Consider the following 72,089-nt stretch of genomic DNA (forward strand, 5'->3'; position numbering starts at 1 on the left):
GAACATTAATAAAATAATTTGTTATATTCGTATGTGTAGTAAACGTTTATGGTAAAATTCATGAGACTAGTTACATAAAATAAGGTCAGCTGTGGCACTTCCAAAGTAACGGATAAGCAAATAATATTTGGGACAATTTGGTAAGTCGATCATATTTGGGACAATTTTGGTAAAATGAGTGCCAAAGTGATCAAGGGAAATTTCCATTTAAGACTGTTGCCAAATTTTTTGACTTCTTGCAAGAAACAAAGGGCTTGTTGTGGCATTCTAAACAGTCATGTTTCCAAAGTACCAAATAATGAATAATTCAAAAAAATGCTTTAATATGGGAGAACATGGGTAAAGAAAATTTAAATACAGGGCAAATCAATTTGTCAATATTAGTTTGTTCAATGCGTAGTTTTGTTGTAAAAATTTAAATTTGTGAGTGTTTGTAAGAATTGTTGCATAAAATAGGGTATGGTGTGTGGCATTTGCAAACAAATCCGGTTTCCAGTTGTAACAAACAATGTATAAATGATATAAGTTTACAGAAATGTTTGCATTGGTATTTGAATTTCTTGAGATTTATTTGTTTCATTTGAATGAAAAATTTTTACAATTACGGCAGAATGTTTTCCTGGGAAGAAAATTTGAATATAAGTATCTTGTAGCATGTTGAAAAAGCAGATGATTTCAAAAATAGTGAATACACTGTAAGTTCAAAATACTGTCATACTTCAAGAAAATTTCACAAACATCATTTTGGACCCCCCTCACCACATGGGTCCCTTGGCAAACAGTCACGACCACTTACAATCCATACAAACCTTAGGTCCAAATGCAGCACTAAACCTCCAATGACCTTGCTGATGTTTGTGCAAGGTAGTGTCTGGGCCCTGGAAGAAACAATAGAATTAACATTATTTGAGAATTGGCAATTTGATATTTACTGTTTTACTATGGCTGTTCACAAACCATCAACCAGCTTCTACACAGACCAATCAAACTGGTGGTTTGTAGGAAGAGAAAACGTTTAGCCCTTTAGAATTAAAACCAGATATGAACTGAAAATGCTCACAATTCATTATATATTGCAGTTATGTGTAAATTTAAACCTTTACCACTGCACATGTTTGCACTTCATTGAAAGTGTTTTGATTAACATAATGAACAATATTCACCACAGATTAATTCTAAAGGTCATTAAGTATACAAATATGTAATTAGCTGAAATAAAAATTCTAATTTCTTTGACTGCTGTCATTGTATCACCACTTTATATAGCAAGCATAATTGCCTTTGGTCCACTTGTTCATGGGTACTTTAATTACAAGTCCTCTGAGAGGAAAGAGTCCTCTTCATTAATTAGGTCTGTGATTAAAAATACTGCGATACAGATGGGGCTTAATAGCCAAAAATGAGTTCCATGGTGGTGAAAACATAAAACCAATGTAAGCCGCCATACTAATTACAAAAGGTCATTAAAATGAATTAATTAGTACTTAATCGACAGGATGCTGCCAAACATTTTTGCATCCTATCCTAACACTGACAGATTATCACTGGTACCATATTTCATAAATTTTGATGCATACTTTGGACATTCACCCTAAAAACACAATTCCATTATGTACATTTTATGCAAACTAGCAATTAATTTATATATATAAATGATACCACTAAGTGTCATTGATTTGTATTTACAACACTATGAGATCAAAATCTGTACCAAGTTTCATCAAATTTAACGCAGTATTTGTGGATATATCACTCTAATTAGGAAAGTTCATTAATACGCAACTACAAATTAATTAACTTGACACTGATAAATGTCTTTTTCACTGTTAAAGCAATGTGAGCTTAACATCTGTACCAAGTTTCATGAAATTTGATGCAGTATTTCTTGACATATCAGACTAATTACGAAAATTCAATAATTAACATGATACTGCTACATGCTGTTAAACAAATTGATGTGCATATGTATGACATAGGTCAATGTCCTTGTGCCAACTTTGAATGATACTGGTGGAAATATGTCTGAGTTATAGCTCTGTACATGAAAAAATCGTAACAAAATGGCCACCAGGCAGCCATTATATTGCATTGGACTGTGAAACCAATAGACATGCATATTTATGACATGATAGGTCAATGTCCTTGTACCAACTTTGAAAAAATCAGTTGATACATATCCAAATTATGGCTCAGAACATGACAAAAATCATAACAAATGGCCACAAGGCAGCCATATTAGATCATATCGTAAAACAAATTGACATGCATATGTATGATAGACATCAATGTCCTTGTACCAACTTTGGATAAAATCGGTTGAGATGTGCCTGAATTATGGCTCCGTACATAAAAAAAAACATAACAAAATGGCCGCCAGGCGGCCATATTGGATCTTATCACGAAATAAATCAGCAGAATATGCATGACATAAGTCAATGTCCTTGTACCAACTTTGAATAAAATCGGTTGAAACGTGCCTGAATCATGGCTAAGGACATGAAAAAATTGTAACAAAATGCCGCCATGCGGCCATATTGGATCATATTGTGAAACAAATTGACGTGCATATGTATGATAGGAGGTCAATGTCCTTGCACCAACTTTTAATAAGATAGGTTAACCCTTTGAACCCGGCTCGGAAAAAAAATGTATGATGTCATAGGTCACCAGGGGGTCAGGGTGTAAAGGGTTAAAACGTGCCTGAGTTATGGCTAAGGACATGAAAAAATCATAACAAAATTGCCACACGTCAGCCATATAGGGTCGTATCACAAAACAAATCAATGTGCATATGCATGACATAGGTCAATGTCCTTCTACCAACTTTGAATAAAATCGGTAGAGACATGCCTTCACAAGTTATGGCTCCATACATGAAAAAATTGTAACAAAATGGTGGCCATATTGGATCATATCCTGAAACAAATTGATGTGCATATGTATGATATAGGTCAATGTCCTTGTACCAACTTTGAATAAAATCGGTTGAGATGTGCCTGAGTTATGGCTCCGTACATGAAATATCATAACAAAATGGCCGCCATGCGACCATATTGGATTGTATCACAAAACAAATCTAGGTCAATATCCTTGTACCAACTTTGAATAAAATCGGTTGAGACGTGCCTGAGTTATGGCTAAGGACATGAAAAAATTGTAACAAAATGGCCGCCATGCGGCCATATTTGATCATATCGTGAAACAAATTGACGTGCATATGTATGATACAGGTCAATGTCCTTGTACCAACTTTGAATAAAATCGGTTGAAACATGCCTGAATTATGGCTAGGGACATGAAAACATTTTAACAAAATGGCTGCGATGCGGCCATATTGGTTCATATTGTGACACAAATTGACGTGCATATCTATGATAGGAGGTCAATGTCCTTGTACCATTTTTGAATAAAACAGGTTGAAACATGCCTGAATTATGGCTAAGGACATGAAAAAATTGTAACAAAATGGCCGCCATGCGGCCATATTGGATCATATTGTGAAACAAATTGACGTGCATATGTATGATAGGAGGTCAATGTCCTTGCACCAACTTTTAATAAGATAGGTTAACCCTTTGAACCCGGCTCGGAAAAAAAAATGTATGATGTCATAGGTCACCAGGGGGTCAGGGTGTAAAGGGTTAAAACGTGCCTGAGTTATGGCTAAGGACATGAAAAAATCATAACAAAATTGCCGCACGTCAGCCATATAGGGTCGTATCACAAAACAAATCAATGTGCATATGCATGACATAGGTCAATGTCCTTCTACCAACTTTGAATAAAATCGGTAGAGACATGCCTTCACAAGTTATGGCTCCATACATGAAAAAATTGTAACAAAATGGTGGCCATATTGGATCATATTGTGAAACAAATTGATGTGCATATGTATGATATAGGTCAATGTCCTTGTACCAACTTTGAATAAAATCGGTTGAGATGTGCCTGAGTTATGGCTCCGTACATGAAAAATCGTAACAAAATGGCCGCCATGCGGCCATATTGGATTGTATCACAAAACAAATCAATGTGGATATGCATGACATAGGTCAATGTCCTTGTACCAACTTTGAATAAAATCGGTTGAGACGTGCCTGAATTATGGCTAAGGACATGAAAAAATTGTAACAAAATGGCCGCCATGCGGCCATATTGGATCATATCGTGAAACAAATTGACGTGCATATGTATGATACAGGTCAATGTCCTTGTACCAACTTTGAATAAAATCGGTTGAAACATGCCTGAATTATGGCTAGGGACATGAAAACATTTTAACAAAATGGCTGCGATGCGGCCATATTGGTTCATATTGTGACACAAATTGACGTGCATATCTATGATAGGAGGTCAATGTCCTTGTACCATTTTTGAATAAAACAGGTTGAAACATGCCTGAATTATGGCTAAGGATATGAAAAAATTGTAACAAAATGGCTGCCATGCAGCCATATTGGATCATATTGTGAAACAAATTGACGTACATATCTATGATAGGAGGTCGATGTCCTTGCACCAACTTTTGATAAAATAGGTTGAAACGTGCCTGAACTATGGCTAAGGACATGAAAAAATTGTAACCAAATAGCTGCCATGCGGCCATATTGAATCATATTGTGAAGTAAATTGACGTGCGTATGTACCAACTTTGAATAAAATTGGTTGAGATGTGCCTGAGTTATGGCTCTGTACATGAAAAATCGTAACAAAACAGCCACACGGAGGCCATATTGGATTGTATCACAAAGCAAATCAACGTGTATATGTATGACATATGAAACAATCCTTGTACCAAGTTTGAATGAAATTACTTCAGACATCTCTGAGATATTTGCGTGAACAGACGCACGTACGCACGCACGCACGGACATGACCAAACCTATAAGTCCCCCCAGACGGTGTCCGTGGGGACTAATAAACCAAATCTATTGTACCAGTTTTGATTCTGATCTGATGAGCTGTTTTTGAGATATCGGGCACACACACAGACAGATAGACACACAGAGAGACAGACAGACATCGCTGCAACATAAGCTCACGTGTGTTAACACCTGAGCTAAGGAAAATGTAAATCATTAAAAATAGTGTCAATGACACTTTGCTCACAGTTGGTTACATGTGGCAAGCCAGAATGAGTGTATACATGATATTTCATAGCTTCTATGTACCTTATTTTGTGATATTCATAATCAAGCGCATTTGAACAAATTTTGATGCACCGTCTATTGAAGTATAAAATAGCTGACAACTTGCAACTATTGATTACATACACTTACACAATACCATGCAACCTAGTACATCATAACCAGTGATGAAATCAGCCATACAAAGGTGTCCCTAATAATATTGTAATGCTTAGAATTGATGTATGCAATATTTGGTCTCTCTATGGTATATGGTTGCACAATTGAAGACTTCGGTAAAATGTAATAATGGTCATTCTTCAGAGCTACCAGTGTTAATGATGCTGCTAACCTACTTGATAATGGTATATCCTAAACTGCCACCAAGTTAAACAAGCAGTGCAGTGTCATAGACAAATGAGGAAATTTCCAAACACAGACATATCAGAAGCCTGAAGCATCAGATATGTACATCTGTTTCAAAGCTATTCAAACTAGATTTCAAAGCATCAAACCTGGGATTTGTATAGAAGCCATTACTTGACTTACACAGACAAATAATTCTATAAATATACAATACGACTATGGAAAGAAACAAAATCCTTTCAAACCAAAGTTGGAAACGTTGTTTTCAGACAAAATTGTCATATTTACATCCACAGTTGTAAGAGTTGGTGACTAATAACCTGACCTTGTTGGATTAAGCAGCAAAGTTTACAGACTATACAGATGACACTTATTATGAATGTACTTATTTTATCCTGCATCTTGAAAATGAAAGACTGGTTGTTTACAAGATCTGTATACCATAACTTCTTTTAGATTCACTCATAGCGACTTCCATGCAACACTTTTTGTACAATATGGTATGTTAGCTGCCTTGCCAAGACAATCTGACCAATGTTTATTGAGATTTTCACCAAGTTTTCACTTTTGTTGCTCATTAGCATTTTTAGTAACGTTGACTTCATTTGAACAAATACTAATTTGCAGTTGAGCATGTACATGTATCTACCACAAATACACAGGTAAAATGTGCAGCAATTCTCAATCTTTTGCAATTGGACCAGGTTTTCAAGAATATCATATTGGGCATATTCACTCAACTTTAATTAAATTCTCAACCCATGATTAATATTGGCTGGGTTCATCTTTTAGCTTGTCCATCAGTTGTAAGTTGCATGATGAAGAAGTGTTAATTTATGCTAATGTATGCAAATCACCCAATTTCCTGGCTTCTTTTTCCTCCCAATTTCAAAATATCCAAAGAATTTAACTCCACTCTGGCTGGGTCAAATTTTCTGAAATTTTCACATTATGTTCTTTAAATGCTATATAACAAAACGACTATTTTGTTTGGCAATAAAGTTCTTACATTTTGAATAAGAGGCATTTTAATTTTGCTAATCATGTTTTTAATCACTTTTTTGAGTGTCAGTCTTTCAACCCTTGCCATTTTAGAATGAGGATAGATAATGCAAAATAAAAGTCGTTTTTTTCTACATATACTCTTCTTTCAAGTGAAATATTACATTTCAGAAAATAGCGTCAAGTTTTTTACTTAAATTAATTTTTATCATTAATACCAAAATTGAGGTTTTTTACCCCAAATATACACCCACTTTATCCTTGAGTAAACTACTGCTACAATACTAAACTTTAGAGTCTCTGCTTTTTGAAAATATATAGATTGAGGAGGGGGTTTCCTTGTCATCTTTGATGAGATATTGCTTTGAAAAAAACTGTGTTGGCAACATGCAGCTCCACCGTGAACATTGTTTTTTTCCAGTGCAACTGGTGCATCCACTTTTGCAACAACTTACACAACCAATATGTCACAAGGGTGACAGCATTGAGATCAAATTTAGAATTTCAACTGTGGTAAACTTGACTATTCCTTTCAAAAACTGACCTGACTTGGAATCTTCAACTGAGATACAGTGCACTGTGAAATGTGTGCATAAAGACATGGGAATGAACCATTTGTTATCCTTGGGAGGAGGTTCAGGAAGATTGATGAGGTACCATTATTTTTTACCTGATCCACTGTACAGTATTTTTTCAACTTTTCCACCTTTTCTCTTGGTCAAGCCTTTTCTGGCAGATTCATTTTTCACTGACATTTGCTGGGATTTTTTTTTCTGAAAATCTTCCCGGTCCCCATCAGGATATGAAATGGTCCACCCCTTGGTATAAACAATGTTTAAATAAAGAGATACTTTGGAATATATTTGTTGGGAACCAAACCTGCTAAAATCACCTTCAGCTGTGCTTTCTAATGATTCTTTTACCGCATTTTAACACCAAATACAGTTTACCTTATGAAATACTTATTAAATCACCACATTATGTATTCTTAGTTCCTGTAGGTATAAAATTGCCAAAAATCAAAAAATCTTTTAAAATATAATATTTATTATTTTTGTTCATATCAACACAACCTGAAAAAGTTATGGAATCAATACAGTGGACTATTTCTGTAAGTTTTTCTGTCAAAAATTAGGAAGCTTCACAAAAATAGGAAATTGAAGATATTTCTCTGAAAATTTAAAACAAGCGACCTGGCAGCTGATAGAGCTCCTTTGTGTTATGTAGAGAATAACTTTTTGTGACACATGTTGATGAAGGAGGAAATCTTTGATAAGCCCATTTCAGTTCAGCCAGACCAAAATGGCACAAATAGCTGCAAAAATATGTAATTGAAGAAGTCATAATTCCAACATATTAAATCAACAACATCCATAGGAATATTTCTACTCAATATCAAAGCAATTTGTGAAACATTTTTTGACCAAAACAATTGCAAAAATTGCAAACAATTGCCCCAAAATACAACATTGCAGATTTCATCCTGATTTCAATATATCACATTAAGATAAACCCCTGAAACCTGTATTAATATATATCAAATATCAAAGCTATCAAATGAGTAGTTTTTCAGAAATACATTTTTTGACCAAAAATGACAAAAATTGCCCAAAAATACAAAATTGCAAATTCATAAGAATTTGAATATATCACACTTTCAGGGATCACTTTGGGGCGCGATAACGCGATATTTACGCTCAAAAATCAGAAAAATTGCATTCAGAATAATCAATTGGGCAAAAAAGTCGCGCCGATAATTCAAATGGCGCGTACGTGATACCTTTACGCGATCTAAATTCATCGGTAATATAATTTGGCAGGTTTTCAGTATAGAACCACTCATTGTGTCGCCGTAGAGAGCGCTATAATTACGCAAGAAAAAAGCTGTTGCAGAGTTACCCGTTTCAACAGCGTTTGTGATTGGTTGTCAACAGGAAGTTTTGCGTTCATTGACAAATCATTGGAGTCGATACAGCGAGTGTTCATTGCTGATGTACATTGTACAGTGTATTGTCGTCGCTCAAAATGGCGCTTTCGAAGGAATATTCGTGTCCAGTACGAGTGGCAGTGCGAAGAAAAAACGAAAATGCACCATTCTTGACTACTGTACTTCCGTTACTCCCGCACTAGAAAGTATGGATTCGATTTGCTGCGGATCCGTAGCCCTACCACTCCCTTTGCTGGTTGTTGGGGGAGTGCACAACCAGCAAAGGGAGTGGTAGGGCTACGGATCCGCAGCAAGGATTCGATCGCCTCCGATTACAACTACACTCAGTGTGACAGTTTTCGGACAGGGTAGTGAATTTCGCCGAAAGCCGTTTCATACATGACGAGTTATTGTGTTTATCCTCAAACTTAACTGTTAACACCGACAGAAGTGGCATTTAGGGGGTCAAACTCAAAGATGCCAGATTTTTTCTCCCATGTTGAGTGCGTGTAATCGGACTGCCATCGCAGTAATTGGACGTCGTATTTTGAATGTGATAAGGGGCTAAATATTGATATTTTGAAACTTCGAACCCCGATTTTCAATTTCAATGTGTTTAGAAAACTATATGGAAATATTTCGTGATAATTAGTTACGTTTTTAATCCACGGACGACGCAACTATATTTCAATGTGTATTAGCACTTAGATATCGGACACGGGCTGTCCCTATGTGTTGCGTTCGACACCTCGTATCGTACGGTGAGGCTAACTTCACCAAGTTTGTAGCGCCCGAAATAGCTTCTACCAAAAAAAATCCAAAACGGGACGGGGCCTGACTTAATTAATATGCTGTAGCATGACTTGTAAAACGCTATCAAAACGGAGCGAAGTGAGTATAACGAACAGCATGTCATTAAATGTCTGAAAACTGAGGTCGTCCGAAAACTGTCTCACTGAATGTATTGTTATGAAAATTAACCAATATGCAGAAAATCAGGCAAAGTTAGGTCCGGTTCCGTTCCCACAGACTTTGAAATTCTCCCCACCGTTTTTTTTTTCATGTGCGATTTTATCTCATGCCGTTCTTGAGCCAGGGTAATCCCTGCACTTTGATCAACCTTATGAACCTGTATACCAAATATCAAAGGCATCAGATGAGTAGTTTTTAGAGCAAAACAAAATTTTTGACAGAAAAATTGGGAAAATCGCCCAAAAATTACAATACAAAACATTCACTACAAATTTTACAAACTTGACTGAGGTCATCCTAAGAACATGGATACCAACTTTCAGAGCACTCAGACAAACCCTTTAAGAGAAGACTAAACAAGTCATTGCTGATATCACAGTCCCCACTCATACCATTGACATGCACATGTGCACTACAACACAATGTCTGTGTCCAAGTTTGAACAAAATCTGTTCAGGGATAGTTGAGTTATGGTTCAAAAACATGAAAAAATCACAACAAAATGGCCGCCCGATGGTCATATTGGATTGTATCACACAATAAATTGACGTGCATATATATGCAACAGTACTTCATCTGTGTACCTACATTGAACGAAATCGGTTCAGGGATAGTTGAGTTATGGTTCAAAAACGTGAAACAAGCGACCTACCGGCAGATATAGCTCCACTGTGTTATTAGATAATAACTATTTTTGAAACATGTTGATGAAGAAGTTGGAAATCTTCAGTAGCCAGAAAAAGTGGCAAAAATACCTGCAAATTTAACATACACAACTGAAGATTTCATCATAATTTGAACATATCACATTAATATCATCCCTAAGAACGTGTCAGCCAAAACTATCAGATGAGTAACTATTGAAAATCAATTTTTTTGACCGAAAATGGCAAAAATTGCGCAAAAATCCCCCAAAATTGCAGACTTCATCATAATTTCAATATATCATGTTGAAATAACCCCTTGGAACCTGTATCCCTAATATCAAAGCAATCGGACAAGCAGTTTATAAAAGACAAATTTTTGACCAAAGATGGCCAAAAATTGCCCCTAAAATACAAAATTGCAGATTTCATCATAATTTCAACATTCACATTTAGTTCATCTGTAGAAACCTGCACACCGAATTTCACAGCTGTCAGACGAGTTGTTTTGGAGAAAGACATTTTTTGACCAAAAATGGCAAAATTGCCTCAAAAATACAAAATGGTAGATTTCATCATAATTTCGATATGTACCACTTAGTTCATCTGTATACCAAATTTTAAAGCTATCAGACCAGTACTTTTTGAGAAAAACATTTTTTGATCCAAAACGGTAAAAATTGGCTAAAAAATACAAAATGGTAGATTTCATCATAATTTGAATACATCACATTTTGCTCATCCCTATAAACCTGTACACCAAATATCAAAGCTGTCAGACTAGTGGTTTTGATGAAATAAATTTGTTAACCAAAAATGACAAAAATTGCCTTAAAAATACAAATTTGCATATTTCTGAACAATTTGAGCAAATCTGAAATAGATCATCCCTAGGGACCAATAATGTACCACATATCAAAGCTATCTGACCTGTAGTTTTGAAGAAGATTTTTAAAGATTTTTTGACCAAAAACGACAAAAATTGCCTTGAAAATACAAATATGCAAAATTTCACCACAATTTGAACAAATCAAACTGAAGTCACCAAAAGTAAACTGCATATAGCCATCGGACTTGCGGTTTTAGAGGCGAGAAGGCAATTGTTAACGGACGACAGACCATTATGGAAAATCAGCCTATTTGATAAGCTCCGCGTCACTGACAGCGGAGCTAAAAATCATAACAAATGGCTGCCCGGTGGCCATATTGCATCATATCGTGAAATAAATTGACATGCATATACATGCCCTAGTACTTTATCTGTGTACTAACATTGAATGAAATCGGTCAAGGGATAGTTGTGTAATGGCTAAAAATCTGAAAAAATTCGCAACAAAAGGCCGTCCGGCAGTCATACTGCATCATATCGCAAAATAAATTGACATACATATATATGCCATAGTACTTAATCTGTGTACCAACATTGCACGAAATCGGTTTAGGGACAGTTGAGTAATGGTTCAAAAACATGAAAAATTTGCAACCAAATGGCTGCCTGGCGGCCATATTGGATCACATTGAAAATAAATTGACGTGCATATGTATGGCTCTGATCAGTACTTTATTTATCCTTGCAAAAATTTGAAGGAAATCTGCTCGGGGTGACAGAGAAAAACAACTGCTGACAGATGGACGGATGGGACCCAATCTATAAGTCCCCGCCGGACTGCGTCCATTGGGACTAAAAATTGAAAAAATTCCCAAAAAATACAAACATGCAAATTTCATCAAAGTTGTACACACCTAATTTAGAATATCTAAAGGAACCTACATACCAAGTTTCAACCAAATCTGACCAATGGTTATTGAGATTTAGCACTTTGCAGGATTTTTCCTTTTTTTACCTCTTTTGCATATTTTTGACGCCGACATGTTCCTTTGAACAAATTCATATCTCCATCCCTGGGGTGCACCTGTACACCATATACTAAGATGGTAGCTGCTGCGGTTTATATTAGTTTTTGATTTTAACGGACATGCATCTACCCATCCATCCATACACATCCATACTTACGTACATACAGACGACATGTAAATGAGATGCAAATGAAATGATTCACCTTATACGATAAGCTCTCTTTTGTATACCAAATGAGAGCTAAAAATAAAAGAACCTCACATGAATGAATTGCAATAGAGGTTGAAAATTCAGACAAGAAATCCTTGGAGTTATTGCAATTTGTATGATGATCTGAGGATCATCATGTGGCACTGTGAAGATTTTTTTCCAAGATATATAGTTTTGTCAATGTGCGGGTATTGCGACAACTTCGGACGAGTGTAAACATGACAAATAACAATCAGACAGCATTATTAATATTGCAATTGCTTATTTTTGACAAATGAATTCCATCTGTAAACAATTATAGTAATATTATACACACACACACACACACGCTGAGTGGGCATTTACTACTAGTCACTCCTACATGATTGGAGTGGAAAGTTGACGTAGCGACGTGGGACGTCTGTAGAGGGCGCTGCAGACCTGACCTTTGTACTTTGGCAATTAAATCTCCAGAAAGTAAGGAGTTGTATTACGGAAGCGCGTGCTCGTATACTTGAATGTTCACTGCTAGAATTTGGCATAAACGTAAGTATATCAAGTAAGGTTTACGAAACGCATGTCATATTCAATTATAGTAACTGTTATGGAGGATTTTTTAGCCCTAATGTGAAAAAAAGATGTTTTTGCTCATTTCTCGTCTCCACATGCGAAGTCGCTCTGAAAACCAACATGGCTGCCATCAGTACTGCAGACACCAACATGCTAGTATACTTCCCGAAGTAATCGCAAACGTCGTCAATGGTGGTTGTCAAAAATGAAAAAAATCAGAAAACCTGATTTAAATGACTGAAGGGAAGGAATGGCCATGCGGGCAAATTGTACCTTAGATATTTTTCTACTTGTTTTGTGCTCTAAAAAGGCTCAGCTATACAGCGCAAATTAGCGCCCACGGTTTTACCAAAGCAGGAAGTAAAGTTCGTAGTGCCGTACTTGAACAACATGCTTTTTCACCCGTGCGCACCTGTCTCTGACCATAAACAATGGCTTGTATCCATGATACTGTAAACACAAAGGTCAGCGTGAGGTCAATCTTCCATGTTCATTCACTGGACTGATCAACCCATACAATATTCTCACAAAAATAAATTGGAAACTATCAGTGCACCTTTCACCGGACTCATTATTGTACAGTTCGTCATCTTTGAGCCATTTTAACAATATTTGATGCAATTTTTGGTCACACTGTGTCTCATTATTCCTCATTACAATATTCTCAGGGAAAGAATTTGGAAACTTTGATTTTCCAGAGGCTGCCAAATTGTGATCATGCTAATTAGCTAAATTATTTTTTTCAGATTTTGACTCTGTACCAACACTTTCAACAGGTACTAGGTGTCATCAAGATTTTGGCCAAAAATTTCAGTTTTAAAAATTGTCCGGTCACCCTAACCATAATACCCCTTTGTCACACATTCAGTATTCAAAAAGCTGTTTGGAAGTGTGGCCCGGCACGACAAATGTTACTGGTCAGTTGATTACCCCAAATTAAACTCACATTAATTTGGGATGCATGCTTGAATAATTCATCATGCCTGAAAATCTTGTGTTTCAGTTAAATGCCTACTTACTTTCATGCTATAAGAAGGCAGGACTTGAATGGTCCCAAAGTTAACATATGATGGGATATGATACTGCTAATGCTTGAGGATGACACTGTCATGCAGCCAATGCCACCACATGTGTGAGTCCACCATCGACTTATAGGGTACATCAGGCAATTATTATTTAGCAGCATGTGCCACATTGTCATTGCTGTCATACAAAATATGTTGGCAGACATTGATCTCACCAAACGCTGTTTCACATGCAGGAAAATTGGGGTCTTTCTTTTTGAGTTGGTACATAAAAACAGACAGAGATATGCACATTGTTGACGTGTGTGTGTACTGGAAAATGGACAGGGTGTTTTCCATTGACAGCACAGGCTCTGTTACTATGTCAGATTTCAGCGACTCTGAGGCATCTGATTGATTCTGCTTTCATGCTGGTTAGTTTGACTCAGATTCCAACAGCAGTATATATAGCTAATAATAATTGCTTTTGTGTTTGGTTAATGTTTCCTTTTTTTTTATTTTCAGGGGGAAATTGAAATTTGGTGCACAACAGTAGTCAGTTAGAACTGTGCTGCAGTAGTCATTTATCTGTTGTAAGTTAATTATCATTTGGGTACATAGTTCAACTGAATTGAGTAATCCGTATCTTTACTGTAGGTGTGTGTTGTGGCATGTTTAAGTTAAATTTTGTGTCAAATCTAAAATACATGTGTAATTATGTGTTAATATAAAAGTAATGTGTTCAGCTGTACCTGTTCAATCTGTGTCATTTTGGGAAGGTGGTTTGAAAGGTGCTGTGGCCAACATTAAATCCTTGGTGATGATAGAGGTACAAGCTTGTTGTATTCATTAAGGTTGCAAGCCATTTACATGTGGGAAGTGATGCAGGTACTGAATTTATTTCATTTATATAGCCGTTTCATTGTGTAGGAGCGTGCACATACCACTGTTATTGGTAGTGCTGTGACCACTAGTGACTGGTTATATTCAGTGTGTGTAGCTGAAATTATTGTAACATCCGGGTGCTTGTTATTTTACTTCCTTTTCACTGCTTCACATGACTACCTTTACACTGACACACATGTTCAATATTGCGTATTTATTCACTGTGTCATGTTTTACAATATTTCCTTCCTTTATTTGCAGTGTCAAGAAGACTTCGGAGTGTAGTTTCTACCAAGTGTGTCTTGGTAAGTACTCATAATGACTACTATTACTATTACAAATGAACAAGCACTAGAATTGCTCAAGAAAATCTGTTGTTGAAATAGTGACGAACCTGCTTCTCTTGTTGGTCGACTTGTCAATAATTTTGCCATATCAACTAGTGTGAACCAGAGCGAAATAACTCCCACAGCATTGAGAAGCAAACTGTATCGTTTGAAAAACCGAGTTAAAGCATTGCGTGGGCAGAAGAAGAGTCATTTTCTGAATGAAATATTTGAGATTCCCCAACAATGCGCAATCCCCAAGCCAAGGCCAAAAAGGAAGAGATGGTGCCTGGCTCCATTGTGAAGCAATTGTGCCATTAGTTATCGCACTTGAAAGAACACTCCACCTCAATGAAGGAACAATCGCAGAAAGCAAGCCAAGATATAAGGTGAAGTTGCAAGCTGCTCAGAGGCGACTTAAGGCAGCTCATCTTGCCAAGCATGGCTTCAAAAAGAAACTGTCCTCTGCACAAAGGAAGGTGGCCGTTTTAAAAACAAAATCTACAACGATGCAAACCAAAAGGGACAAGGCACGTGTATTGGCCAACATCACTTTGAAAAATCGAATCCAAGGTATGGGAGCTGATGTGCGACGCCTGAAAAAAGCGCTGGCTGCCACCGAGGCCAATTTCAGGAACACCTGCAAGCAGAATGAGGAACTGCAGAAGCAGTGTAATGACCTTAGATTAAAGGTAAGTAATTCTGAGCACAGAGAATCATCATCTCACTTTGTTGGTTGAGGATACCAGTGAGTTGCAATTATACGACAACACTACCCGAGCATACACAACAGATGTGATGCAGTGTGTTATGAAGCTAAGTACACACATGGTTGCCTCGGCCAAGATTCCAGCTGTCATTGAAACAGTTCTGAAGTTGTGTGGGAAGACACCAAACCAACTGCCTTCACGAAGAACTGTTGACACCATTCTGGATGGAAGAATGGCTGTCTGCCATAAGCAACAAGGTGAATGTTTGGGCGAGAGTGGCAGGATACCACTCTGTAGCAAGATGAGACAAGAAAATTTGGCAGAACATTCAATACGTACATGCTGTCGAATACACAGCTGACATATGTACTGGGCCTTCACGACATGGTTGATAAAAGTGCTAAATTACTGTTTTCAACATTCAAGGGAATCCTGTCTGATCTGGAAGACATCAATCAAAAAAGTGATATCGGTCAATAGATAGCTTCCCAGATATCCAATACCATGAGTGATCGCACCAAAAATAACATAGTATTTAATACGTTGCTCTCTGACTACAGACGGGAAATAATTCCACAGTACCTCAGCAATTGGGCTGACCTCACAGTAGAGGAACAGGCGGCATATTCAAGAATCACAAATTTCTTTTGTGGACTGCATTTGTCGGTTAATTTTGCTGATTGCTCGGCCGAATTAATATCAAAATATGAACGGACAACATCAACGTCAGTATGTGATGATGGAAGTACAGAAGGTGGTCCAGTAAATGTAATTCGGATGGTTGCCAAGTGTTTTGCAAGGGGAGGCAATGAGCGGTGTGGAGTTTTCAGCGACTTTACAACATTCCTCCATACCATCAATGAAAAAAACACCATCACCACTTTCCGGGGAAATCGCTTCAACATTCTTTTTTTAGCGACACATTGTTATTATCACCAAAAAAATATTGTTCATTTCCTTGCTAACATGCATGGTGCTAGCAATGGTCTCCAGAGGTCAATTTTGGAGTCTATCCAACAGGAGACTAACATCGCTGCCTTAAATGTTTCGGGACTCATTGACAAGCTGGTGACTGGGCCTTTCTGGAGGCTAGTCAATGATGCCGACCACATTTTGAAGCTGAATGAGGTTTATGTGGCATTAGATGATTTTTTTTCAGCATGCGGCTGCCAATTCAGACCCCTTCCTGGCTGGTCATGACCATCCTTTCTCTGCCAATCAAACGAAGACAGACAAGTACCTGGAGGCTCTTTTGGTTCCACACGAAAATGTTGATAATATGGCATGCTCCATGGCGCAGTCTGTGTTCACTGGCTTATCAACATTATTAAAGTGGGCAGTATTAGATCACTTGCCAGGAGGTCCATTACACTCGCCCAGTGAATTAGTGTGGCAGAGGGCCTCATCAACAGCTACAACCAAAATGAAGCCTGAATTTGTGTTTGGTGTTGTTGATTTCTTGTTCAGGTACAGACCCAATGCCAGTACTTTAGCAAACGAGGCATTTGTGATGTACAGTGTCAACCACACTGGGGACTGGCTTGAGTCTTTACCTCAACAGGAAAGAGACAATTTGCTACAGAGTGCCAGAAAAGAAGGCCAAGACTTCAGACGAAAATTCAAAATAAGGTGCCAAGAAATAAAAGAAGCCAGAATTCGCAATCTAAGGAGGAAGGAGGAAGAAAAGGCAAAAAAACAAAGAAAGCAGCTACAAACGAAGCTGAAGCTGAGTGATGATATGATCGATTTTGGATTATGGCAGTCCAGGCAAGAAATGACTGACAGACTGGCAGAAATTCCTACTGTTGGAGAAAAGCGCAAGGCGCTGGTCACTCAGCTGAAGTTTCGGCAGAGTGTTCTGCAGCAAGAGGTGCATGACCCTAAAGTTTACAATGTAACCTACAGACTACCATCTGGCAAATATCGGCCCAAGTCACTAGAGGAACTGATAACTGCCGTTGCCTCTCTAATAGATGATGCTGAAAGAGACTTTCAAGATGAAAGCACCAGACCTGGCACACCACTTCTTGTGGGCAAAAGTGTGAACCACACATTTGCACATGGTATTACATATCGCGGCAAGATTCTGAACGTGGTACCAGGATTTCCTTCCTGGTACAACATTCAATATGATGGATTTGAGCGCCCGTATACATATCAGTTGCAGGATGACTACAACGAAGGGACATTGAAAATATGCTTGTAGTTAAAGACCCACTTTATCACACCATTTTATGTACTTTACTGTACCTGATTTGTATGTATGATTTTGGACAATATTTACAGTTCAGGTGGCAGCCAGCCAAAGAAGACCCCCTATCTCAAGCTGTCATTCACTCACAGTCTTGGAAGTATATATTTCCAGTTGTACATTCCCACCATTAGACATTTATTGTACTTGTAATGAGCACATGATGCACTATTTTGTGTGTACATTACAAGCTACCTTTTTGATTATGATGTGATAACACCGTGTTTCGTCTGATTGTAAATTGGCCATACATTGAGTGGATACATTGATCTATTAAAATATATAGAACATCAATGGCCCAGTGCAAGAGAGGCGTAACTTCTATAGTTATATATAGAAGTTACGCCTCTCTTGTACTGGACCATCAAAATAATGAGCTTTTCTTCATAAACATGCCATGGCACTCATCCATTTTGTGTTCTACGATTGTAATTTATTTTTTTTTCTTTTCTAGGATTCTAATTTCGATTTTTTTCCAGATATCAATATCAGTATTGATAAAATGTGTTAATGTGCACATAGGAGTGACAAAATGTAGCATTTTTAATATGTAATATAATAACATAACTATTCCTTTTCAGGTGATGCCACCAATGTTCATCACAAATCATATTTGAAGGCACTTTTCTTATAATGGTAATGGATATGCTTGCACATTTGTAGTGTAATAGTAAAAGCTGACAATCCAACCAACTTTCAATGTGTACTAATCAATATCTTTATCCTTACAGGTGTGTGCCATGCAAAGGAGTGCCATAGAAGTCATTATTACCTAGTGTTATTAGATTATGGATTGGTAGGATTGTCATTATTTTCCCAAGGCAAGTCCTTTCTGTATTGCATGTTTCTGACCTTTCACATGTGGATCGTTCACAAAAATAACTGATTTTATGACTCTTCTATAGACATGTACTGATAAACCATAAAATCAGTTGAAATAACACATATTTTAGGAAGTTTGGTTGGAACCTAGTATTTGGGCCATTTTATTTATACTCCATGTGCCATTAAGTAATCTAATAAAGTAGCTACAATTGTCCACAGTGCTCAAAATTATTATTTATTCAACAAACAGATGTTTGAATTGCCTCTATCACACGCAAATGTGTTGGAGCGATTTCTGATTGCAGCATTTTGACCTTTGACCCAACAGAGGAACAGTTGGTTGTGTCATCCTTGTGATTGGTCACAAGTATAATTTCACACTGTACTGTTTTCATGTCTGTTGGGTCAATAAATTAACATTTTGGTAAGTTTATGAACAGTTTCTAATTTTCCCCTGATTTATGTATTTCCTGATGCTCGACGATGTCAACTTTGGCAGTGGTTCTTGACGGTGTTGAAGGTTACAACCTCCATTTTTGTTCCTCTTTGGGTTACTTAGGTGGTAATGGTTGAGAAACCACAGAAAATGTGTATTCAGCTCATTTGCATATGAATGGTCTGCCATACCTATACAGTGTTAATTACAAACAACCTTCAGCAATGAAACAGTTGTTCCGTCAAATCATCATACACAAGCCTTCAGGCTGAGCACATTGGGTTCATCATTGATTCTTACCATGACGTATAAACAACTTAGCTACACACGTGTATGACATGCGAAAGATAGGGCTGCCAATGACTGTTTTCACTAGAAGGTATACGCGGTGCTATCAAAATCGAAATATGACTTACCGAGACACATTGGAGGTAAAGATCAACTTCCGAAGTTCCGGAGCGTCGATGTTCAGTCCCCACAAAGACGGATCTTCTGACGAAAGCCGTGTAGCATCCCTAGTATAAACACAATTTTATTGAGGGGTAAACAGAAGTCACAAATTACAAACTAGCAATGTTCGGATACGCGTAACTCAAAACTGACAATGGCGCGAACTTGATAATGCGCTGGTCTCGTGTAGTCTCGCTTGAAGTGCGCCATCGACGTCGAGGTCGTGATTTGCGAAAATCAACCCACAGGCGTTTGGCATGGGTAGTCTGCTCCACGGGTGTTTGGAACTACCAATGCATGCAATGTGTTACACAGGCTTTTTTTTCAATTTCCTTTACTCTACAGATGCAGCCAACGCAGCTATCCATCGAAAAATCTATTCCGGAAGCATTTTTGAGGGCGGGGGAATTTTAATTTTGTTTGGGCAGGGGACATATTTTAGCTGCCAGGGAGCAGATTTTGTTTTTTTTGAGCATTTCAAAAACACAGTGAACCCCCCCCCCCCCCCCATCACCAAAGTCAAAAACAGGTGACACCCTCCCCATGAATTCACTGGCTCCCAAGCCCGAAGAAACTGACCAGTCCCCTAGCATGGGTACTCGAAACGTTGCCTATATAAGCTATCCACTCGGCCGCGATGCCCAGCGTTCTGTGAATATTTGGCCCGTGGTCGGATTAGGAGCATGCTAAGTGATACTATCACAGGGAATCCAGGTTCCTAGTTATTAATGTTAATAAAAATATGGAATCATCATCATCATCATCATCATCATCATCACCACCACTTACAGCAAAATTTCAAACCAGGGTTTGTCAACCGTCACGTAAAATACTCTTCCCTATTAAACACATTCTTCCCTATATACATATATCGGGAAGGTATATATTATATATTTATATATATATATATATATATATATTATATATATATATATATATATATATATATATATATAATATATAATATATATTATATATATATATATATATATATATACAAAAAACACAAAATGTATACAATGTGCCCTCCCGGTTATCACCATAATGGCTTTATGGCAACCTCTGAACTTGGGCACAGAGAGTATGGTATATATATATATATATATATATATATATATATATATATATATATATATATATATATATATATATACTATATATATATACTATATATATATACTATATATATATTACTATATATATATATATATATATATATATATATATATATATATATATATATATATATATATATATATATATATATATATATATATATATATATATAGGGAAGAGTGTGTATATAGGGAAGGTGACGATACTAGGTTTTAATTTTTGTTGCATGATAATGATGTTAATTTCCATATTTTTATTAAAATTAATAACTTTGAGCCTGGATTACCTGTGATACAATATTAATATTATACCACAGTCCATCCATTTCCTGTCTGACGAGACTTACCGTTTCCATGATGCAGTGCGCGCCAGGGTATAGAAAGAGCACGTTACCAAGAGAACTTTTTAGCCGTAAGTTACACATAGGGTATGTTACTCATAGAACTCTGATTACACCCTAACTTATATTTTCGTCGCTGATGGTCAGAATATACTCGGGTATCATTGGACATTGCAAATTTGTGTCATTCTTCTACAGTGTTCAAAGTTTTACTTTTGTGTTATTTTACCATAAGAGTGTGAAAATTTAGAAAATCGAGCATGGCCACTCAATCTTTTTTCTTTGATATTTGATTTTCTCGTATGCCCTGGTCTTCGAAGTGTTGCTTTTTGCCTGATCTTTTGTGCCAGTGTATATAGGTTTCACTGTCATGAGCGTCATATGACCCAAACTCTTCTTCAACTACATCAGAGTCAGAGCTATCTCTTTCACTGCCGGTATGCAGTGACAGTGACACTGCCCGTAGGCAGTAGCAGGGCAGTAGCTCACTTTGATGATTTTGACAATTTTTTTGTTCAATTTATACAACTGAGTCTTGTTCTACTTCCAACAGCATGTTGAACTGTCCAGTATTCAGCTTGCGAACAGAGCCTGTGTGTGTGTACTGTGCATTGTACCATTGACAAAATACTTTCAGGCTGGAATCTAATTTAATTATCACCGATAATTTATATAGAGAGGTTTTGTCAACAGACTGATTTGTGTATGTTTCAGCATGCTTTATGGAGACAGCAAGGAACTGTACATGTATATGATATATTGCTTAGAAAAAGTGAAAAACTATCTGCAGTTGCAGTGTCTGCCCCTTTACCAGGCCTACTTGTTTGGTTTTTACGAAAAATCATACATCTTTAAATTTTCTCAATAAAAGTCTTGAAATCGGACAAAGATGTTCTAAATTTTGTTTATTTATTACTTACGTCAGAACAATAAAGTGATATTATAGGCCTAAGGTTATTCACAAAATACCGGGATTTATGTCCGAGTACATCGCTCGTGCGCTTCGATATTTCCTCGACGCTACGTGTACCTCCGCTGCACGATGTACTCGGACATAAATCCCGGTATTTTGGGAATAACCTTATTATTATACACCTTTTTAGCCAAATTTCACCACAAAAAGTCGAAATCATTGCGTTTTTTAGGATGTCCATCGCGAACTGAGCCAGCGAGCGCAAGCAGACTGGAATGCGTTCAGCGCGCCTGAGCGCATACCGCATAGAACGAAATTTTAACCCAGATGGTAGAATTTTGTAGGTCACCGGCATAATTTCACTCAAATTCACATATTTTGAAATGGCCATCATTCACTGCGCAAGCACTGAATGTTTCGAAGTATTTTTTTTTTTTTTTTTTTTTTTTTTTTTTTTTTTTTTTTAATGTTAAATTCTCTCATGTTTTTCCATCGACGTGAAGGTGTTTTGAGGTCAAAGGCTCTGCGTCCTCTGATACCGAAACTTACTGTACGACGAAACTCAATAGGTTACAGACGCAGGTGTATAATAATAAAATGCTATCATTTTTTCATTAAAATTACCTATCAAACCTTGGACTCGGAAATGTAGAAAAGTAAAAGGGAACAAAAATCTTTTCAGGTTCCCCCCTTATAGGCAGAGCAAAACTTTCAAGTCCCCACTATACTACCCCAACAGAATATATTATCCAGAAATCTCAAATTCCTTCATTAGGTTACAGTGGTCTTTATACGCATTTTGCTCAGAGAACTCGCAAATTTCATTTACGTACATTCGCTTTTGGAAAGCATTGCGAGACTGGGCGAGGATATTGGTGAGATTGTTATTCTCACTGCACCGTCAGTGAGAATTTTTTTAACTCTCATTGGTGAGCAGTGGAGAAATGCACTCCTTGGTGAGATCAAGTACATGTACGATAATAGATTCTCACTAAGTACAGTGAGAATGGCAATTTTCTCAGGGATGATTAGACTCAGGACAGTCCCTTGTGCCTTTCTCTCTCATTGGTGTAGTCTCTCGCACATACGACGATGGGGAATCGCAACGAAGCGCCGAAGGTGCGAGCTGGGCATACATTGACTCAACGCTTTACAGCGCTCGCAGCTTGCGCATTCGGCACTTCGCTTGCGATTCCCCCACCATCGTATGTGCGAGGGACTACACCATTGAAAGACAGAAAAGGCGCAAGGAACTGTCGGTAGTCTGAGTGATAATGTATTACACCCGTCATTCACTGGTGAGAATCAACCGATTCGCTGTTCACTGGTAAGAATCATCCAGACTTATTGTTCACTGATGAGAATTAAGCAGACTGATTTTCACCAGTGAACGGCCATTCTTGTTGATTCCTACCAATGAACGGCGAGTCTGGTTGATTCTCAACAGTGAATGATCGGTGTGATACACTCTCACTCTAAAAATTACCATTCTTGCAATGCTTGTTGAGAATTTCCAGTCGCACTGGTGAGAATCTCTTATTATACTTGATTCTCACGAAGGAGTGCATTTCTCACTGCTCACCAGTGAGAATTAAAAATTCTCACTAATAGCATTGAGAATAGCAAGCGATTCTCACTAACTGCGAGAAAGCGTCACTTTCTCGCTCCAGTCTCGCAATTTTCCCTCCGGGTGATTGATCAAACCATTTGATGAAATTTCCAAAGTACGCGTAATGATATTGGTTAAACATTTCAAAATGCCCATACAACAGGCGAACCTCCCTCCTAATTGCGCCCCTACTGTACTTTTCGCCCCAAGAATTCCTTAGAATTCCTTACAAACCCTCTCGATTTAAATCATGGAGGGTGGCATCGGAACTCTGCTCAAAGGTTGCCAGGGACCCCTACGACCGATGTAAACACTGCATCTAGGTTACGTTGGCGATTGATGAAAGTTGAAACATGTTAATTTGTTAGCAATGAATATTATAGAATTTAAATGTTGCAGATATGTTGACGTGATGCATCCAGATATCATACATCAAATGCATTGTTTGTAAAATCTCACACGTGCAGTTCAGACGGCACCCTCCCTTTAAAGGCCGGGGACTCTATCGCCGGGACCAAGTTTTTTCTTGTCGAAGTGAAGAGAAGGAGAAAGGGGAGGAAATTGCCGTTGGAGGAAGTCCCCTGACGACCTGAAGACCATCCAAGACCAGACAACTGCTCCGAGCTCTCCTCCTAGTCGTAGACCTTTCGATTCCAGCTCCTCCTGCACTATTTGTTAACTTAGCAGTAGCTAGCATACTCAAAACGCAAGTGCTCGAGCTAGCTAGCTTATTTCATTAAATTTTCACATTTTCAGTTTACACCATAAATTCCCAGTGTTCATGCCGAAGTATTCGGACGTCAGCACGCATTCCATGTGGGTAGCTCCCAGTCTAGCCAAGCCAGAGAGCTCTAGCAGATGAGTGACATTCGAAGTCCCACGATAGCGAGCAGTACCATTTTGTTTTTTAAAGATAATATTGTTGGAAATCAATCACAACTTATGTAAAATAACTACGGGAGTGCGACCATAGATCGTTTTGCAAACATTTTCCAAACATTGGTAACGGGTGTGCAATTTGGATACACCTAAGTCATAGCTGTCGTGAGCGAGTACACAAACTGTGAACAATCACCCGCACCATCAGCAAGGACCGAAATACGGACATTCTACAAAGACAATGTGACTTAGAGGGCCTATATGACATGACCAACCTATCTTCATTGCATTAGCAGCCATTTTTGTAATTTTGTAAAATACATTTTTAATATACATTTTTGTAATTCAGAAGCTTAAAATGGTTAATGTGATTTGACCAAGGGAGATAATGTTTTGACGATATTAGTTTTCTCTGCCCAGACCTTATGTTGTCTCTACTGAGGGCACTATTATTATCAGTCAATGTCAGTCAAATCAGCAAAGTGAAAAGCACACAAGCTTTATGGCATAATGTGAAATTATTCCTCATATACATTATATTGATGCTATAATAATGTTAATTATATTACTGATTTTGCAGCATCTTGTTATTTTGTTCATGTTCATTTTGACTTCAGGTTTTGCGCATATAAATCACATTTATTTCATGCTTTTAAATATATAGAATTTATTTAAACAGTGCCAATGTTAGGAACAAATAACGCTGATTTTCACTAAAACCAAATTAATTTTGAATTGTATCAGGTAGGAGGAATTAAATCTCTGGATGATCCACTTTAAATGGCACAGTGACTGGAATTTCTGATGTCAACTGTTTTTTTTTTTCTTTGTCGGGTTACTTTGATTATTATCAAAATAGCAAATGCCAAATAATTAGCTTTTGAATCAGCAAATTAAAAGTAATATTTTTATTATTGTGCTCTGCTATAGCCCAATGCACGTCTGTCACGTTATGGAATTCACTTATGCTTCGCATGTTTCGCATGTTTTGAGCTTAATTATGACGGAGCGATGCATGATCGTTTGGATTTATTTCAACTCTTCAGATGACAACCTAGAAAAGGGACAAACTATCAATGGAGAGTACTATTCTAACCTATTTAGGCAGTTACGGGAGGCTATAAAAAACGACGAGGAAAGTTTAAGAAAAGGTGTCTTGTTCCATCAGGACAATGCTCCACCCCACAAGTCAGTCATTGCCATGGCAACAGTGCGTGACTGCGGCTTCAAACTCGTTCCACACCCACCATACTCTCCTGACCTAGCACCCTCAGACTTTCATCTCTTCCCCAACATGAAGAAACAGTTAGCTGGAAAGCATTTTGACGATGATGATGACGTCATATCCGCCGTTCAGGACTTTTTGAGCAAGCAAATGCCTTTTACAAAACAGGGATCCAAGCGCTGCAGCACCGCTGGCAGAAGTATGTGGGCCTCAAGAGGGACTAGTTATGTTGAAAAATAAATAGCATAGAAACTCATTCCGGTAGGACTTCATACTTAGGCTCAAAACTTTTCATCCAACCCTCGTATCTGAAGCAGAATTTTATATAACCAACCATAGCAGTGTACAGTGTACTGATCATTACTTTTAGAGATTTGAATTCAATTCAACGTCGGAAAATTGTTTACCGAATTTGCCGTTTTAGAAATACTTGCATATCAAGGATACAAGATGCAGTGAGCAGCATTTGTCCGTGTTGTTTTACAAGAACGATTAGCTAAGAATTCCGTGACTTCATTACTTACATCAGTGATTCTCATTCAGGAACATACAGGAACTGATCTCACCATATATTTCTTGAATACAGATACGGGAAATTCGCGATAGGATATGCTGATGCTAAATTATGAAATAATCAAACAAAAATTTCAGAAACACTGAAATGCCTTGAAACCGAACTGAATCTTTGCTATGTGGGTGTCTTCCTATGTTAATGTAGACTGAAAGTTCCGTCGCTCAAGGAGGCTCCCTACACTCCCCTCCTCTCAGAGGAGGGGAACGTAGGGAGCCTCCTCGAGCGAAATGTTAATGTTGACTTAAAAGATATTGGCACTGTTGTCAATTATGTGGTTTCCGAGTTATTGAATAAAGTGTAAACAGAAATGGTATCATATTCGATACGAAGGCAACCTCTTTTAGTTGATAACTGACATGCCAACTTGGTTTACATAGGGTGGGACTAAATTTAGTTACCATACGACTATTTTCGATCCCTTTTCCCACTGTGTCGTCACCTTATATGTATTACGGTCATTGTATTACCGTGGACAAACAACTCAATGTCAATAGGAATATGATCAAATGATAGCTACAAATGCCGTGGTGGTTTCCAAGCATTTCAGTAATATTATGTTCATGCTAGGGTAGTATATCAATCAATCAATTTACGTATAAACCAATTGCCTATAGCTGTATGTGCCCTTAGCTATACCAGTGTTTTACGAATTTTAAGCCCTCCATCAAGTAAAAACCAGTCCGTTCGAGACAGGAATCACGCCTGAAAATACCACAGCTGTGGACCCACAGCTAATATACCTAAAATGGTGGAACCGTTTCGCGAATTCTCCCCCAACAATTCTCTCTAAAGTAAATTTGTGACAGGTTGACGAAATAGATGTATGGGGCGCCCTCGGCGGCACAATTAATATAATAACTGACATAGCTGGTATGGTGTGACGGTCCCTTCGCAAAGTAATAGTGTAAAACACATGGATGTGTTGACATTGTTGCGCCTGTAGGAAAGCATAGGAAAAACAGTGTAGAGGCAAAAACAATACAAATACAGGTGTTCAGAAAGATTTTTTTATAATACACAAGCTTAATGCTTCTCTTATTATGCTTATAGTGCTGCAGGTAAACACAGAGATTCATGAATTTGCACTGCTCAAAGTTCAGTGTTTTCAGATTTATATTTATTTCTGTAAGTCGTTCATAAAAAATGTAAGCAAGTTCATTGTGATATGGCAAACTATATGGGCAAAATAAACTTCAAGCAAAACTAAGGGAGCTGTCATTATGTACAGCTGGGGGTCACTCAAAAACATTGAATGCTACATGACATGGTGTGCTCAAAATGTTTGGAGGTGGGGGGGGGGGGCCTACTCAATTTTTTTGTTAATTTACTGAAGCATTTTAGTGCAGTTATGAAATACTACAAAATCAAAAGGAAAGAATGAAAATCACTTTATATTAAAAAATTGTACAATTTTATTAAAACGTACAATTTGATATATTGATACACACATACATATAAAAATATATATAATAAAATATATATAGATATAGATATATATGATAATCTGGCAGCGTAAACCAAGTTTGAAAGATCTTAACTTTTCCAAGTCATGGTTGGCAGAGGTGGGAGTTACTTGAAATTTAAGAGTTTCTAATGTAACTCCTCTGAATCCCCTCCCTCTTGGTAAAAAATGACAGCTCCCTAAATGAAAGTATAGCAAATGCACCATTTGATCGAAATTCATTGCATTAAAAAACAAAAATTCACGTATGACGACAGGGGTTGCAGCAAATAATAAACCATGGCACAGTTTCAACTAACATAATGAGATTGCACCATGTAGGGAAACCAGTTGGAAAACCTTGATGTGGGGGCTCAGGCAGTCAGTTCTGCATTGCCAATGCAGAACTGACTGCCTTATGGGTACCCTACACACTTCAAACAACACAGTTCATACACTACAGTTTTTTCACTGAATCAAGGACAAAGCCTACATTTCTGACGCACGCACGCACGCACAGACATGATCAAACCTATAAGTCCCCCCTGACGGTGTTCGTGGGGACTAAAAATTAAGAAAAGAGTTAAGAAGATGGCAAATTGAAGGATTTGAACTGAATTGATCAAAATTTGAATATTGAAGAAAGTGTGAAGATGAAACTATGTCAGAACAACACATTTTTTTATGTTTGTAATGGTGCAATCTGAGAGGTTTTTCAATTTGTTTTCAACTACGTAGGTAAAAGTGTTTGAAAATGACATTGAACACTGATATTTTATGATATTTTTTGCATGATCAGTGTTCAAGTCACAATATTCAACAATCAAACAACAATAATACATTTGTACCTTGTGAAAAAACAATTTGACAGAGATTCCAGACCATAGAATTTGCGGGAATGACAAAGTAATAAAGAAAAACACAATCACCACAAATATGTAATTTGATTTTATCACTACTACTGCACTAATTCTACACAACGACTGCAGCTTTCTTTCAATGGCAAACTTTACAAATGCAATAATCGAAAGACAATGCCAAATTTATTCATTTCAGTAAAATGATTTTAGAAAACAGCAATGACAGATCAACAAACTCACATTTCACAGTCTCAAAACATAGCAAACAGAAAGTGCAGAAACACATGGGATAAAAATTTGGTAATGTTCGCTTTTTAATTGGTCCAAATCCACATGAATACCCTTTGCAATTTCATTTCACATCACTTTCTTCATTTGAAAATTATTTTTAAACAGACAGTTAACTTTCTTTTCCCGAGATATCCATCCCATGCCAAAATCAAACAAAGATAGCTGGCTCATACTGCACAATTGATTGCTCCACTTGGCCACCAGTGTATGCAAACTCTACCAAAGGCCGAACCATTCTCAATTACATCATGAAGAGCTTTATATGACTGGTTAAATACAGCAATGTTTTTTGTGTATGACAGTCTCATTGCCTACAAAGTATCTGACCCACATATCATAACTCAGACCGATACAATTATAAATATGACTTTCTAGCAGGCTTTGTGTAATGTGTGGCTGCAGACTTTATCACCTTTTTCACCTGTTATTTCCTTGTGTCATTTGCAATATCTTACATTTCAGTAAATGATATTAGAGGACAGTCAGAGTCAGTATTATTTTCATTTCATTCATTACTTGTGTGTAACTTTGAGATTTTATAATCCGAGAAATGACCTCATAGGCCATGCAATGTCTATGGCTGCCAACTTCTAATCCAAAGCCTGCTCCCTGCAGTTACAAGGTTGATCCTCTTAAGTTGCCGTATACTTTTGGATAACATTCAACTCTTCCTGCGATATCAGAACATTAACAGGCTCTCAAAGCAATTATTCTTCATTTCTGTAACAGACAACAAAGATATTTTGACACTGTGAGATATTAAACAGTTTTAACAGTCAAACAACATAAGCATTGCCTACAGTAGTGAATGATCCTAGCTGTGACAAAACTAAACTGAAATCTATGTCATTGTATGCTATTACTTTATTGTAGCACACTGACATTCATGTAATCATGGTATTGTTGACATGTCATAGTTTGCATGAAGTTGGTGCAGCCATTTCTGACTGATGATTTCTGGATGAAACCTACACAGAACAGACTGGGTTGAATGCACAAAGTTTGTCATATGTACTTCAACCATAGGCATACATGTTGTATAAATAATACTCCCAAAGGTTTTGCCTTTATTTCTAGACACTCCCAAACTATGTGGTAATGTGCTCTATGTTATATCAGTCACTCTTAACCTTTGGAGTGCTGTAATTTTTTCCACCAAAATTTTAGTGCAACATTTTACCAAATTTATAAATTTTTCTGTAATTCTTTTGATAATTTTGGATCAATGGGACATCACATTTCATTGGCTACAGTTTTACACCAAAATTTTGGCAAAAATCTGACAAAAACTGACAGGGGTATATTTTATAAAGGCAACAAAAATTGACTGTTGCACTCAAGGGGTTAAATTAATCACAGGATATTTCAACTCCTGTGCTAAACATGGATACAGTAATTGGTTTGGAAGGTAGGTATCTATCCTACAGAATTGTAACTACTGTATGTGTATGCTTCCACTCACATTTTTTTTTTAATCTTGTCTGTAATACACATCTACCATTCCCCTTTATCAGTAACTGTTACATTATGGAATCCTTGCTGTGTTGCAAGAATTGATACTAGGAAAATTGAAAAAGTGCTGAGATTACACATTACTGGTATTGCACTGACAGGAAATTTTTGATCAGCATTTAAGTTGTAGTAAATTGCTTTTTTTTATGATGTAGACAATTTTTATGCTGTCATGGGTGACTGTTTTCTTATTATCCTACAATTGGCAGAAAATCGGATAATATTATTCTACCATGTCTAAAACCTGTCAAGTTTCAGAAAGCTGTGAAAGACCATATTCAAATACAGCATTTAACAAAATTCAAATTTACACAATAGCTTTGTCAATATGGAAGACCTGGACCTTAGGTTACAATGTTTACATATTTGTTTGCCATGAAATTTGAATTCAATATGATCATAGATCTCCTCTTTCATGCTTTGAGTGCCAAAGTCAATTTTTGTCGCCTATATCAAAATTTACACCAGTCAATTTTTGCTAAATTTTGATAAAAATCTGAAGCAAATAAAATGTGATGATTATTTGGTCCAAACTTGTCAAAAAAATTACAGAAAAATTCACAAAATTGGTAAAATCTTGTACACTATAATTTGGTGGAAAAATTGAAGCGCTCAAAGGGTAAATTGATCATATCACAGAGCTCTCAAAATTTAGTATGATAAATTTGCTGGTCCATCTCATCAAAAAGGCAAAAGTGTGTAACATCGTCCACAGATTGATGTCAGTATATTCCTTACAAGGACAAGTCTTCAGCTATATACTGTAAAATCATTAATTTTTGCAAGGATGTAATTTCAATATTTTGATGTTTTAGACATTTCACCAGATTTAAGTTAACTGTTTTTGCCAGTAAAACAATAGATTCTATTGTTATGTAACATTTTTACCGTGATTTAATTTCGCACATTTTATGTTTCAGCAAAAATGGCGAAATATAAAATCTGAGTGGATAATTAATGTTTTTATCGTAGTCATCACTTGTAAACCATCAAGGGCTTTATGAACACATCTCACACTGAGTAGCCAATTATCAATCACATTACCTCTTCTTATACTTGTTGCAATTTCTTATCAGTGTAGGTCGATCAGTTCACCAACGGTGTACCAACTTTCAAAGGATCTAGCCACTGAAATCAGTGGATTTCTTCTGTCCACAAAAACACTCTCTGCATCCCTTAGATCAGTTTATGCCAATGGATGTAGACATTCACTTCAATTTATCTTCAGTTCCTCATGACTTGTATCCATAAGATTACCCAATGATATCTTGAAAAGTGAGTAAATTCAATAAATGTAGGTCAAAATAAACATATTAGGCAACAATAAGAGTGTTTGCAAATATAGAAATAACGAGCGACATGCTGACCATTAACGTTTATTTATGGGCAAGGGCGAGAGGATAGCCAAAAATAAATATTAATGGTCTGCATGGTGCATGTTATTTCCATTACATTATCAACCAAGCCCAAAACCATCAAAATTAACAAAAATTTCCCACATGAACGACAATGGGGCCCCAGAACTTGTCAGTAAGTACTGCGTGCTCTGAAAAAATTTTGCAAATCTGGAGATTTTTCAAAAAAAGTGTCTAAACTTGGCCCACAAGTGTTCCATTGTATTTTGTGACTGATTATGATTTTTGTAAAAATTAAAATTTATGTTTTAGCTGAAAAGTTACGATGTTTACGATATTATTCATATTCATGGGCACATAAATGAATCATTTATAGAAATAATGGGCGACGCACTGACCCTTAACGTTTATTTATGGGCAATGGCGAGAGGAAAGCCAAAAATTAACGGGCGAGGCATGCCAAGCCCGTTAATTTGGATATCCTTGAGCCCGCGCCCATAAATAAACGTTGATGATCAGAGTGGAGTCTGTTACATGTATTTCCATTATATTATCAACGAACCAAAGAAAACCGTCAAATTTGCGAAAATTTCCGGAGCGAACGACAACTGGGCCCCACAACTGAGCAATACGTGATGCACTGCCACCTGCGCTGTAAAAAATTGGCAAATCCCGAGATATTTTGGCCCACAAGTGCTCCATTTTATTTTGTGTTTGATTATAATTTACGTTTGAGCTGTAAAGTTATGATACTTTGAGTTGTTAATCTTATTATTCATATTCACGGGCATGTAAACAATAGACAAAGTACGGGTCAAAGCTTAGTTGACAAATAGGAAACAGCTGCAGTGAGTGATTGTCATAAATGGAGCATCATCTGAATGAAGAAACGTTACAAGTGGTGTCCCGCAGAGTTCACTTCTTGGACCAGTATTCTTTCTAATCATCATCAATGACACTTGACTATGAAATTCATTCTGAACTAAAAAATTTGCTGACGACACCAAGATATATCGCCCCTTGAGAAATTACAGGGAAGCTGATTTGGGGCAAACTTCAAAACTGGAGTGAAGACTGGCAGATGTCTTTTAACATATTCTGCAAACGATTTTAGTAATTACCTTGGTCAGCCAATGACACACTCATTTTTCTCCAACCAGTAACACCAACTTTTAGTAAATTTAGATGGCAAAAAAGCAAGTGGATGGGACAATTTGCCCCAACACTTCTCATTGATGCAGCCATTGCCATTTCAAGACCTCTGGCCCACATTATAAACAGTTCTTTTTCAACGGGTGTGTTCCCCACTGCTTTAAAAATTGCCAAAGTTACACCTATCGTGAAAAACGGAGAAAGGGAACTTGTTGGGAATTACAGACCAGTGTCTATACTACCATTGTTCACCAAAGTCATCAAAAAAGTAGTTAACAGGACATTGAAATGACATAGTCCCCACTTGTAATAGGAGTATTAGTCTTGATGGGGCAGGGAAATGTGGTCATTAAGAAGTATCACTGGAGTGTATATGTTGAGATCTATGCGCACATAGGTTTATGTCATTTTTCCAATTTAAAACAAGAGGCATGTCTAAGTTATGGTTCTAAATCAGGAAAAAAGATCAGACCTCTAGCTGTATGGCCAGCCAAAAAATACATATATGCATAATAAATGAGGTACAAGATGTGAAATCTTAAGGTCTAATATCCTATCAAAATTGAAGCATATAGAACTTGTGGTTGCTGACTTATGCATATATATGTATAATCAAGGTCAAAGGTCATCGAGGTCAAGTGACATTTTGAAAAAAAAAATTGTATTGCTAATTAATCCCTATATGCCAAAAATCAGACCTCTAGCTCTATTCGCTTGCCCAGAATTAGATATGTGCATAATTAATGAGGTTAAGTGTGTTGTCATAAGGTCTCCCATCCTACTAAATATAAAGGACATAGCACTTGTGGTTACTTATTTATTGACATAAACGTATATTTTAGGTAAAAGGTTATTGAGGTCACATGACATTTTGTCAAAAAATTTCTATCCTATAGTTATCCCTATATACCAAAAATCAGACATCCAGCTCTATTGGCTTGCTCAGAATCAGATATGTGCACAATTAATGAGGTACAATATGTGGCGTCATAAGATGTCCTATATATCATACCATATATGAAGGGTGTAGCACTTGTGGTTACTGAGTTATGGACAAATATGTATATTTGAGGTCAAAGGTCATTGAGGTCATGTGACATTTTGTAAAAAAAATTGTATTGCTAAGTTATCCCTATATACCAAAAATCAGACCTCTAGCTCTATTGGCTCGCTCAAAATTAGATATGCACATAATTAATGAGGTACAATATGTGGCGTCATAAGGTGTCCCATCATACCAAATATGAAGAGTGTAGCACTTGTGGTTACTGAGTTATGGACAAATATGTATATTTGAAGTCAAAGGTCATTGAGGTCACGAGACATTTTGTCAAAAAAATTGTATTGCTAAAGTTATCCCTATATACCAAAAATCAGACCTCTAGCTCTATTGGCTGGCTCAAAATTAGATATGCACATAATTAATGAGGTACAATATGTGGCGTCATAAGGTGTCCCATCATACCAAATATGAAGAGTGTAGCACTTGTGGTTACTGAGTTATGGACAAATATGTATATTTGAGGTCAAAGGTCACTAAGTCACGTGACATTTTGTCAAAAAAGTTGTATTTCTAAGTTATCCCTATATACTAAAATCAGACCTCTAGCTCTATTGGCTCGCTCAAAATAAGATATGCACATAATTAATGAGGTACAATATGTGGCGTCATAAGGTGTCCCATCATACCATATATGAAAGGTTTAGCACTTGTGGTTACTGAGTTATGGACAAATATGTATATTTGAGGTCAAAGGTCATTGAGGTCACGTGACATTTTGTCAAAAAAATTGTATTGCTAAGTTATCCCTATATACCAAAAATCAGACCTCTAGCTCTATTGGCTCGCTCAAAATTAGATATGCACATAATTAATGAGGTACAATATGTGGCGTCATAAGGTGTCCCATCATACCATATATGAAAGGTTTGGCACTTGTGGTTACTGAGTTGTGGACAAATATGTATATTTGAGGTCAAAGGTCACCAAGGTCACATGACATTTTGTCAAAGTGTCTGGGATATCTGCGTGAACGGATGGACTCATGGATGGACTCACGGACGGACATGTCCCAATCTATAAGCCCCCTGGACTTTATTTGTGGGGACTAAAAACTGTGTTACTGCATCCTTTTTGCAATATGAATACGATGAGAAACTAAATTTTTATTTTTCTTGGCCTTATACATGGGAGTCTATGGAGAGCTGCCTTATACATGGGAGTCTATGGCCATATAAACTAAAAAGTCCTCTAACACGGCCAAATTTGATCGCATTGTGAAACAAATCGACATGCATCTGTATGAGGTAGGGTACTATTCTTGTGCAAAGTTTGAAAGGAATTGACCAGGGCATCTCTGAGATATCTGAGTTAATGGACGGACTGACAGACGCACGGACTGACGCACGCACAGACGCACGCATGCACGGACATGACCAAACCTATAAGTCCCCCGGACGGTGTCCGTGGGGACTAACAAGCAGCTCACCTCATACCATAATAATTTTAACAAACTGTACAAAACATCAGTATGGTTTTAGAAACAAGCATGGCACAAAAGTTAACTTTGATAAACTTAGAAAACTATTCGTTACATGAAATTGATGAAGGAAATTCTACTTAAGGCCAGAGAAAAAAAAAATCTTGTTCATCGGATTTTTTGGACCAAGTCCCAGGAGCGGCGAGCGAAAATTTTTTTTTTTATTTTTTTTTTAGGCCGAAGGTAAACGCGGTTCTCTGGCATTTTTGCACAGATGCAGACAAGGCAAGATAATTGTTTCCCTTTTTACCAGAAATATCTCAGACAAGAAACACTGATACTGGTAACTGAATTCAATACTATATTTCCCAACAATAACATAGGCCATTACATTCACAGTTAGTGTTTGCACAACATATTCTGAGCATTTCAACATTCTCTCAGAATAAAACTGAAATGTACAGCAAATCACTGAAATTCAACAATTCAGTATTGTCCTTTAATATTGTCCTGTGGGACCTAGCATCTGAGTTTTTTCATTTAACTTTGGCCCCATGTTTTGGCCTCCTTACCACTGTCTATATATACACATTTTACACAATGGTCTAACAACACTGTACTGTGATCGGAGTGAAGTTATATAGTCATCATTCAGATCGTACTTTAACATCGACACAACCATGTGTTTTGTCATTGCCGTAAATTTTTATACTTTTGATGCAATTTTCATTCAATCGGATGCACCGTCCATCTGCGTTCACGATCTTGTTGAACAAATCGCCGAACGTAGGCTAATATAGCGTCTCTGGAACTAACTGTTGGCCATCGCGTCGAATGTTGGCGATCAAATTAATACTCATGATGTGACATGTACTAACCTTTACAAAACGAGCAAAAATCTGGCCACATCGACCCACTTTGCGTCATGATTCGCCAAATTCAGACGTCACAACAACGTGTTGGCGGTCAACTTAAAGTCCGAACACGTATGAAGTCTCATTCAAAATCCAGTGCCCGCGAAAACCGACACAGTGTAGGGCGCCACCAGCGGCAGTACTAAAAATATTTGTAATGCGGAAGTAAGAATTTGCCGCGATCAAAAAAAAAAAAAAATTCCAAATATGCCAAAGTAGAAGCGGCGATTCCGATGAACAATTTATTTTTCTTCCTGGCCTAAGGGGTATTTATTGACTTTAGTAAAGCTTTCGTCACTATAAACCATGACATTCTGTTGTCAAAACTGAGCATTATGGGTTTAGGGCCCCTGCCTACACTGGATACAAAGTTATTTTTCAAACCATTTTAAATTTGTTCAATCAAATGACAATGTGTCAGAGAATAGTATAGCATTCATCATGGTGTACCCCAAGGATCAGTGTTGGGTCCGACTTTATTTTTAATAGATAAATGATATTCCAAATTCTTGTGGGTTTTTTATTCCCGTTTGTTCACTGATGATACCAATCTTTTCCATACTTACTCTGGTTCAGATTGTATTGACCTTACTACTGTATCATCTAACTTAAACCATATGCAATTGTTGTGTGATTCCAACAAACTGACAATAAATAGGAGTAAGACAAATTTATTATATTTAGAGGCCGACAAAGAAACTGAATGTCTAAGGTTCTGTTTACATCTGTGACGAGCAAATCAGAGAAGTTGATGTTGCCCCTTTTGTGGGTATTGTTGGATAAGCATCTCTCTTGGTCTGAACATATTGATAAGATAAATAAGATTAATTGGAAGAAATGTGGAATTTTGTACAGACTCAGATCCATTTTACCTTTACACATTTGTTACTTTTGTACAATGCATTTATACTTCCCCAAATCAGCTACGGCCTAGAAGTCTGGGAAGTACTTACTCTACACACTTAAACTGTATCTTAGCAGCCAAGAAAATGCACGATGATGTTCAAATCAACCACAGACAACTCAGCTCCTTGTTTCACTCAACTTAATATTCTTGATGTTTTTAAACTCCATAAATTCCTCCTAGGTACCTTCGTTTACAGCTTGGTTAACAAGCATTCACTACATACGTTATCAGATTATTCAGTGTCAGTTGTCATGACTACCATACTAGAAATTGCCAACTTCAAAACCTGCGTCCATACCATACAATGACAAATTAAGGCCAGTTTGCTGTTTCCTTTTCTGCAGCAAGAGTTTTGGGAAGACATTCCTGTTCATATTAAGTCCACAAACTCTTTACCGGTACATCACTTCAAACAAACTTTCAGACAACATTTGATCAATCAGAAACAGGTTTCACTTTTGCCATATCGTAATTTAGTGATTTTCTACGATATTGTAATTAATTCAGTGTTTTTCTTCTTTTATATTAGAAAAACTATGAGCCCTCTTTGCTAACTTTAATTTTCTGACAAGTTATCATGAAGGGGTTTGCGCAAGACTGGCTGTAAGCTATTTCATGACTCCCCATTTACCCTCTACTTTGTTACTTTCTCCTGTGTTACGTAACTGCCTTTCAAATCGGGTAAATAAACCAATTATTATATCAAAGTGTAAATCCATTGGCTACAACAATCCTTTCCGTGAATACTCAATGAACAGTATTTCACTGGGACTTTCAACTGAAGAAAAGGACTTCGGCGTCTCACTTCATTCTACCTTAACACCGTCAAGCCAGTGTGCTGCAAAAAACGCAAACAGAATGCTTGGTGTCTCATCAAACGAACATTGTCTGTCAATAAAAAATGTCACTCTTTGCCTTTACAAGCAATTTTGGAGACCACAGCTTGAACATGCAGTACAAGCTTGGTCGCCATGGCTACAAAAGGACATAAACGTCTTAGAAAAAGTGTAATGCAGCGCAACAAAAATGATACCTCAACTCCAACACTGCAATTATCAAAACAGACTTAAACAGCTTAGTTTAATATCACTTGAATAAAGAAGAATTAGTGGCGACATGATTCAACTCTACAAAATTATCAAAGGCCGTGCACGAACACTGTAACATACTTGTGTTAGCACTATAGCAGCTGATTAGACGCTCTGCCAACTTCATAGACCAACTGTTCCACTTAGCATATGGAAGCACTTTTTTCAGCAAGAGTAACGTTGTGGACACCTGGAATAAATTACCAGCCCATGTCACTAATATATATTTCACTCTAGAGGATCAGAAACTGTCACCTTTGATTATTTTTATAACTGTCATCACTTTCAATATGTCCTTCTGGAAGGGGTGACCTTTTCACAGATGTGGCTGAAACCTACAAAACTAATTCCTTAAGGTTTAGAATCAAGCAAAAGCCATTTTCTGCTACTTTGCATGGTATTCAAAAGGTCATGATTATTCTAAGAATGTTCATTTCAGTTAAGTTTCTTTTATATTTTTACACATTTGTAATCATCTGACCCTATCTTTCTAGTTTGAAACACACAATTTTACCAGAGGAGGGCTTGTACTGAAGCAACCCAAAGTTTTCTGTCTCACAAATTTAATTTCTGCAGGGTTCATGAACACCACTCAAACTTGTAATTTACTTTCAAAGCATAAATACATGTATTTACAACCCCAAAAAATTGTGAGAGACAAAAAAATACTGACAAGATTTGATAAAGAATTCTATCAATTTCACGAATTGCATTGTCACACGAACAATGACACTGCTACTGACAGTATAGACAAACACAGTGTTCAACCTGGGATGTCAAAGCAGGGGCCACTGTGGGCCTCTACTCCTGTCTCAAGGGGCCATTTTTAGGAAATGGGGGGATCATCAATATGCAGGTAAAACCCTGAATTTTTTGTGGGAAAAGCAGTCTATCAAGTCAAGAAAAGGATATTTGTCCAGCAAAAACTTTTGCTGTACAAGATGGTCACCACTCTAAGGTAAGTATTTTTCATGTGTTTTATTTAAATTCCACAACACTTTGTCTACCAAAAATATATTGTATGAGAGAATTTTCTTTCAAAATGACCATCACTCCAAGGTGTATTTTTGTGTTCGAGTGTTTAAACTCCAAACGCTTCATCCATTACAACAACACTTTTGACATGATACAGAACTTTTCTCTCAAAACACTCCTCACTCTCAGATATCCTTTTTCCTTTAATTCGAGAACATTTTACCATATTAATTATACAGCTTTTAACGTGGTGCCAGTACAGCAGAACCTTTTTGAAAATGGTCACCACTTTAAGGTATTTTTTGTTATCTTTACTCCAGAACACTGCATCATATCTGTTGACATGATGCTTGATAGAGCCTTGGCTACAAAGGTACATGGTGGCTGATTTTGAAAGGGTATTCTCTGCTCAATTATCATTGCCGTTATTGAACAGACGCCCTTCTCTTTTTTCATTCCATAGCTTTACAGCCACATCAAAAGGAAACCTTTCAATTGATGGACCATTAACCCTTTGAGCGCTGTTATTTTCTCCCGCCAAAATTTTAGTGCAAAATTTTACAAATTTTTATGAATTTTTCTGTAATTTTAGATAATTTTGGATCAAATGGATATCATATTTCATTAGCTACAATTTTTTCTGAAAATTTTCGCAAAAATCTTAATCTGAGAAAAATTAACTGGAGTTTATTTCATAACAAGTCATCGTTGATGACACAGTCCCCACTTGTTAATGGGTACTTTGATTACAGGTCCTCAGAGAGGATAGAGTCCTCTTCATTAGGTCTGTGATAAAAATACTTTTGAATAAATTCGCTTGATACATGTCTGTGCTGTAGTTCAGGACATGAAAAAATCGTCATAAAATGGCCACATGGCGGCCTTATTGGATCGTATCACAGAACAAATCTATGTGCATATGTATGACAGACATCCAGCTCTATGGGTTTGCTCAGAATTAGAGATACGCATAATTAATGAGGTACAGTATGAAGCATCATAAGGTCTCCCATCATACCATATATGAAGGGTGTACAACTTGTGGTTACTGAGTTATGGACAAATATGTATATTTGAGGTCAAAGGTCATTGAGGTCACGTGACATTTTGTCAAAATAATTGTATTGCTAAGTTATCCCTATATACCAAAAATCAGACCTCTAGCTCTATTGACTCGCTCAAAATTAGACATGCACATAATTAATGAGGTACAATATGTGGCGTCATAAGGTGTCCCATCATACCATATATGAAGGGTGTAGCACTTGTGGTTACTGAGTTATGGACAAATATGTATATTTGAGGTCAAAGGTCACCGAGGTCACATGACATTTTGTCAAAAAAATTGTATTGCTAAGTTATCCCTATATACCAAAAATCAGACCTCTAGCTCTATTGGCTCGCTCAAAATTAGATATGCACATAATTGATGAGGTACAATATGTGGCGTCATAAGCTGTCCCATCATACAATATATGAAGGGTGTAGCACTTGTGGTTACTGAGTTATGGACAAATATGTATATTTGAGGTCAAAGGTCACCAAGGTCACATGACATTTTGTCAAAAAAATTGTATTGCTAAGTTATCCCTATATACCAAAAATCAGACCTCTAGCTCTATTGACTCGCTCAAAATTAGATATGCACATAATTAATGAGGTACAATATGTGGCGTCATAGAGTGTCCCATCATACCATACATGAAGGATGTAGCACTTGTGTTTACTGAGTTATGGACAAATATGTATATTTGAGGTCAAAGGTCACCGAGGTCACGTGACATTTTGTCAAAAAACTTGTATTGCTAAGTTATCCCTATATACCAAAAATCAGACCTCTAGCTCTATTGGCTTGCTCAAAATTAGATATGTGCATAATTAATGAGGTACAATATGTGGCGTCATAAGGTGTCCCATCATACCATATATGAAGGGTGTAGCACTTGTGGTTACTGAGTTATGGACAAATATGTATATTTGAGGTCAAAGGTCACTGAGGTCACGTGACATTTTGGAAAAAAAATAGTATTGCTAAGTTATCCCTATATACCAAAAATCAGACCTCTAGCTCTATTGGTTCGCTCAAAATTAGATATGCACATAATTAATGAGGTACAATATGTGGCGTCATAAGGTGTCCCATCATACCATATATGAAGGGTGTAGCACTTGTGGTTACTGAGTTATGGACAAATATGTATATTTGAGGTCAAAGGTCACTGAGGTCACGTGACATTTTGTCAAAAAAATTGTATTGCTAAGTTATCCCTATATACCAAAATCAGACCTCTAGCTCTATTGGCTTGCTCAAAATTAGATATGCGCATAATTAATGAGGTATTATATGATGCGTCATAAGCTGTGCCATCGTACTTTACATGAAGGGTAGTAGCACTTGTGGTTACTGAGTTATGGACAAATATGTATATTTGAGGTCAAAGGTCACCGAGGTCACGTGACATTTTGAAAAAAAATAGTATTGCTAAGTTATCCCTATATACCAAAAATCAGACCTCTAGCTCTATTGGCTCGCTCAAAATTAGATATGTGCATAATTAATGAGGTACAATATGTGGCGTCATAAGCTGTCCATCATACCATATATGAAGGGTGTAGCACTTGTGGTTACCGAGTTATGGACATATATATATATTTGAGGTCAAAGGTCACCAAGGTCACGTGACATTTTGTCAAAATATCTGAGATATCTGCGTGAACGGATGGACTCACAGATGGACTCATGGACGGACATGACCCAATCTATAAGCCCCCTGGACTTCATCCGTGGGGACTAAAAACTGTGTCACTGCATCCTTTTTGCAATATGAATACGATGAGAAACTAAATTTTTATTTTTCTTGGCCTTATACATGGGAGTCTATGGACTGCCTTATACATGGGAGTCTATGGACTGCCTTATACAAGGGAGTCTATGGAGACTGCCTTATACATGGGAGTCTATGGAGGTGAAAACTAAAAAGTCCTCTAACACGGCCAAATTTGATCGCATTGTGAAACAAATCGACGTGCATCTGTATGGGGTAGGGTACTATCCTTGTGCAAAGTTTGAAAGAAATTGACCAGGGCATGTCTGAGATATCTGCGTGAACGGACGGACGCACGCACGGACGCACACACGCACGCACGCACGGACGCACACACGCACGGACATGACCAAACCTATAAGTCCCCCCGGACCGTGTCCGTGGGGACTAACAAGGACATAAATAGACTTTGGCGCTCAAAGGGTAAATGGAGATTTTCAATTATTTGCTTAATTTCTCACCAGATGAAACCAATTTCTAGATGTAGTTTTAGTGTTGTTCTGAGCAGAAAATCCCCTCTCACAATCAGCAGTCTGCACAGGCAGCACACAAGCAATGCTTGCCAAAGTTAAGGGCAACATTTTACAAGTGGTATAGCCACAAACTGATGACGTCAAATCGCCGTACACAAAACACAGATGCCTTGTAATTGCGGCACTGTGTATTGTGTATGGGGCTTTGACGTCATCAGTTTGTGGCTATACCACTTGTAAAATGGTGCCAAGTTAAGAGATTAGGAAAGCTATCTCTGTGATATGTGTGGATAATGTTCCACAGTTCAGTTAGTTTCATTCTAGGGTAGGCTTCTTGTAAAAAAAGATTCTTAACAATGACCCATTCCCTCTGTGTTGCACCTGCATCAATAAGAGATGGTTTCTTTGAACCATCCTTGACAATAACTTCATCACCATATTTTTCAATACGGGTTTCAATTCTGTCATATACCCCAATCAGCTTTATTATCAACAAATTACAGTGGTCTCATATACCAAGAACTGCAAACACTGATATCATATTTGAACTTTTTCTGGGAATCTGGTTAAATTTCCAAATTTTTTATTACTTCAATACAAAACGATTCTCTGATTTTTGTTTTGAAGTGATTTTTCTTAGCTTCTGTGAAATATAGCAGGACATGGCCATCCAAAGAAGTTTTGCCTGTATCACCAGAACATAATGATTTGCTTAGTGCCTGCGCATGTGCACTATCATCCATTTTTCAAAGTGTTGATATCACTTATAGCTTGACTGACAGCTGGTTGGACAAGGGTAAGATCAATCTTGCTTCTGGAAAAGCATCGATAATTGTGTCAATATTGGTATGATATCCATCAAGAGGTATGTTGTGGCTACTAAGTCATATGTGGTAATGTTCTTAAAGCCGCACTTTTCTATCCCAGGTTCTCGCATTAGTGGAGTTCTCCTCCCAGTCAAACGCTTAGCCAGTACGATGTTTCATTTCTATTACATTGATTACACAAACTGATCTCAACCTTTTGTCACATTTTGCTAATCCTGCAAACAGAGTTTAAGCAAGCTTTTGATTGACGGTCGGTTCAAATCGCCAACGGTCATTGATTCCCCACCACAAATGCTTGAATTTCCTAAAAAATTGTCTTCAAGTCGCGTTAGACTTTGAATATAACCACAGAGTTCGATCGGCAGCAACTTCGCGCTGACCGCTTGGCAGTCTGTCTGTGTTTTTGCGGCCGGGGAAAACTAAAAAGTTGCATTTTCTGGAGCGTGTGCCTGCGTGTTGCCTGTTTGGTGTCCACTTACACAATGAACGCCGCCATAACTTGGCGTCCTTTTAAAGGGAGGCTCCGCCTTTAAAGGTACCGTGTACTGTCACCTGTTCCAATTTTGCCACAGTTACCATGGAAAGAGAAAATCTAGCCAATCACAGATTTTAAGCAGGTGGTCGCTTTTTAAAAAGAGCGCCCTCACATGGGCATTTAAAATACCAAGGAACACCCCTTATACATGTATATTGGCATATTTAGATTACAGGTGACTGTATACCTTTAAGTATACCCTTTGCTTTAGGGTCAGCATTTCCTCCGCTTTCAAAATAGATAACCAATGAGGACAGAGTGCAATAAATGGCAGACAAGGCTGCATAAAATGAAAACCTTCTATAAACATGAAATATCTCTCTTTATTTCAGCTGTGAAGCATCAAGTACATCTAGGATAGATTTCCAAGAAGCTGTTCAAACGATGAATAGTTAAAATAATGATACACATTACTTAGTATTTTTCATAATGTTGCAGATATTCAACTTTGGAAGCAGCTAGTGCAGTACATAAAGCCAATCTGTGTGCTATACAAAGAATATTTATTATTCTAGGATTTTCTTGCCTAGGAGACCTGTTACACCCTCCCCCCCCCCCTGTCTGTCATAACACTGGCCCCATCGGACCCAAGACCAGTCATTTTATCAATGCTGATATTATTTTTATCAAAGAAGTGTTCCTGAACACTTTATCTATAATTAATGTTGCTCTACCATCTGGTACGACAACATTGTCATAAAAGTGAGTCTCTGGTTGGAATGAAGTATTGTCTATCAACTTCACATAGATCACAAGCTTTTTCTCCACAGAAATGTCAGTGGTTTCATCACAAAGAATAGACAGAAATGGTGTGTTCTAAATTTTCTCTTTTAGATCATTTGACAAGACCTCTGCCAGTGAATCGATAATTTCATCAACAGCTGTTTGGGACTCATAGGTTGCATTCTTTCCATGTTGCAAATTAGACAGACTTTCACAGCCCTGAAATCTTAGGAAGTTCAATAGAAATTTATATTTCAGTGTAGCAATATTTTCTTTACAGAGCCAGTACACAGTCCTAAATGCTGCAACTGCTGCCAGGAAATTTTCAGAATCTGACTGTACCAGGTGATCTACTGCATTTGACAAAGCATGTTGAAAGTCTTTCTTCAGCTGTAGGTCCTTGATACAACTCTAGTGTTCTTTGCTGGAAAGCATGTCTTGTTAAAGTCAATGTCTTAAAGTTTTGACAACCTGTCTCAATTGTAAAAAGTTGTTTTATTTTTCCTTCTACACAGAATCTGCAAATAATCCCATTATTCTGGAAGTAGAGTTTTTGAAAATGGCGGAAACTCTAAAATGATGTTAAAATGTTTGACTTTGTGTGCCACTTTCAACACCAATGACAGTTTAACTCTTTGACTGCTGTAATTTTTCCCACCAAAATATTAGTGCAACGCTTTACTGATTTTTACCAATTTGTCTGCAGTTCTTTGCAAAATTTTGGACCGGCCGGACAGCGTTTTTCATTAGTTTTTGGTCATTGCAACATTTTAGGAAAAATTTGAAAAAATATTTGGACCTGAAAAAAGTTTTCTGGGGTGTATTTTATAAAGACGGCTATGGGACTCAAAGGGTTAATTAAATGGAGTATATTAAATTTCAAAGGGGAGTAAAGAAGCAATTCCTAGTGTAAATATTGAATCAATATAATCAATGATTATCGTGTGATTTCTCACAATGACATCAATCAAAAGATACGAATCATGTTATGTTGTTCTGGTATGCATATTCACACCTTCTGCAGAATTAAACTTAAATGAGTAGCGGTTCAAAGAATTTTTCCCGGAGTAGCCAGAGTGATTTAAGGTTTTCACTTGACAAATGACAATAATTCATTTGACTTCAACAGTTGCTCAACTACATCCAAAACCAATGGATTGACTCAACAATAATGCCGCTGTCTACATGGTCATGCTACCAGCAGTCTATACGAACGAACAATGGGATATTGGGATAGACATAGTGGGATGGCATTTGTGACTGAATAATGGGAGAAAAGGGAGCCTTGGCCTGTATGTGCTTATCAATCTTCTTCACCGTGAAACCATGGTTGTACAGCTACAAACCCGATTGGTTTCAGAGAAGAAGTTGAGAAAGCACCAGAAGACACAGTTCAAGAATATTCCTGGGCGCCTGCACGTTTACCTTGTGGGAGCAGTTTCCAAGTCAGGAGATAACAGCCGAAAGACTCCTACCGGCATCAGCTGCATTGTATGGGAATCACTGCACTACAGATACTCCAAAAGTAACTCTGAAATGCCTCCCAGTAGTTAGCTACATGTCTAGAGTAAAGTATGTCCAGCCAGGGCTCAACGCAAGGTCAAATTATCTAGTAGCTGTTCATTTTCAGTAGTCCTAAATCCTAGTCAAGCGAAGCCAAATGTTACTCTCATGTTGTAAAGACCTAATCCTTTACATTATGTTACCTTACGTCCTCATACTGTTTGTAACAAAGGTTTTTGAACCCAATTCATGCAAGACTAGCACATTTGCTTACTGCAAAATGTTGTTCATCTATTTGTATTGAGCATTGATATTGCCACAACAGTCAACAGAGGAATTAGGAGACAAGTTATTTTGACTCACCGTCGCCTCCTTTTTGGTACCACGTATACCGGGGTATATCCAAAATTATTACACATAATAAATGTGTGCCAGAGATAACTTGGATCGTTCCTAGCCATATAAGGAACACAACTTGCGATACACAGACTGTACACTGACAGCAGACTGCACAGCCATCTTGGCCGTCATGGTGGTACACAGAGCGGATCTCAAGCCTGCAGTTCTCAGTTCCTTGCAAGGCTCTGGCTCAGAAAACAGTTATCCATCACATTACAGCAAACTTATAGAGAGCCGCACCGATGATACTTTCATTGAAACATTCCAAATACAGAACAGAAATCACTCTGACGTCAATCAGGCAGTCTCCCGTCTGTGCATCATGACTGTACTTGTGGAAAACAATTACGATGTCTGACGCCTCAAAAAACTTTACTCCTCTGGCGCCCTCTACGTCTGAAGATATTTAAACGGAAAACCTGTCTCGCCGTATTAATTCAGTGCTGTATCACTAATTACGCTTAATACCTCAAATCACGGAAAAGAACAAGACGGCAAGAATTTGAAGCGGAATTCTAATCGACCCTTCTTGGCCCTAACGTCTTTCAAGCAAACCTTTTCATATATATATATATATATATATATATATATATATATATATATATATATATATATATATATATATATATATATATATATATATAATATATATCATCTTTGTTTTTGAGACAAGTAAAATATGCTATCTTAAAAGCACAATTTCCTTATCAAATTGGTGTGATCTTCGTCTTGCACAATATCCTGAACATTCCATTTCCATTTATTAAACCATTGATAAAATTTCCCCAGGACGACTTATCAAATCGGTTAAGCATGTCAAAATTGCCTTACGACCATAGACAGAAGCGAGACTGTCTACGCCTATGATATGACAGGGGAAACCTCCCTTTCTTGCGGCCCGCTCCGGCGCTTGGACTTAAACCCGCCCTTTTCGCCTCAAAAATATTTCAGAAAAACCTGTCAATTTGGTTGCTTTAACCTTTTCCCCTCCCTTTGGTCGGCAGATATCAAATGTTCGGTGAATTATCTACTGCATTGGCCATTTGGATTCACAATGGAATAAGCGAATCTGCTTTTGTTACTCGGAAATAGTTGCCGAAGAAGAAGTGTACTGTTAATACACGTGATAGCCTGTCATGTCGTATTTATGAACATAGCCGTGACACCCCCTCCAGGGTAGAAATTAAAGCAAAGAGACACTAAACGTAAGTTGCTTAAAGACACAATATCACGTCGAGGTTCGGTTCTTATCAGAGCCATCAAGCTTACTGCTTGTGAAGGGTACACTGGGCACTGTACTCTGCTAGCATACTTGAGTAGATTCTTTAAATTGAAAGTTTCGATCCAAATAAATCGTTTTTGTTTTCTAACTCATTGTGTTCCATTATCATCACCTCTTGACAATAAGCTTTTTACGTAAAATGTCCTTTCACGTTCCAGTATATTCATTGTTTCCATCTGTCATGAAGAAATGTGAAAATAACAAGAGTATCCATTGGTTATCTAAAAGAATAATTTGCCTGCAGCTTGCTTACCACAGCCACAACCTAGAACATGTTACAATTAATGACATGAGCTTGCCAAGATACGATGTTGATGAGACAGTTTTATGACGCAATAATAACGTCATAGAATAAAAGATTTATGTTTCTGAATGTTTTCTACACCGAAACAAAGTTATTGACTACCTGGAAGTAAAGTGACTGCCCATCAAGGTAATTTCCAGAATAGTTATTTGATTCTAGATAAAACACCCTCCTTCCAGTAGATTTTGCCACAGGCACATATACCGTCGCTACACAAAGCCGGCCTGTTTCTCCTCCGGTACACAGGCCGGCTTCGCGTAGCGATGGTATATGTGCCTGTGGGGTAGTCGACCTGTAACTTTGCTTACACTGACTGTGTGCACTGTGCAGTAAATACAATTCACGTTCAGGGATTTTACCAAGTGTTGTTTGGCAGAAAAGTAGCTTAACGCTGATGCAATACGCTGATGCAACATTGAAACGGTTTTATTGATAATATTAGCATTTCATAATATTTCCTAATTATGGTATTAATATCACATTTCCTAAACTATTTATTCTTAATTTGCCTGTGTGGTATTGACAATACGGGTGCACAAGAGAGACTTTCAGAACACAATCCCTTCCTCGTTCAATGCCACTGTGGAGAGTATTGAGAGATATCAAAAAGAATTCAAATGAAGATAACTGGAGTACACTGGAGATGTAGAGAGTGGGCACATACAAACCAAAATCAAAATCACTTCAGAGGTACTCAAAGATACAGTCAAAGTCCCGGGGTCAAAGTACACCATACCTGGGTAACTTGCTGGAATGAATACACTCTTTTGTGATACTGCACTGTTTTCAAATCTTGGTGAAAACTGGTGATATTCTTGATATCCAATTTCTGCAACATTGCATTACAAAATGTATCACAGAGCACGCCTTCAAGCAGAAAGTACAGTGACATTCTACACCCTTCAAACTCTTGTGTTTGAATTTTCCTGTCATGTCATTCACTATTGGAAGATGCTTGGGAGGTACAAAATCAATAACAACTGCGGAACATGGTCAAATATTAGTTTGCAGCCGTAAGTTGTTGATTTTGAGAAAAGATATCTATTTATAAGTATTATCTGTTAAAAGTGGTAATAGCGTTGGTCGCGATTTCGGGTTTGTTACTAAATATAGCTGCACGCGCGCGACTTTCGGACAAATATGCTGAAATTCGGACAAATTTTGTCGTTGTATGGGCGGCTGTTGTTGCAGCTTGTAGTCTCAGTCATCAATTCATACGAATAAGTGTGACGCTAAATAGCCATTCTAACACTGGCAGGTTTTATTTTCGTCGTTTATGCGGAAAATGCGGACAAATATTTATTTATGCATATTAATGAGAGAGAACAGTGACGTCATTTGCGATCAGCGCTATTTGGGAATATGTTGAATCATGGAACATTAAAAAAAAATCCCAGCATCCTTAGCAAAACCATCCTCTCCATACATGTAAAGGTTTGTCCACCACCACACCCGTCCCTCATGCTAATTGAGCATATTGTGTCATGTCCTGCACTGACAGTATGCTTAGATCTGATAATTAAATGTAGTGATCTATTAAAGCCCCAATAGCTGTGAGTGTGTAATAAACCGATCTCAAAATTTCCCCCGTTTTCCAAGAGTTTTCTTTGAATAAGACCCACTAGAGACTGAACATAGGTGTCCCAAGTGGCAAGTAAATTCAAACACTTTTAACATCATTTTAGATTTCCCGCCATTTTCAAAAACTAATCATATGACAGAGAAAAGAAAGATTACAACAACAAAATGTTGGCCATTGTGTGTTGTGCATTCAAGAAAATGGCATCATGCTTGTTTCTGGTATGATCACGATGTGTATGTGCAGGAAATACTGTGTTTTTGTACTTTTCCGTGGGGGCGCCATTTTATGAGTGTGGTGGCACCTGTTCATTATCCAACCTGTTAAAACATGTAGGCATGGTCCAAATCAGCGAGCAGTGATACTTCTACACATGTCCTTCAGTTAGCACATTTACACGAACCAACTTTGGTTCAAAAATAAAATCATGAAAATAATGCATAAAATTTGCAGCCATTAGGGCTTTAAGGTACAATGCTCCTCAGGGACTGATAGTCAGACTGTAAAGTTTCTACAATTCTTTTCTGATCAACCACTTGTGAGGGCTCATTTTAAAGCTGTTGGAGAATTAAAAACTTTCATTGCCTTAGTTTTTCTGAAAATCCAAAATTTATTAACCCTCTCCCTTATAGAGTTAATGCAGGAATGGTGGCTACTTTGAATTCAAATATCACAATTTTATTGTTGATTTGATAAGAGAATGGTTGAAAGTTTGTACACAAGTTTAAGTCTTTCACTTTCAAGGTGCATACTCGTCAATTGAGTGTTGTCCTGGTAATGTTAGCGCAACGGTGTTGGGCCTGACAACAACGACAACACCCTATTACTTCACTAGTTCCATACTTCAGCCCATTCAGAATTTACATGTTCAAAAATGTACAAAGTACAGCCCTTCATTCTCACGTTTTCAAACTGACTCCTTTTTTTGGCTTTTGATTTTCATTTTCAATGTGTTAAAATATGAATGGTTCGTCGATCATTGATGCTGCTGCATCAACAATTCATAGGAAAAATATGCATGACAAATGTGGATCATATCACAGGGCACTCAGACTCTTTGTTTGTTTATTTGTTTGTTTATACGTATTTGTTTATTACATATGTATGATTATTTCCATGTACATAAAGAAACAATAAACAGTTGTGTATTTATGTTTGTCAAACGAGGGGTATGCTTTATTTCATATACGGAATTGTATTAGAAACATTTTAAAGTATCAAATATTGACTATATTTGTAAACAAACAAACAAATAAACAAACAAATAACATTCTTTATTGACAAGATTTATCGAATTTGAAAGCTGTCAGACCAGTGATGGCAGACAATGGATGACAGATGATGGACACAGATGAAGAATCAACCTATCTGAACAGCTCTGAATTGCTGACACCAGAGAGCTGACAATGAAAGGTCAGCAGTTCACAAATAAAACATGAATAAAGTAAAATAGGAAAAGTCAATAAATTACAGTTAGACAATTCTAAGGAAATATCCTAATTGCCATAGCAACCATTATCACACCAATAGCAACAGGAAAACTTGTATTTTTGGAAAAAAGTGATAGTAATGGGTGCTCAAGGTTATACATGAATTACAATATCATATTATTCTAGCAAAAAAGACAATGCCCTTGCAATATGCAAATGAGTGGTTTTGCATATTTCACAACTGTACAGAGTGCTTGAGTCAATAGCACTACAAAACTGAGAAGCATACCTTAGAAACTGTGACCACAATCACAGCAACTGCAAAATTCATGTATGTTTGGTAAAAGTGAGCCTGCTGATGGTAAGGTTAAATTCAAGTACAACACTGAACTTACTTCCCTAGTGTCAAAAACAACACTCACAGCAACTAAGTAAACTGATGGAATCCAAACTGTCTCAGTGGTCACCCTTACAGAGCGGTGTGGTGGTCTTATAACGTTTCACATGTTAAAGGCCCTCTAACAGAATAGCCATTTTTCTTATTGTGGCCACTGGCCACATGTTTGTAATTTCTCTAATTTGGTACAAAACTGTGAATAGGTTGAATAGGTAATGGTCGGCATATAGACTTAATTTGAATGAACTCTGTCAAATAGTGCTGATGATGAAAGCAAGAATTGACTTGAGACTGACAGATTTTATAACTTCTGCTTCAAAAGTATTTTGGAAATTAAATGCATATATTATGATTTAATTAAAGGGATTTACAATATTCAATTTTATTAGCGCTTTTAATATTAACTCCAGCAAAACTATGGCGGTCCAAGGCCACTGGGGCTTGGGTCCCTATGCTTTTGCTGGAGTTGAGATTTTCCTTCTTCCTTGTCTGTAGCTTCTTCAGCTGGATCTCCTAAACTGCTGCTTGCAACTTTTCAAACTTGCAGGGCTTATTGGGCCAACTGAGTACTTGTGCACCCAACCTTGTAAAGTTTGGTGGACAATGTGACCTGGCTTCAAATATTGTTATTCCATCTAAATTGCATAAAACTTGATCAACCCAAGATCTCTTCAGCAACTTTTAGGGCCATACTACCCAGATGCTATATACCAATTTCAAGGTCATTGAACCTGTCGTTTTTTTTGAGAAAATCTTTATGTGATTAAATTGATCCTTTGCATATCTAATTAATTATTCAAAATCAATGTATCTCATTAACTACGTCAGAGGCTATTAGATAGTGGTAAGTAAGAGACCAAAGTTTTTTCCGAAGTATTTTGGATGACCTTCAATGACCTTTGACTTACTTAAGTGTATCTCAGCAACCGTTGAAACACTTGCACCAAATTTTTCACAATTTGGCACATAGGTGAAACTAAATGAGAGAAAGTTTTTTGATGAAATGACCACAACAATGGGTCACATGACCTGCTACCCATTTTGGATTGAACTTTGAATTTATCTCGATTCTGCATAGAATCTTTGTAGACCATACACCAGGCTGCTACATGAAAATGTCAAGGTTACTGGCCATGTCAATTTCAAGTCCAAGATATTAAGTATTATTTTTTAGAATTTCTACGCCCTTTGACCAGCTGTATGCCTCTGCAGCTAAGCTATTGCCATATTTTTTCTGGCCTATGTGATAATGCTGGAGGGCTGGTGACTACATCTATTGTCAGATGACCAGTTGGAAAAAAATCTACACCTAAATTTGGGTGGTTTTTCCTGACTTTTGACCCTCACATTGTCCTGTACCTCATTATCTGTACCTCATTATGAACATATCTAATTCTAGGCTAACCAATAGAGCATGACGTCTGATTTTTGGTGGATAGATATAATTATGAATGCAATGTAATTTGCCAAAATATCAAGTGACAAGGATGACCTTTGACCTTGATATAAAAATATGCCTATAAATCAGTAACTGCCAGTGTTACATCCTTCATATTTGGTTGAATGAAGCACTAAGTGATGACACATCTTGAACCTCATTAATTATGCACATATCTTATTCATGGCTAGCCAATAGAGCTAGAGGTCTGAGTTTTGGTACACAGGGATAAGTCTGGGAGCACATTTTATTGCCAAATGTCACATGACCAGATTGATCTTTGACCTCGCTTCAACAAAACGCCTGTGAATAGATGGAATTTTGCATGCACTAAAACCGCCTTATGGCACATTTGTTCTGTAACAGTTACTGTTTCCAAGCACCCCATCCCCCTGCTGCTCTATCTGTGCCATCTTGGACAAGCTTCTGGACAGTCTGTGCATGACATGTACAGAGGGTAAGACATATCCTGGCACTGGTTCAATGAGTCCCTTAAAAAGTTGAATAGTGAACAGGCATATGCAGTGGCAGGGGTTTGGGGCACTTGGAAACCATAACTATTAGGGAATGGGCATAACATGTACATACAGGTTTTTAAGTACATACAACATACTGTTGTTCTCAATGGTGAATGTATTATAATGTAGAATGGTATATTCTCTAAGTAAAAAGTTTAAATCTGTTGTCCAGCCATGTCTCTTTGAATATGTCAACATATGCAGTTTGATTGCGGTATTGGATTACATTAACACACACAGTGAAGTTGTAATGATTGATATTGTGAATTGCACTCAAGCCAAGTTTGAATAAAGTCAGTCAACTGTGTATACATGTATCACGACACTTTCTGACAAAATGGCTGCCAAAATTGCCTTTGGTTCAATTTACAATATTCCAACAAATTATGAGCAAAAATAAGTAGTGTTTGAACTTTTTGATTTACCCAACATTTGATTGACATTAGTCATAGCTTGGTTGAGAGGGAACTCCGCACATCTGTAGGTCAATTGACAGACAGTACACTTTGTCCCATCCCTACATCTGGAGCCAAAATAATAACAAGAAAACTAGCATATGCATTTCAGTATTTTATTTCATTTGTGAATTCCTTAAGTCCTGCTCAGAGATAAAAACCTCTTTGGGTGAAAAACTCTGGTTGCAGGACTTTTACAATCTAAGTAACTACCTTGCTATCGTTTCCATTTTAGAATTTGCAGAATATAATTTGATCAATAGAGTTTATTGATAGAATTTGGAAATCAATTTGAACAAATGCCGAAATGTAAACCACATCAAAAATATCCTTGAGAGCAAAACGAAGTTGACTTGATTGGAAACAACAATTTTGTAATATTTGGATATTAAAAATCTAAATCACAATGCATTTGCATAATTTTGTCACTGATTTTAAATTTACCTGACTATCTAACAAAATTTACAATCTTCAGATATGCCACAGAAAGGAAGAAAGAATGCCATCTCCATATAGTATGAGGATACTTGAAGCCAAAGGTTAACTTTATCCAATGTACCAGTATTTACATAACTTTAATTAGTCATATGAAAATCATTTGTAATTTTTACCATTTTATAATTTTAATAAAGCCATATTCAAATCATTTATAATTTTACAATTTCATAATGTTAATAAGCCAAATAAAAAATAATCAGTAAGTTTGTCAATATTGCCCCTGACTTCAAGAAACCTATCTAAAACAAATTAACTCAAAAATTAACAATAATGCACTGTCTCCTGTACAACATTTTAAAATTTCCCATAGTTGAATTTCAGTTTTGTATTGACAAACCATACCTCCATTGATCATAGAGATAGCCCCAAAATATCCTTTGACACATGAAAGAAGAACATGGGTGACCACAAAATGGAATAGGTAAGAGACCTTTGGTATTAATACCCCAACAAAATCTTGCCAAAAAGGAAAGATTATAGTTATCGAACACAAGAAGTTCACAACTCTCTGATGTGCCTATGGGAAAAAATGGTTCCCTGGACTGTCAATCTGGAGTGTCCATTTTCAAAAAGCTGCTCAGAAAATTGAAGCATCCGTTTGCTAGATTTATTATTTATGACGTAATCTGGAACAATAGGATAGTTATTGTACCGGCCATCCAGATAGAATAGAAAGCAATATTCAATAGGGACTAATCAGTGTCTATGAGACAATAATTTACTAAGACACTGTAGCCAACATCGACAACTTAAGTGAGATATTTAACCTTTCACCATGAAAATGAAAGCTGTGATCCCATGCCCTTCAAGACTGAGCATTAAAATACAACTGGCCAGCACTGGGAGTTAAGTGAAAGGAGTGCAGTGTGCCAACTTCAATAACGGGCATCGTCGTGGTCCATAAAGCTTGGTTAGGTCAGCGTGGTAACATTTCTCTAACAACCCATTGTGTGAATGCCTTCACTTTCGACTGCTGGATTTCGTGATCAGCTTCAAATCATACAAACCAATCACAGCCATTGTTACGAGTTCGCTCAGCTGATAAAAATCATTTGTGGCACCAGCAGTGTGTGACAGCCCACTGGGATCACACAATAGACGATGGAAGTAACACACTCCACAGTGTTATATATATATATATATATATATATATATATATATATATATATATATATATATATATATATATATATATATATATATATATATATATATATATATATATATATCCTTTGCCCAAACCATAGAGGTAGCACATACCAAACCTTCCCAGAATAAATGTGTGCAGATAAGTTAACACATTTACTGGAGGATTCAACCAATAGAAATGGTAGATGAAGGTGCATCTCTGCAGATCATGCTTCAGAGAACTAAACAGAGAATATGAAGATGGAAGACAGTGAGAAAGTATTGAAGTGAGTGTCAGGACACTTGACTGACACTTACACATTTACAAGTTGGTTCAGTCAGATGGCCATAGAGGTGGCTCTCCAATCAGTTTTCATGCCATAGCATATTTTCAAACCCAGGGCTTAGATAGAAAGGTCTTCGTGACTTCATATAGTGTGCAACCGTCTTAAATGACAGACAAAAGCTCTCTGCCAGCATCTGATTAACTCATATCAGTACTGAGTTGAGCTTAAGAATGGTTGGAGGGAGGGGGCAGGAGGGCACATATTGGGGATACATGTCGCTTGTAAATTGCACATAAAACTGTGACAATCTCATCAGCAAGAATCAAAGCCTTGTCTGAAATAATAGGATGGTGATTATATTAACCATCAATGTTGAAAAGAAAGCAAGAATTATAAGGAATTCGTTGGAGGTAAATGAACTAAGCAACTGGACTATGCTCCAGTTGCATAGATCCCTTTAAACTTTTATTTAATGATATATGCATTTTTACCATCTAAGCCTCACCCATGTTACCAGCCAGCTGTGGGCATTAAGAAGAATACAAATTCTTGGTGACCTATAGTCAGAACTGGATAAGGAAAGAGGTTCATTAATTATTATCAAACACTTGAGCAAGTGATGGAGGGGCAGTGTATTGATCAGTGTATTGATCAATGCAATGAAGTGCCTTTGAGGTGCGGATTGACACCACTTTGCTCACAACATGGCCACAGATGTAGAATGACTTCAACACAGCACTTCTGCAGAAAAACCTTGAAGCTGAAGATCTTAGTTCATGGTCTCCAGGCATGAAGAAGTCTCCATTATTGTGAAGGGGATGACGCTATAAGTGGAGAGAAACCGAAAGATTTCCCAGAAATTACTGTGCAATAAATTCAAATGGCAAAAGAAACCTTACCAGCATTAGATGGACAGTTGGAAAATACATATGTTCATACTGTACATGATGCTGTCTACTGGTTGCCCATGCAGTTGTTATCTGAAACAACATTTAGTCATTGCTTGACCAATAGGACAGAAAGCAAGAGACACAGAGAGCCGGACAGAGAGACAGAGGGAGCTGTACTTGAAGGTGCAAGACACCAAAGTATAGGTAATACTCACGTCCGTACCAGTACTTCCAAACCCTTGGCAAGAGGTCAAAGGTTGATTTATACTGTACTGTACAACAAATTCAAGAGGAAATTTGAGAGGAAATCTCTCTACCAGCACCTGAACAGACTCGGACAGACCTGAACTGTAGAAATTTAGATTCATAGGTAGCACACAAGTACAGTGTGTACATGCATAATGCTCACAAATTTCCCATGTAGTTAGGACATATTTGCTAGTTTCATTATGTTGTCTGAAACAACAGGATAACTATTGTATTGAACAATAGTCTTTTCAAAGGAAAGAGAGCAAGATCATATAGCTTGCCTGCCCAGCACCTGAACTAACTCAGACTGAGTTGATGCTGAGAATGGACTTGGGAGAAATGCACACAAGCATTTGCATACCTATGGTAAAATACAGAAATGCATCAAATGAGAGAGAACATACATTTTACTTTTGCAAGGAATTATAGTTTAAAATAGACAAACAGCCGATTGGCCAGGAGGACCTGTGATGTCACACAACTGCTCCTAGAGCAGAGGGGCTGAGATATGAAATTCATCAGCTCCTTGACAAAGGGAAGATCCTGTTTGTGTATTGGAAAGTACAATGGGAAGATAGGCTGTCCATATGACCAAAGGAAGTCAAAATAATAAGATTTCATTATATATTGCCGAAAAACAGAAGTTTGAAGCAAATTTAATCAATTTACCGAACATGTCTAAGAGTAAGATAAGCTACAAAATACATGAACAATTCCATTACTCAGTGTTAGAGGGATATACTTCACTTTTGGTGTAAATATTTTTTTAGATATTTTTCATTCATTTACCAAAAATGTGTTTTGTGATAATGAGAAACACACATATGCATAGCAACACATGATGCAATATAAAATTGTCAATCACTGGAGTGACAGTAGGCTTTTTCAGTCTCTTTTTGCTGCTTTCTCAAAACTTGACAATCTTCAGTACCTCTTGCCTGAGACAATGGATTTGTTCAATCAGCCCTACAAAACAAAGTGAGTCACTTGATGTCTTGGATGAACAGTTTTAGAACAGTTAGAAATATTATAAATTTGTTAAACTGCCAATCTAAATGTAAAAAAATCAAAATTTCATTAATTTTGTCAAACTGCCAAACTTAATGTCAAATCATTCCAATTTGTCATCCTTGACTACAAGAAGCCCACTTTGTTCACATGATGATGACATTCTTTTTACACAGGTGACTTTTACACCTGGATATTGGAGCTAGCATCACTGGCACATGTACTGTCTACCTGGCAATTTGGTGAAAAGCCAAAACTCCCTGGTTCAACAAGCATTGCGTGAAAACACAGCAATTTAAGTGCACCATTGTGTGAAAAAAAGCCAAATTTTGTGACAAAATACCATTATGTGAAAGCCAAAAGATCTTCCTTTACAAAACAATGTACCTTAGCATCACTGCCGCATACCCTGGGTGTTAAAGCTCCACCACGTGATGATTTCCAAGAACTGAACATCCACATGGCAACAATGTGATTACTTCCCTCCTTGAACAGCTCCATCACCTCTTCAAAGCCAACTGGACCAAAGGACAAGATTCCCTTGTCTTCAGGGATGTCTCTAGCACCATGCGCATCCATTGGAGCTACTCTGGATGACAAGTCATTATTTACAATAGCAAGACATCTTATTTTTAAAAAAAATATAGAATAAATTACACATTTTTCTGTGCAGTGGGGAACGACTACATCACATAATAACACAACCAATAGTGTTCTTGTTATCCAGGGTATAGGTACTGTATCTGTCCTTGTGCACACATTCAAAATGCGCCACATTTCCCTCTTGTAAAACAAAACCTTGCCAATGCCCTCATTTTGCCACCCCTTCAACCAACCCCTACACAAACTGGTTCCAATACCCACAATAAACCTTCCCCTCTCCCTGCCCCCCCCCAGCAAACCCCTACACAAACTGGTTCCAATACCCACAACAAAACCTTGCCAATACCTCTCCCTCAACCCCATAACCAACCCCTACACAAACTGGTTCAAATACCCACAGTAAACCTTCCCCACTCCCTCCCCCCCCCACCAAACCATACACAAACTGGTTCCAATACCCACAACAAAACCTTGCAAATACCCTCGCCCTCAACCCCATAACCAACCCCTACACAAACTCGTTCCAATGCCCACAATAAACCTTCCCCTCTCCCTGCCCCCCCAGCCAAACCATACACAAACTGGTTCCAATACCCACAACAAAAGCTTGCCAATACCCTCTTCAAGCAAACCTTTCCCCCTCAGTAACCCACAAAAAATGACATATATTTTTCTTTTTCCCAATCCCTACAAGGAAAACTTTTTTATGCTAAATCCCTATGGACATTAGCCAATAAATCCATATACCATTAGGAGTCATAGATGACTATATTGTTACAGGAACAGCTATTCTGGCTTTTCATTTGCATGCATGTTTCAAAATGATAAAAGCAAATGACCAATGAAGTCTACAGTTCACACATCAGTTCACTGCAAACTATTCCCAAAATCAATCAGATAATGCCAATAACGAAAATAAAAAATTCAAAACAGCAATAATAAAAAACTTATTGATCATCAATTTATAATTTGCAGTAGTGATACACACAGCAGAATGTTGATTATCCAAATGTATCTTAACTGACAGTATAAACTTATATAGTGTCATCATCTTAGCAGCAGGCTCTCTCATTCTGATGTTTTCTTTTGGTTTGACAAGTACATGTAAACATTATGATGCATTTGCTGTAAGTGAGTCTTTGGTGCACCATATGTGTTTTGCAGAATGCTAGAAAGTGTAATACAATGAAATGAGCATCGGTAAGTTCAATGTCATCATGAGAAAAGTTGACTTTGGTAGTCTTCCATGCTGAAGTAACATGCCAGTGTTGGTTAAAGATAGCTATTTCAAATGGGAAGGATGGCTCGTTTGAGTTACATAGTTACAAGCAATAATGTAGTAAGTACATCCAGCATGCACCTACTTCGGAACAGTAATTTACATAATATCAATCACATGATCACATGATGTCATTGCGTTCAGAAACTTAAAAAGGAGGAGCCATCATATATATTATCAACCTCTTGAATCAAGGCATGTTGCTTGCTTGAAGTGTCATATCAATGACGACTTCTGACTGTTTTGTTGAGTAGCAGTGACTGAAAATGTTAGGTTTTTTTTGTTTTTTTTTTGGTTTTTTTTGTTTTAAGTATCAGTGCAACAAGGTTATAACACAAATACTTTTTAAGGACACAGCCCTCCCCTCTAATGACTTAGAATGACTTGTTACATGGGGGAACATAAATTGTCTTAAAAGACTGTTGATAATTAAATATGTATAGCTACATGTTTCACAAAGTTCTGATCATATAGCTGTTAACACAGATGTTACATTTACCAGTACAACTCTCTTGCACAGACACAATATGTGCACAAAGCACAGGTATGTCCGGGGCAGCCCATATAACAGGGAGCCGTCATTATTTATGGCCTGGGGGGGGGGTCGGAGGAATTGCTTTCGAAACTCCAAAATTTCGAGTAACCCCCCTGCCAACCATGACGTGTTTGAGTAACCCCCCTCTCTGCTACAGAAAATTTGAGTGACCCCCCCTCCCCCCAAAAAATTGGGAAAGTTAAATATCTATACAGTAAAATGGATTGCTGCTGCGACAGGCCCTGTACAGACCCTGATTAAACCCTGTGGTATAGGTCTTTGTCGGAAGGAGGTTCCAATTTCTGTGGCAGGGGCTGATGTACAGGTCTGTATCCAGTGCTCTGGTGACATGCAGTTATTCTGTAGGATTTTTTTTCAAGAGGGGGAAGATGTGGTGCGAAAGCACCATAAGAGACCGCATAAGCGGTCGCGGGGGAGGTCAGGAGGGGGGTTCCCCCTCCTGCCATTGGAACTTTTGAAAATAGAGATTAAAATGGTGTTATTTGGTGGCACTTGGGGAGTATTTTTTTCGTATAAAAAACTCAAAGGAAAATAAATCTGAGACAGTATTCCAAAACTTATATTTCAGTTCACTGATTTCAACTATATTTTTTGAAACCGAAAAAATAGCGACAGACATACATTTATTCACATTTATTATTTATTATTATTTTCCTGCAATAAAAGATGGGTTTGTTGTCAAGGCATTCAACTGGTTTTAAACTTTATAGCATCAGAATAAGCTTGCTTTACACATTTTCCCCTATCGGTAACCTATTCAATGTAGAATATAGAAAGCAGACGTTTCTCATTAATGATCAGGCAAGTATATCAATCTTTAGTCAGGAAATACTGAAAAATGTACTCAGTACTAGCCTCTAACATAAGGCTTGCCACGTCGAATAGCTGATCATTCTCGTCTGAAGATCACAATAACGTGAAACACATAGTGTAATGAGATTTTAGTTTCTACTTGAAACCACCTGTATTATGATATATATATATATATATATATATATATATATATATATATATATATATATATATATATATATATATATATATATATATATATATATATATATATATATTATGTGTGTGTGTGTGTGTGTGTGTGTGTGTGTGTACACAAATACCGGGTATGAATATACATATCTTTACTATTATTGTTGTATTAATTCATAACTCCACTAAATGCTTCAATACATGTCAACAAAATTGAGTAGCTCCCCCTTTCTTGTTCTCCACTTTTGAGCAACCCCCCTTGTAGCTTTCGATTTTTTGAGTGACCCCCCTCAGATTCCTCTGACCCCCCCCCCCCCAGGCCATAAATAATGACGGCTCCCTAATGGGCTACCAACTATACTTGCAAAAGTGTACTGCAAGATTTTAACATTTCAAAAAGAAATCATGAATAGTTGTCATTGTCCAAGTATTAGTTGTTTATTGATGATGATGAGATCTGACATGGCCGTTTAATACCAACACTGAAGATGGCCTTGCTATTGGTTAGACATTTAAGTCTCAGATAAAGAATTGCCAACAAAGTAAATTTTTGGGGGTTTGAAATTGCGACTCACCTCACTATACGAATTTTATTTATTTTGTAGTAAATGAAATGAAAAGTGACCCATGCGGGACTCAAACCCACATCCCCTAAATACATTTTGGATGCTCTACCAACTGAACTAATGGATCAGTCGGAATTATGTGGTTGGTCCTGTTACTTAGATGGGGCTCTTCATTTTAAGGTAGTGACTCAGTTTGGTTGACACATATTTTCAATCAAAAGTTTCACATAGAAAACAGGGTCTCACACCCAACATGTGGTACATTTTCTAATAGGTCTATATTTGAAGAAGGTAAAAATTTTGTTTAGTTGTCAAAACATGCATTGGTATGTTTGTTTAAGTCAAAAACATGTGATTTTGAATTTTTTCACTTAAAAGAGTATAAGTAAGAATTGGCAGCACCCCTAAGTGATCTGTTAACGGCACTAGACAGCTGGATATACAGGGGGAAAAACCGTGTTTGGATTTTTGAAATTCGCTTTTGTTTCTGCACAGTGAGCCTTCGAAGTGTGAACTGTCGGATTTTCGCATAAATTATCGGCTTTTGTTCACGTTTGTCAAGTTATCGTCACTTCAGGGGGGTTATCAAAAATCTAAGACACGGTTTTTCAGGTCTATTCATGAAGTGTTAGCATGCGAAAAATCGGGGAAATCCGCCCACGCGTCGCCGACTTACACTCATTTGAAGGTGCGCATACATAGCAAAAATCGGAACTGAGAAAATCGACGATTTGTGTAAACGTCCCATTTTTCACACAAAATCGCCGAAAAAAGTCGGATTTTTGTGCGTTTCAAAAAAAATTATTCGATCTGGGTCTAGGTTAAATATTGGGCATCAGGTTAGAGAATTTCTGACAAGTCCTAAACATTAGTTCGCCTAAAAATGATGAAAATTGTGCGTAGAAACGTGAGGCTGGTCAGCGTAAGCGTGGGTACTATTTACACGATAAACACTAGAGAGATAATTCAGGGCATAATCTGTTTGTCAAATATGTATCTAGCTTATAATTATATTAACTGTACACTGTTTGGTAACGGTTAGAGTCTGGTTACAAGACGAGAAAAGTTTTAAAAAATCATACAGCCGGAATGGTTTACAGGTCTGCGTTCTGCCGACGACGCGCGCTCGCTCTCTCGCTAGCGCTCGACTTCCGGTCTCACAGCCCGTAATTAATGCACGTACCAAGTGTGAAATGGTTGCCCAGTTCATTTTAGTGCCGATTTTTGTGCCTATAGTACAAGACGTCACTTGCTTGCTTGCTTGCTTTCGGAGATGAGACGACCAACTCTCGATGCTCTAAAAAATTCTGTAGTTGAGAAGTTCAAGGAATGCGGGAAAGTCGCACTTGTTTTTGTGGTTTTCACATGTGATCTGCTGCAGTCCTTTTGCTCACCATAAAAAATGACCGGGTTTTCGTGCGCTATTTCGCTTTCCACTGTGACATGTACTATTATGGCCTCGGGTATGAAACCAAAATCAACTTCAGTTACACGTAAAAGCGATTCTTCATGACTTAAAATAAACGACTGAGGCGATACTCGACAGATTCACTCATTGTAAAATTGAAACGGCGACATATCGCGACACCCAGCGACACTCTCTTGACCACAGATAGAAATTGACAGGGAAGGATCGTGAAGCGACGTTTCGCGTACGTTGCTGTGCTCTAGACCGACATAACAGTGTCGGATTGACAAATTGGACAAACCATGCTTCCTACATCCATGGACAAACTAAGTCCAAGACTGTCCAAGATATGGGCTGCTGTTATAGAACCATATTTTCCAGTGAAGATTAAATAGATTCTCTTTGGACGGCAGTGTAATCTATAGCCCGGCGTACGATGCTATGTGTTCCGCTACAGCTAATCGCCTCGCTCACCACAACCCTGCAAAGACCCGTACGTAGGGTCGGTGACTTCAAATCCCTTTGGGACTTGACGTAAAAAGCCAAATTACTGTCGAAATTCAGCGTTCTTGGGCCAAGTCGTATCCCTGCCTACCTCAGCTACTCGATCGCTTCCAAAAATGCCAGTCTTTTATTCACTTTTCGTAAATAACCGTCGATGTCGGCAACTCTCTCCCTAGCCCTGTGTACGATGCTGTGTGTTAGCTGTAGCGGCCAACACACAACATCGCGTCCATCAGCTTTCCATTTTGCTTCTTCAGCCCCCGTTTGCGTTTTCTACACTGCTTATACTGCCGGCAGTCATCAGCCATGTTGGATAGCGTCTCTTATGAAGACGTGCGCGCATGCGCAACATGGTGCGTAAAAATTTACATAATCTCCTCAAGGTATAACGATAACGCTGACAGTAATCCGGACCGTTAAAACAAAAAGAAAATAATAACTCGCGCAGTGGTTAGAAGGCCGTGTTTTCACTAAAATTTAAGACATTTTCCAGTACAATGTTATCTCACAGTTTTCTCTAATAAAAGATCATATTTCAGGGGTTCAGAATATGAAATAATCACAAAATCGCTAAAATTTACAAAGGAACCCGAGTCACTACCTTAAGTGCACATGTAGTGAGTTTTGGCTAAACTCATTACCTTATCTTTCTGCCTAAGGATTCTATGGATTCAACAGGGACTCGCACGAAGTCACCAACTTAGGAATTGATTTTTGGTAATGAGGATCAGTCATACGAATGATATAAAGCCACAGGAGTGCATTTTTTTGGTATGAAATTGTGACTGACCTCACTAATATTACAAAAGTGTTAATTATACAGCTGTATAGTACAGACATTAGCATATAAGCAACCATCTTGCATCAACACAAATACATGTATGCACTGGTGTAATGCATTGGAAATCATGCACACATCATAAAGAAATAATGATGTCCAGATGGTTAACTGAGAGGTGATCATGGCTGTCAAATATGACATCAGTGAAGGAAACATTGCAGCTGTAAGATATTTATATCTTAGGTTGATGAACTGCAATAATGTCAAAACATCCATGTTTTGGAATAAATATATGTACATGTAATCTATCTTCAGTTGAAAGACCATGTAAACAATTACTTGTGGCCACTTGTGGCCCCTTGCAAGTTTGTCCAGAATATGGAAGTCCTGTCTGTCATTGCAAGAACGCTTGCAAATTTCCATCTGTCTGGTAATGTAATGTGGATGACATGAGCTTGTTACTTTCATTAAAGCCTTATCCTGCCAAGTTCATATTTCACCATCAGGTCAAATTGGTCAAAACTTACAGCACAACATGTCCATATGGTGAATTTTAACAAAAAATTGAATATTTGAAGGCCCGGAAAGTTTAAATAATACAAACATGATTTTTATGGACTAAAGCTGCTATAACAGACCACAGTGGGTGGAGGGACTGTGAACAGACCAAGCCAAGTGGGCGAAAATATAGATGGTTTTGGCTCAATACTGCTTTTACTGGCTTGGCTGATGGCAGACACAAGTGGTACTGTCTAGCATGAAAAGGGTTCAGTTTGTTAAAGCTACGGAAGTACAACATATCCATGTGGAGAATTTGAACAAAAAAATTGAATATTTGAAGGCCCCTGAAAGCACAGATACTATGCAAACATGATGTTTATGGACTTTAGCTGCTATAACAGACCAAGCCAAGTGGGTGGAAATACAGATGGTTTTGGCTCAATACCGCTTTTTACTGACTGGCTGATGGAAGACACAAGTGGTACTGTCTAGCATGAAAAGGGTTCAATTTGTTAAAGCTACTGAAACACAAAATGTCCGTGAATTTTAACAAACAAATTGAATATTTGAAGGCGCCTGAAAGCATAGATACTGGAAACATGATTTTTATGGACTAAAGCTGCTATAACAGACCAAGCCAAGTGGGTGGAAATACAGATGGTTTTGGCTCAATACCGCTTTTTACTGACTTGGCAGATGGAAGACACAAGTGGTACTGTCTAGCATGAAAAGGGTTAAACTTGTTATTAAAGCTACTAAAGCACAAAATGTTCATGAATTTAAAAAAGTTGAATATTTGAAGGCCCCTCAAAAAATAGATATTGCTAACATGATTTTTATGGACTAAAGCTGCTATGACAGACCACGCCAAGTGGGTGACAGTTTTTAATACAGATGAGTTTTGGCTCAATACCACTTTTTACCGACTTGGCAGATCGGCAAATGGTACTGTCTATCATGAAAAGGGTTAAAATACACAAAGAACATTAAGTGGAGTAGTATCTGACACAGTCATGTGATATGGACAGGGTCAAAAATTAACAAAGATAATGCCATCGCACTGATGCAAATCTTGAATATCTGCAAGTTGTATGGCTTGAAGCATCATGTCAGTAATAGAATGATGTTGAATGTCATCATTGACTTCAGACAAGGCATTGCTGGGGAGTATTGGCTTCAGACAAGGCATTGCTGGGGAGTATTGACTTCAGACAAGGCATTGCTGGGGAGTATTGACTCCATAGACAGTACAGTAGTTTTTAACATGTGAACTATGTCATAAAGTCAGTGTAAAAATGCTTTACTTTAAATTATATGTTCAAAGACCCACTTCCCAAATGACTTAGAATGACTTGTTACATGGGGAGGTTTACAACAAAGTAAAGTGAAGGGCGAGCTCATAGATGAACATGTATTACTACATGTTTCACAAATGTTTTGAATTCTACTTTTACAGAATTAAATTTCAAACACAGATGCCAAAATACAAATGTTGGCACATATACGTTGGACAACTATCTTGAACTGACAAAATGATGTGCTTCAAAGTGATCAACCTCCAAGTAAACACTGAAGATCATTCATACATATGTGGTAGCCTATATTACGGGTTACATGGAAAGTAAATGTAATTGTTCAAGTTGTTCACTGTTGATGAGATGATCATAGCTATCTCATACCAACACTGGAAAATCCCCTACAGCTGCTAAGACACTGGACTCTCAAATAGATGAATTTCAATAATTCCAAAACACTTGAGTTTCAGAATAAATATGTACATGTACTAGCTCTTTGGAGCTTTGAGTTAAAAGACCGTTTAAATAACTATAGATATATGATTCAGAGAATTCAGCATATGGAACTCTTCTATATACCATTTTTCATTGTAAGAAAACCTAACAATTCTTTCCATCTGGCCAGCAAAACATAATGTGAATGGTTTTTAGTTTGCTGCTTCCACACATTAATAACATGTCTGACTACTATCAGTCATGTAGTGTCGTCATGATTAGAAAAAGTACAAAGAGAATGTCTGTGCATTAATCATGTCAATTAGTCATGGTGTAATTAATGACTTGAACAGTCAAGTTGATAACAACATATACCTTGAATGACTTGAAGTGTCAAGTTAACAAAACCATGTGTTGTAAGTCATCATTTCAGACAATGTACTGCCTTGGAGTAGTAACTCCAAAGACCTTAGTCTTGTCAACACATCAACTGTGTCACAGTGTAAGTGCAAGATGGTTATACTTGTATGGGGTAATTATTTATTTGGTGAACCCCCCAAAAGATGACTTAGAATGACTTGTCACATGGGGAATATACAAAACTAATTTATAGGGCAATGCCATTGTGGTTAAACATGCATGAGAAGTTTTCCTCATACTATTTTGAATTTTACTACAAAAGAATTCACTTTCATCATAAAGCTGGGTAATACAGACATCTGCATATAAACAACCATCTTGCACTGACACAAATATACACTTTATATTGCACATGCTTGATCAAGGGCACAACACCGTGCACAAGTGTTGAACTTGCCATCCTTTGATAGTAAGTACTATTTTTGTCATTGTTTGATTTTTAGAGTGCTTTTATGCCTGTTTAAAGTTTCGTGTATTTTATCCTTCTTTTTTTATTTTTTGTCTGTAAGTGGCTGCCTGATGGCGCTGTTGATAAGCAAATAAAATAAAATAAAATAAAATAAAATAAAATAAAATAAAATAAAAAACTACTCAGGACAAACAGGATCTTGAACTCATCATTCATTGATTTTGAGTCCATACCCAATCCACCACACCATGATGCCTCCAAGGCTGATAAACTGAAATGAGTCAAGTACCCAACCCACTAGGCGATGATGCCACCAAGATTGATAAACTAAAATTTTGAATATTCACTCAAAAATGTACATCCTTGATACATTTGGATAATCAACATTCTGTTGTGTATCTGGCTGTAAATAGGTAGTTCAAATCACAGAAAGTGCACACAAGATGCATTGTGAACTAACATGATAACACAAGTGGAAGTTGCCTAAACACTGATGCATCAGACAAAGGATACAGATGACAAATGACAGTCACCTGCTGAATTAACTCTGAGGTTCGTGTCAGAAGATTGAAAGAGACAATGACTGACAGTCATCCATTGAATTAACTCTGATGCATCAGGTAATGGTTACAGGGTTACAGACAACTACTGACAGAAACTGACTCTGTACAGAAAATGGATACAGACGACAACTGACATTCACCTACGTTAAAAACTCTGCAGCAGCAAAGAGACTTTTGTGTATATACATGTATTTGTATTTTTGTATTTTTTGTCCGCTATTGTGAAGTTAAAGTTGCATATGGCTGGTCCACATGGGACTGCTATGAAAGACTTATCTTTTAGGTCTGATGCATCAAACAATGTACCGTATACAGGTGAAAATTGGCAGTTACCCAATGAATTAACTCTCTGGTAACAGAAATATTGATACAGATGACAACTGACATTCACCTATGTTATAAACTCTGCAGCAGTCAATAGACTTTTTGTATACATTTGTATTTTTATCTCTTTTTGTCCGCTATTGTGAAGTTAAAGTTGCATATATTTGGTCAATACAGGACTGCCTACTAAAGAGCGTATCTTTTAGGTCTGATGCATCAAACAATGTATACAGGTGGAAATTGGCAGTCACCCATTGAATTAACTCTGTGATGACAGAAAAATGGACACGGACGACAACTGACATTCACCTATGTTATAAACTCTGCAGCAGCAAATAGACTTTATGTATATATTTGTATTTTTTCTCTTTTTGTCCACTATTGTGAAGTTAAAGTTGCATATGGCTGGTCCACATGGGACTGCCTATGAAAGACTTATTATCTTTTAGTTCTGATGCATCAAATAATGTATATAGGTGAAAATTTGCAGTCACCCATTGAATTAACGCTGTGATGACAGAAAAATGGATACGGACGACAACTGACATTCACCTATGTTATAAACTCTGCACCAGCAAATAGACTTTATGTATATATTTGTATTTTTCTCTCTTTTGTCTGCTGTTTTGATGTTAAAGTTACATATGGTTGGTCCATACAGGACTGCCTATGAAGACTTTATATGTATACACAGATAAAAATTGGCAGTCACCCATTGAATTAACTCTGTGATGACAGAAAAATGGACACGGACGCCAACTGACATTCACCTAATGTTATAAACTCTGCAGCAGTCAATAGACCTTTTGTATACATTGTATTTTTATCTCTTTTTGTCCGCTATTGTGAAGTTAACGTTGCGTATGTTTGGTCAATACAGGACTGCCTACTAAAGACTTTATCATTTCGGTCTGATGCATCAAACAATACAGGTGGAAATTGGCAGTCACCCATTGAATTACCCTGTTATGACAGAAAAATGGACATGGACGACAACTGACATTCACCTTTGTTTAAACTCTGCAGCAGCAAATAGACTTCATGTATATATTTGTATTTTTTTTTCTTTTTTGTCCGCTATTGTGAGTTAAAGTTGCATATGGCTGGTCCACATGGGACTGCCTATGAAATGCTTTTTCTTTTAGTTCTGATGCATCAAACAATGTATACAGGTGAAAATTGGCAGTCACCCATTGAATTAACTCTGTGGTTACAGAAAAATGGATACGGACGACAATGACATTCACCTATGTTATAAACTCTGCAGCAGCAAATAGATTTTTTGTATAATTTGTATTTTTATCTCTTTTTGTCTGCTGTTTTGATGTTAAAGTTACATATGGTTGGTCCATATACAAGACTGCCAATGAAGACTTTATATGTATACACAGATAAAAATTGGCAGTCACCCATTGAATTGACTCTGTGATGACAGAAAAATGGATACAGACGACAACTGACATTCACCTATGTTATAAACTCTGCAGCAGCATATAGACATTTTTGTATACATTTGTATTTTTATCTCTTTTTGTCCGCTATTGTGAAGTAAAGTTGCTTATGTTTGGTCAATACAGGACTGCCTACTAAAGACTTTATCATTTAGGTCTGATGCATCAAACAATGTATACAGGTGGAAATTGGCAGTCACCCATTAAATTAACTCTGTGATGACAGAAAAATGGACACGGACGACAACTGACATTCACCTTTGTTATAAACTCTGCAGCAGCAAATAGACTTTATGTATACATTGTATTAATTTTCTCTTTTTGTCCGCTATTGTGAAGTTAAAGTTGCATATGGCTGGTCCACATGGGACTGCCTATGAAAGACTTTATCTTTTAGTTCTGATGCATCAAACAATGTATACAGGTGAAAATTTGCAGTCACCCATTGAATTAACTCTCTGGTAACAGAAAAATGGATACGGACGACAACTGACATTCACCTATGTTATAAACTCTGCACAAGCAAATAGACTTTATGTATATATTTGTATTTTTCTCTCTTTTGTCTGCTGTTTGATGTTAAAGTTACATATGGTTGGTCCATACAGGACTGCCTATGAAGACTTTATATGTATACACAGATAAAAATGGCAGTCACCCATTGAATTAACTCTGTGATGACAGAAAAATGGACAAGGACGCCAACTGACATTCACCTAATGTTATAAACTCTGCAGCAGCAAATAGACTCTTTTGTGTATCTATGTATCTTATGTATTTTATCTCTTTTTGTCCGTTGTTTTGGTGTTAAAGTAGCATATGGCTGGTCCACATGGGACTGCCTAAGAAAGAAGTTATCTTTTAGCTTTGATGCATCAAACAATGTATACAGGTGAAAATTGGCAGTCACCCATGAATTAACTCTGTGATGACAGAAAAATGGACACGGACGACAACTGACATTCACCTATGTTATAAACTCTGCAGCAGCAAATAGACTTTATGTATACATTTGTATTTTTTTCTCTTTTTGTCCGCTATTGTGAAGTTAAAGTTGCATATGGCTTGTCCACATGGGACTGCCTATGAAAGACTTTATCTTTTAGTTCTGATGCATCAAACAATGTATACAGGTGAAAATGGCAGTCACCGATGAATTAACTCTGTGGTTACAGAAAAATTGATACGGATGACAACTGACATTCACCTATGTTATAAACTCTACAGCAGCAAATAGACTTTTTTTGTGTACATTTGTATTTTTCTCTTTTCGTTGACTGTTTCGATGTTAAAGGTTGCATATGGCTAGTCCACAGGGGACTGCCTACAATAACTTTTTTTTAGCTTGGGCCAAGAAAAATACAAAATTTGTTTCTCATCCTAGACATATTGCAAAAATGATGCTGTGACGCCGTTTTTTCCTCCTTCATTTTTTTATTCTTCACCCAACAAGAACGTGCAAAAAAACATGAAAACAACATGGGAATGCACGCAGAGATAAATGCACAGCAGTGTTGCTTTAGCATTTTTATATAGCAACAGTTCTGTGTTTGACTATAGTGCACCAATGAACAGTTTTGACAACTTATTATTACAGTGACATATGTGTACAATCCTAAATGGAATGTTAGTGTCATTATTTTGTTTACAGTACTGTTTTATACAGTTCTGTGTTATTGACTATCATCATGTATTTTTGTTTATATATATATATATATATATATATATATATATATAATATATATATATATATATATATATATATATATATTCTTTTTTTTCATGAGCAAAAATAGATAGGTTGGCGCAGCAGGTCTGAATTGATGGATGAGAGGATGAGAAACAAACTTTCTATTTTTCTTGCCTTGTAATTTTTTTTTTAAGTTGACGGAGTAGGCACAAGGACAGAGACAGTACCTTCAAGATCACATATTGAAAATTGAATAGTTTTCAAGGGAATAGATGGGTAAGCAATACTGTATATTAAGCTGAGCATGATCACTACCCCGTAATTACAACCCTGTATAATTGTTGTCACTTTACCACAACGTGTCTTAATCAGTCTTTTGGGCAAAAGAAACTGTTGAGGC

Source organism: Ptychodera flava, chromosome 10 (assembly GCF_041260155.1).
Source record: "Ptychodera flava strain L36383 chromosome 10, AS_Pfla_20210202, whole genome shotgun sequence".
Taxonomy (NCBI): domain Eukaryota; kingdom Metazoa; phylum Hemichordata; class Enteropneusta; family Ptychoderidae; genus Ptychodera; species Ptychodera flava.